At 39.5% G+C, this 72,089-nt stretch overlaps 1 protein-coding gene, 1 long non-coding RNA gene and 1 other non-coding gene across 3 annotated transcripts; all 3 read right to left on the bottom strand.

Annotated features, from left to right (window-relative positions):
- Positions 1 to 13,633: 13,633 nt before the first annotated feature.
- On the bottom strand, positions 13,634 to 43,339 carry LOC149074189 (uncharacterized). Its single transcript, XR_016194427.1, has 3 exons — positions 41,075 to 43,339; positions 40,778 to 40,974; positions 13,634 to 16,418 (listed from the first exon to the last, which is right to left on the bottom strand). It is a non-coding gene; the product is annotated as an uncharacterized LOC149074189 (long non-coding RNA).
- On the bottom strand, positions 43,063 to 43,136 carry TRNAT-GGU (transfer RNA threonine (anticodon GGU)). Its single transcript has one exon. It is a non-coding gene; the product is annotated as a tRNA-Thr (tRNA).
- Positions 43,340 to 43,341: 2 nt separating the features above from the next.
- Positions 43,342 to 54,097, bottom strand: LOC149074188 (uncharacterized). The gene has a single exon (XM_089246736.1). It carries the CDS (start codon positions 53,758 to 53,760, stop codon positions 51,292 to 51,294), a length of 2,469 nt encoding a protein of 822 aa, XP_089102862.1. The 5' UTR covers positions 53,761 to 54,097; the 3' UTR covers positions 43,342 to 51,291.
- Positions 54,098 to 72,089: the final 17,992 nt, after the last annotated feature.

The raw sequence follows: 72,089 nt of genomic DNA, 5'->3' as shown, positions 1-72,089 counted from the left end.
AAAATTTGAGAAAAATTTAGTGTTAGAGACGTAAAATTTTGCACTGGCAGATTGGCATGTACAATGAAAAATATGTGCATCAAATTTTAAATAAATCAATTGTTAAATAATATTTTTAATAAGATTTCGACTAGAACATAGTTCTTTGCCATGTTAAAAGATGGAAGAGACCCCTTTAATAAATATTCACTTGAGGTTTGTAACCTCAAGAGATGGAAATATTTGTGGCTGAAATTTAGAGACAATTTGTTCCAGCTAGTTTGAAACCATGTGATGACACAGACAATATGAATTTCAAGAAAAAGTGTTTTTTGCTCCATCCCATTGTATATACAGTGAAACTCCTGCTTGAGAGTCTAGAGAAACGTAACATTATAAAGGATTTACTATTATCGATAGAATATATTAACATGGAAAGTGCATTGATATAAGAGAATAATACAGGCAATTGCGGCAGGGCAGCAACTGTAGATACTTATTCAGCCTTGGCAAGAACGCATTTTGGCGATCCCTTTCAACCAGCTCCCAGGGCACAAGACCTGCCTGCTCCCCCCAGTTGCGGCTTTGCACAGAGGTAATTAATTTGGAAAACTTGGGATAACGTTAAATTATTGATGGAGTACGAGTATCCAAGAAGTAATTTACGGGTAACATTCACGTGAACCGTTTTTTGACACGATTGAACATTTGCTATAAAGAACACCACTCCGCGATGGGAGCCAGGTTATGTTGAAGTTCTTGATCAGATTCATGGTGAATGATATGATAAATTACACAATCAGCAAATAATCTAGTGCAGTTTAGATATTCTGGGAAGTCATTAATATAAATTAAGAACCGGGGAGAAAATCGATCCTTGAGGGGTCCTAGACTTTACGGGGGCGGATGGGGAGGTATGATCATTAAAATGGACAAACTGTTTACGATGTTTTGGGAAAGCTAACTATAAAAAAATTGTTTTTTTTCTCTTGTAGCTTCATGGTTTGAAATCGGGGGGGGGGGGGAAGAGAGAATTATATATGTGATCGTTTTATACACTTATTAAGTACCTTGAAAGAAACATATATTGTCCCTCTTCCAAAATGAAAAAAACAATTGTGCAATTTATAGATGAAATAAAAATATGAAACGTGACCTTTTTTTGCATATTTTTCAGTTTTTAGAAATAACTCAATATTCTTGAAAGAGAAAATTGTAACAACCATGACATGAATGCTAGAACTCTGCTTCTGGACTCGGCGTGGGCGGAGATACGAGGGGGGGGGGGGGAGGACATGGGAGTAATGCCCTCCAGTGCAAGGGCATAGCGAGGGGGAGGACTTGGGGGTCTGGTCAACACCCCCTAAAGAAGAAAGCCTCTATACAAAGCTTCCCATTGGAGGATGAGTCATGCTCTGGTGGCTGGGAAAAACTAGTTCCAAAGATCGCCTTCTTCTTGATGCTAAACACCACCGGCCTGCTTGAATGTTAGTCCATCTTCTTCATTAAGGATAATTCTAATTTTTGTTTAAAAAAAATAATAATCGTTATGCTTTTTCTCTGCATGTAAAAACCTAAAGTAGAACATGGTTTTTAAATGTTCAATCGTTAACTGCTGCAGGAATTACAAGGGAACGGAGAAAGTTTCAATGTTCCGCTTCCCCAAAGATGATGACATTTTAAAAAAATGGCTGGCAGTGATTCCTCAACAAAATTTGAAGATCACTAAAAATTCAAGGGTAAGTTTCAATCTATTTATTTAAATTTTTTATTTCAATTTCATGCTATTTTTCCCCATATTTTGAAACAATATTCTAAATTTTTTTCTGTGAGTGAATGTATTAGAAATATCTCTTTTTAAAATTGAGGCAGACGTATGTTGTAAAAAGTTTTTTTAAATATCATTTTTTATTTGTTTTATTCTTAAAATTGTGTGTAGTTGGTTTTTCAAAAATGGGAATAATTTTTTCAATTAGTGCAGCCTAAATAATTCCTAATTATTTTTGTCAACAATATTACATTTGATGTAATGATAAAATATACATATATATATTATAAATACATATATACATATATATATTATAAATACATATATACATATATATATTATAAATACATATATACATATTATACATACATATATACATATTATACATACATACATACATATTATACATACATATATACATATTATACATACATATATACATATATATATATAATTATGTTAATTACTAATTATACCTTAATAAATTGGAATTTAATATATAATTATGTTAATTACTAATTATACCTTAATAAATTGGAATTTAATATAATATTTTGTCAGTCACTATAATCAAATACAAATAAATTATTAATCGTAATTTATTCAATAATTGTCACATTTAATAGCCTAAAAGTATAAACTGAACGAAGTATTAAAATTGAAATTTTTGAATCCAAAAGATTTCTCCCTAACATTAAAAACTATCCAGTGATATATATATATATATATATAGGTTTGTGAAAGTTTTTTCTTAATTCTCCCCATTTTTAACAGTTCTTTCACGACTAAAATTCTTGTAGGAATAGAGATTAACTTTACATGTGTTTTTAAAAATTTGTTTTCTTAGCAGTTAATTTTGAAAAAAGAAATACCATGTTTGTCTTCTTTTTCATCTAATTTGTATTATTTTATTGATTTCTAGATATGTGAAGCACATTTCCAAGAAAGTGACATTCAGCGACGGTCTTAATTGTTTGTGGAAAAAACCGGTGAAAAATTAAGTGTTCCTCTGCCTCATCCACGTCTTTATGATTTTGCTATTCCTTCAAATTTTCCAAACTGCCCTAAATATTTTTCCAAAAAATGTTTCCGAGAAGGACCTGATGTAAAACGACTTCATTTAGAAAATGAAGCTCTCTCCAGTGCCATTCAGGACAGCATTAGATCAAAAGAACAATATGAGAATAAGTTTACGTTCAAGACTTTTCAACAACTAAAAAATTGTTTGAAGGACTTCAAAATGGACAAGTGGACTTTGATTATGGATGACAATTATGTAATGTTTATGTTGCTAAAAGTTGGACTAGCACCTCAGTTGATAGCATCTTTGGTCATTGGTAAGTGCTTACAAATCTGTAAAAATATCAAAGTTGGGAAAATTGAATTTTCCCATGACTGTTAATGACATAAATCGTATTTCTGAAATTTTACACCAACTAGAAAACTTCAATGCTTCTTGCAATCAGAAAGATGATCTTCTAAATCTATGTAAAAGCGCTGTAGGAGAATTGAAAAATAGTATGGAGGAAAAAAATATGTGTGATTTTGTTGAAGAACAACTATTATTGCTATAGATTCCCAAAAATCAGAGCAATATTCCTCAGAATTTTTAATTCTTTGTTCAATGTTATTTTCGATATCTCCCCATTGCTATAAATTTCTGCGTAAAAGTAATATTTTTATACTACCACATCTTGCCACTTTACAGCGGTTTTTTGTAAATTAAATTGCTGATCCATTAGATGAGCAAAATGATGTTAATTTCTTGTCATACATCAAGGATAAAGCATGGTTCGTACGGTCCTTGAAAACCTTGAAAAGTCCTTGAAAAAAAAAAGTTCATTTTCAAGGCCTTGAAAGTCCTTGAAAATAAATAAGAGTCCTTGAAAAATTTGTGTTTTCCGAAATAGTTTTCGCCACTTTTTTTTTTTACTTCGTAAGTGACGTCCTTAAAAAAGTGCAAAGTACAGGGAAAAAGCCTTAGTAGCCAACAACCCTGGATAATTGGATTTAAAGCACGTTTTTCCCCATTATTATAAAGCCGGGTTTTCGTAGGAGCAGGTTTTTTGTGCCGCGTGCAAAGTGAATCGCCCAGCGTGACATGCCGTCCACTCACCAATAATAAGAAAACAAGTTCGACTGTTTTCCTAGAGAGCGCAACAAGCCTCACACGGCAGTGTTTTACGTCGGGCGTGATTGCCGACTGTTTCTGGAGGAGTCAAATGCGTTGTGCACCACTCGTTTTACCGATCTTCTCTTCATTTTTGTTTTCTTTCACTTCCCTTCATCGAGCTCAATGCTTCCCTTCAAACCGGAGCATGCAGATGACAGAGTAGCTGATAGCAGGGCCGTGAGCTGATGCGCCACGGTAGGAATACACAAACGCGTAGTGTGATTATGTAAAATGCTTCTGTCGACGCGAAATGATACAGTTCGGTTCATGCGGCGCCAAAAACCTATGTTGTGCACGTGGAACCGCTCAGCCCGATGCAATATGTAAATCGCTGGCGGCATGCTCTCACCCTCACAGGAGCTCGGCTTTGTACTGTAGGCTGGTTTTTTTCCACGTCTATGTCGGGATTGTTTTTTTTTCTCCCTGAGATTGCCGGTTGTTATTTGTCGGCCGTTTTATTTATTTATTTCTTTTATGATCGTAAATGATCTTGTTTTTTTTCCTTGCAACTTTTATGGAATAAAAGCTAGTGTTCAAAATGAACTTCCGATCGTTGTTTTTTTTCTTCAGCTCAGTCGGCACGCTCTGGTCCCCAACAACCAACACCTATTTCTAGAGTAGAAGTCCTTCTGCAGTTGCCCTCCCACGTTCTAGTGCCGGCGCTGGTATGACGTCAGTGGTCTACATAATTACTTGGAAGATCACGTGACGCATTGAATGTCGGCGCATCTCCGTTATTTTCTAATAGCATCCATAGTTGTTTAAAGGAGTTTAAAACAATAAATGAAAGAAATAATTTCAGTATCGATGATATGATTCCAAAATTAATGAAAGAGATAGTTCCAGAATTAATGAAAGAAAAAATTACAGAATTAATGAAAGAATTACAGAATTAATGAAAGAATTAATGAAATATAATTCCAAAATTAATGAGAGATAATTCCAAAATTAATAAAGCAATAATTCCAGAATTAATGAAATAATTTTAGAATCAATAAAAGAATTCAGCATTAGCGAAAGAAACAAATCCAGAATTGATGAAAGCAATTATTCCAAAAGTTATGAAAAATTATTCCAGAATTGATGAAAAAATTCCAGAATTAATGAAATAAATAAATTTAATCTTTTTCTATCTTTAGAAGAGTTCTTTTTTTTTAGTCTTTAAAAGGAAATTAATTGCAATATTTAGAGACTAAACTACGTTTCAATGAGGAAATTGACAGGCACGAACTGTGTTATTCAATGTGTCATATGTTTTGTATGATATATATGTGTATGTGGCCTCCTTTATTCATTACAGATGATGTGAAATAAAGTAGGTAGAAATGTAATCTCTGAAAGTTTTAATCAAAATTAAATATGCGCCTATTCATGTTAAAAATATGCTTTTGTAAAAAAAGTCCTCGAATTTTTAAGTTTTACCTTGAAAAGTGCTTGAATAGTCCTTGAATTTTTTTTCGTTGGAAGAGTATGAACCATGTAAAGTCTCTCATCTCAATGAAAATGACAAAACAGTGTCATTGTTAATGGATGAGATTCACATTAAAGCTGCTCTTAATTACAAAGGTGGAAATCTGATTGGCCTTTCAGTCAATTCAGAAGATATTGCCACCACGTTATATATTCATGATACAAAGTGTGAAATCTATTTTCAAAGATGTAGTTCATATTTATCCAGTTAAAACTATTTCCGGTGATATTTTGCATGCATTTTTATTGAAATTAATTATTGGCTTAGAAAATCTTGGTTTTAAAGTAATTTGTGTCTGTAGCGACAATTATGCAATCAATCGAAAAGTAATGTCTCGATTCACCAATCCTCCTAAACTTCTTAGTAAGTATAGTCGTCCTGTTGATAACAACAGGCCATTGTTTTTTGTTATTGACACTGTGCATTTACTGAAAAACATACGAAATAACTGGCTTAACCAGAAAAACGCAGAAGTTGCATTTTACTATCCTCCCTTCAATAGCAATGAAATGTCTCCAGGTGATAAATTGAAAACAGCTTCATTCAAAACCCTGAGAAAGTTACACAAAATTGAATCGTTGAATGTTGTCAAATATTGCCATACCATAACTAACAAGTCACTTTGACCTAATTTAGAACGGCAAAATGTCAAGTTAGTATTGCAAGTATTTGATGCACATACTGTAGAAGGTTTGAAAATTGCAGGCCCAGTTTATGATTTGCTAAACTTTGAGGAAACTTCTTCATTCATCAAACTTATTACCACTTGGTGGGATATTGTAAATGTTAAAACTCCTTTTAAAGGCATTGCAAAAAGAAATGAATTTCAGCAATCACTCACGAACTTGCCAAGTGATACAAGATTAGAATTTTTGCAAAATTTTTCTTTGTGGTTGAATAAATGGAAAACATGCAACAGTGACACTGGAAAATTAAGTAATGAAACTCATTTAGCTCTGTCACACTCAACAGAGACTCTAATCGACATTGTCAAGTATTGCACAGAAGAATTGCAAATGTCTTACATTCTCACTGGAAAATTTCAAACTGACTCATTAGAAGAAAGATTTGGTTTATACAGACAGTTGGCAGGTGCCCAATATAATGTCTCTTTAACACAAATATTTGAAACTGAACTGAGAGTACGAAGTCTTCTTCCCTTAACTTTAAATTCACATTTACATGGGGATTTTGTAGTTGACAATTTCAGTACTGAAGAAAATATAAGTGCACCACTTATAGATGATGATGACTCCAAAAACTTCAACTTTTTGGTGAACTTGGATGATTTAGAATGTGCTGATGATTTAAATATCATCCTAACATATGTTGCTGGGTATTGTGTCAGTGTTTGTTTGAAAAAGCTCAAATGCGAAACTTGCCATGATATTCTAATTACAAATAGTTCAAATGACATAAAATACCAATTGATAGAAAATATGGATAAAGGGGGATTAAAATATCCATCTAATGAAATAATAACTGTTGTAAAATTTAATTATATGATCATCACAAAACTATTATCATCTGTATTTGAAAAGGAATTCATTAAATGCAAAAACCACCGAAATGTAGCTTGCAATGTTACGTTACAAAACCTGCATTTATCAGAGATATATTTGAATTCAGAATGTCATAAACATAATATGTATGATGTCATCAAAACTATAGTTTTTTCCTCAACAAATACTCTATTGAAAAATTATTGTAAAAAAGTCAATTAAAAAAAAAAAATGCCTGTAAGCAAAATAGGAAATTAGAAACATTAAAGAAATAATTTTGTGTGCATGTAAATATGTGTCTGATTATGTATATTGCGTGTTGCTTAATAAACGTTTTTGATTTAAAAAATTTGTGGTTTTATTTTGGAACAAAAAAATTCAAAGTGCTGCATTTTCATAGATTATCAAAGGCTGTTTTTATTTATTATTACATTTTATTAATTGAATATGGAAAAAAAATCAATTACTTTTAAATAGAAATGGGCTAATTTTTAATCCTTTTCGCGATTACAGTTGCACTTTGAAGAAAAATAAAACGCAAAAGAAGAGAAAACAGCGTATAGGGAAATGCCCCTTTACCTTTGAAGGAAGAAACCTAGGCCACCAGAGCATGACTCATTCTTTGTGTGAGAGGGCTTTCTTCTTTAGGGGGTGTTGGTCTGGTCCCCCCCCGAAATGATCAAAAAAAGATGACCAAATCTATTGTTCTATCACTGGTCCCCCCGAACGAAATTTCTGGCAAAGCCTGCTGATCTAATGTATTTGCGTATACACTATCTACCAATAAGTATTTGGGCACCTGTGATAGAAAAGAAAAACTAACTTTATTCAAAATCAATAGTTGGTAGAGCCTCCACGAGAGGCAATTACAGCGTGAACCCTCCGGGGCATACTTTCCACAAGTCCTTGTGTGACGGCTAGTGGTATTTTCTTCCACTCGGCTTGGAGAAGACATGTCAGTTCCTTCACCGATTTTGGACGGGTAGGGCACCCCTTAATTCGGCGATCCAACTCGTCCCAGAGGTTCTCGATAGGGTTCAGGTCTGGGCTCTGGGCAGGCCAGTCCATTTGATGAACCCCATTGGCACCATACCAAGCCTTGGTTAACCTCGCAGTATGACAGCTGGCATTGTCGTCCTGGAAGTAACAGGGGTCCACCCCGTAAAACTGCCACAACGTAGGAAGCACATTGCCATCCAAAATAGTGCAGTAGGCATCGGCGTTGAGCTTACCATGAATGGGGACCAAGGGTCCCAGTCCATACCAGGAGAAACACCCCCAGACCATAATTCCACCTCCGCCGAACTTGACTGTTGGCACAATGCAAAGGAGACGTTCTCCAGGCAGATACCAGACCCAGACCCTGCCATCCAAATGGTAGAGGGTGAACCTTGATTCGTCGCTCCAAAGAACCCGTTTCCATTGATCTACAGTCCAATTTTGATGTGCTTTGCACCACATTAACCTAGCAACGCGGTTGGACTTTGTGATCAAAGGCTTATGGGCAGCAGCACGACCATGAAAACCAATCGGATGTGCTTCCTTACGGATGGTATTCATTGAAACAATACTCCCAGATGCCTATTGAAACTCCTCGCTGATGAGGGCCATCGGTTGGGTGAAGTTCTTCCGAATTTCTCTGGACAGCACCCATCGGGCTCTATCTCCCAGTTTCGTTGGTCTGCCAACTCGGGGCAAATTCCGACAATCACAGCTCACCTTCCACTTCTTAATCACACAGGCCACTGTCGATTTTGGGTACTTCAGCTCGCTAGATATGTCCCTTAAGGATCGGTCATTTTTGTGATACCCGATAATTATACCTTTCTCGAAATCAGAGAGCTCCGAACTGCGCGGCATCTTGCATGCGACTAATGCCGATGTTGTTTCCTACACGATATATACCGGCGGAGGACGTGACGTATCTCAGGATCGCAGATATCGTCATTTGCATAGGTGTCCAAATACTTATTGGTAGATAGTGTATAGCCAAGGTGTCGTTACAACCGCCTTTGACTGTATTTTGAAAGCATTTATAAATGATTGTTTCAGTTTTTTCCGTAACAGTTTCTTGAACTTATTGGTAGATAGTGTACATGAATTGACATCATCATGGCCCTAAAACTTTCAAGTCTATCTCCGCCTATGGGACTCGGCCCTGTAGAGCCTAGAGCAAGCGTATATATATACAGCTGCAGAAAATTTGGCTGCCTATATTTTTAGGCAGCCAAATTTTCTTCCTGAAATCACTTCAACTGCCTTTTGAGTTATAGTTTAAAAAAATGAAAATAAATGTTAAAGTTTGAAAGATATTTCTTCTCAATGGGGGACACCGTTCTCAGCACTGCCAAGGTGGAGACCGCTGACGCCATGCTCCCTCCAGTAATATAAGCTCGATGTCTGGAACTTTACTAGCGCTAGTTCAAGTCCTTGACCATCTTTCTCCATTGACTTCAGAAGGACATTCTGAAAAGAAATGGTGAATTCGTCCATTGGATCAGCCTGGGTTTCATCGACACTAGTGTCGGGCGAGTAAGACAAGATTAAGGAGGAGGAGTCAAAGACTGCTAGTTGCTAGACAGCCTGGGTTTCGTCGACACTAGTGTCTGGGTTCATTCTTGTGGCATAATAGCTCCAAGAAAAATATTCAAGAGTGTTCTGCTATCTATCACCAATCTCTACGCATTGCTACTGGTCTTCCAATCTCAACACCGATTCCTCTGTTACTCAGCATCTGTGGAAAACCTCCATTTTCTCTGTTTTTGTTAAAAAATGCCACTAATCATAACAAGGCAAGAGCTTCCCATTACAGCTCTGTGTTCAAACATATCTGTTCTAATTTCAGTTTTGACCGCCAAGGCCTACATACTAAAATTTCGGATCCATCTCTTATTCAATTCATCCAGGACAACAATTTACTTATTCCTCTTCAACCTTTTTTTTGCGAATCCTCCTTGGTTAATCACCAATATTGATTTCACAACCAGTTCTCTTCCATTTCAAACATCAAATGATCTCACAAAGGAACTATTTTATGAACATGAACGAAAATTCTGGTCTTGTTTTACTATTATAGCTACATATGCCCCAAAAGGAGCTCATGCCTCCATTGGAATTTACTGTGCGAAAACTCGTAATTCATTTCAAGCAGCCTCCATGATTGCTCATCTGTCTTCACTGGAGAATGTGTTGCAATAATGATCGCAGCACTAAAATTCATTGTCAGTAATGAAAACTAAATAATTTTATCCGATAGCAAATCAGCTATTCAGGCAATCGCCAACATCAATCAAAAATCGCATTCCGTGGTTTTAGCCACTTTTTATGCCTTATATTTAGCATCGTTGCAGGCGACAAGAATCTCATTAGTTTGGTGTCCAGGCCACAAGGGAGTTTTCTACAATGAACTTGCAGATCTACCACAGTTGTTCTCAACCTTATTGGCTCGCTATAATTTCTGTGGAGGAGCCCCGTAGGCCTATTTTTCATTCATGCATCAAAGTTACTGATTTAATATTATTCAAAAATACTTGTAATTATTTTTTCCGAATTTACTGTTTTTTTTGTATTTTTCCCGAGCTGCCGCGGAGCACCGGTTGAGAACCGCTGATCTAACCGTTGATTCCCAAAATCCAGTTTTCCCTGCATATGCTTACTTCGAGGATGTGATAAATCTTTCACACAAAAATTGGCAATCATCAATTCATCAATATTTTTGTAATCAACCTCTTTATCCAGTTGCGGATCGTTTCTTCGATGCTGTTAAAAAATTTTCGCCCTACTTCACTAGCCGCAAGTCTGAAACACTTTTTTACCGTCTCATGACCAACAGAGCACCTACCAATGATTATCTTCACAGAATTAATCAAATAAATTCACCTAGCTGTATCTGTGGCATCAATTATGAATCTAATAATCATTTCTTATTCACGTGTCCTAAATGGTAAACTTTTAGGGAATGCTTTCTGCAGAATGTAGGCCTTGGTAATAATCAAACATCTGACTGGCACACACTCATTGAAGTGCCTCCGGGCACCTTGGTCAAAGACTTTGAAATTTTTATGAAAAAATGTAATTGTTTTTGATATTGGCTGCTTTCATTTTTTCCTCAGAGCTGAGTTTTTTTTTTTGCCGAGACTGTTTCTTTATTGTACTTTTTTTGTTCCACACAGTTATGTCCTTCCTGATCTCCTTCGCAACTGTTTTAGTACAAGATTACACTCTGAAGATATGAACTAAAGCTGTCCTAAAGCCCTAAGCAGGCATGGAGGACGTTAATCTGTATCTGTACTAGTGTCGGCCAAGTAAGACGAGATTAAGGAGGAGCAGTCAAAGACTGTTTGGCTAGTTGCTTCTTATTCAATGGGTGTCAATTTTCCCGAGGGCGGGAATGGCTCCGGAGAGAACAGGCAGTTGGGGCCTCGTCCAGGTTTTTCGTCTTCATCCCTTTCTTTCTGGAAATGTTGCAAGGGTCCTGCGGGCAAACGTTAGTGAGAACGTGCATGTTCTCCCATAAGTCTATCTTGAGCTGGTCGTATTGGGGTCCGACGGGCACCCCCACATCGATTCTTGTTCACCTTGTACGTCTCTCTGAAAAGAAAGTCATCACTGCAGGTCCTTTTCGACGTCGGTATATCTTGGATCTCTTCTTACGGCTTCAAGTTGTTGAGAAATTTCTTGATTTTCTTGACCATTCATACTTCCCTCAGGATTGCGTTCGCCTCAACGTCAGCTGTTGTACAATCCTTAAGCTTGGCTGTACAGTAAGACCAGGAAGTCTATTACACTGCAGTAGTTATACAACGAAGGCGTTAGTGATATCACGCTCTTAACGCAAATTCTCAACGACCATTATTAAAAACTTGATTTTTCTCACCGACCGTCGGCTTGTTATCAATTTTACGAAAAACTGCCTGGGCCCATGGGCGGGGTTACGGGGGGCAGGCAGACTTAACCACAGACTTCCAAGTCTATCTCTGCCTGTGTTGTAATGTAATTTCTGAGTTTGGAAGGTAATTTTAATCGTTGATATGAAGCATAAAAGTCAAGTTGACTTCGTTGAAAATACGTGAAAAACTGGGGCATTTTTGCCAAAAAGTCAAGACAGCCAAAAAAACTTTGTCTCAGCAAATACGGGGCTTATGGTAAGGATAGGAAAGAAAGCAGATAGATTTGTTTGAATTATTACACTGTCGGTTGGATGCAATATTACGTCCTCGATCGTAAAGAGGTTAAATTTTCATTTCAAGCAAAAAAGAAATTGAAAAATCTGTTTCTAAAATTTTAGAAACACCTGTCATTCAGATCCGTTCTTTGTTTTTCTGAAGAGTGGGTCTTTAATGAACGGGTTTCTTTCAACTTGTTCACGATCCGTTAATCTCGTTCTCAAAATGCCGGGATTCGAATTGTGCGGTCGCGTAACGTTGGCGCGTTTTTTTACCTGTAATTAATCTGGTATTTCAAAGAACTGTGGTCGTCGAACTTTTGTTGCTGCTCTACATTCATTTTTATTGAGACTTTCGTCGATGCAGTTTCTTCAATGATGAGTGTCTACGATTTCTCAAGAACGTGATGTTAAGCCTAACGCGGCATGTACTGAATGTGACAAGGACTTCGCCCTACTGTATAATGTGTTATAAATGTATTATGTTTTTTTTACCATAAAGAACTTGCTCTCTGCAAGCCCTTCCACATCCATCATCTGGTGTTCTTGTGTGAAGTAAATATGTCCTGTCAAGTAAAAATATATGTTTACTCGGCACAAGAAATTCCATACATGCTGCATCCAAGAATGGAAGCTGTTGGCAATAGGGAATTAATTTCCATGTTACTTTGCCAACAACTTCCATTTGATATATCCCTCGAAAGCAATGACTTTGTTCAGTGCTTTGTTTAGCTTAGCTTTTGAGGTCATCTGCTTAGAGGTAGATTTTTTGTTTTTAGTTACTTATTCTAAATGATTCCATTAGAAAGTTGGCAACAGTGCTGCGTGCTCTTAGTGATAAGTCTTTTTTTTGCTCCTGATCGTTCAGTATTTTTTCTAAGTCTGTTTATGTTGATCAATATTTTTTCTGCTTGTGATCGTTCTATATATTCAAAGTGCACTTTAATATTGTGTGTGTCAATCACAATATTTTATTTTAAAAACCGCGTTTTTTTAATTTTATTTTTTTACGATGAGTGATCAGCATTATTCAATTTGTCACCATCGCACTAATTCCAAATCTGCTACAGTCAAATGTTCTACCTGTGACAAAAACTTTCACTCAAAATGTCTTGATAATTCTGATCAGCTAACCACATCGGAGGGTGCTCGGTGGATATGTCGTGAGTGCTCTAAAAGCCACTCGGAAATGTCGTCTGTCCCTCCAGTCACTCCGATCGGTTGCCAATTTGCCTCAATCGGTTCTAATATTGAACAAGGCAATCATGAGATCTCATGCAATTTATTTTCGGAGTCTCAATCAAACGCTCCTCGCGTTCTCCCGAATTGTGCTGCAAACGTTCTGCAACAATCACATTCGGTTTCCGAGGGCGGTCTGCACGACGTAATTCATCAGATAAATAGAAAATCGGATGGTATTGTTATTTCGAAGACTGACATTGACCATCTGAAATCAGCTATTGCATCTATGGATTCAAAATATGACTTATTGATTGATAAACTCAGTTCCCTTGAATGTGAAAATGCCCAGCTGATAGAGTTTCGCAAATTGAGAATAACACAAATTGTGGCCATCATGATTTATTTATTTATTTAATACCAATTACAGCAAGGTATGATCTAAACATTGTAAATATAATAAAATCGAACAGAATAGAATGCAATACACAGATATAAAATACATAAAATAGAAACAAACACAAGTCAATACCAAATAAGTAAAATAAAGGCCTGTATAAAATCACTAGATCAATTAAAAATGAAAATAAATAAAAACACACACGAGACGATTAAAAAAAAAAAAGAAAAATGAATGAACACAAAGAAAAACGAAATATTTAACAGTCAAATACAAGAAAAATCACTATTTAAATAAAAATCGCTGATCAATCGGAGAGAAGAAGCTCTTTAAATTTACTAATAGGTGTGGCGAATATATCAAATTCATTAGGTAAACTATTATACAAAATCTGTTTATAGCACAAGACAGACCAATCAATGTCCTAAAGTGAGCTACATAAAATAATTTATTTGACCTTGTGTTGTACCGTGTGACCAAGAATCCTATTTTTGATAGCAGAAAAGAACAATTGATATTACCATTAACCAAATTCCAGAAAAATTTCAAAAGAATGAAATTTCTTCTCTTTTGGAGACGGGTAATTAAAAAAATTTGTTGAAGAAAAGTTCTTGAAATTGTAATGTCATATGCTCTAAATTTCTTAAAATACAAATATCGTATAAATGAGTATTGTATAATTTCAATATCATCAATAGCATTATTGTAATGAGGATTCCAAACAACAGATGCATATTCAAGTTTTGATCGTATTATAGAATTGAAAAGAACAATCATTGTGTCCAAATTGGTGAAATCTTTAGTTATTCTCTTAGCCATCCAAGTTTGCGATATGAATTCCTACAAATGTCGTTAATATGATCACGAAAGGTAAAATCAGAGGTGTAAATTACACCCAAGTCCGTAGCAGAATATCTTCTCTGTAAAATATCAGTTCCAATATAGTAAGAGTATGTGACAGGATTTTTCCTACGGGTGTAAGACATAACAAAGCATTTGTTAATATTCAAGTGTAGATGATTCTCGATACACCAGTGGTAAATGTGGATTAATTTATCTTGAACAAGATTCAAAATTTACAATAAAGTCAAATATTTTAAATCATCAGCAAATAATAAGCAATTATGAACAGCAGCGGCAAGGTCATTAATAAAAATGAGAAACAATAGCGGTCCAAGGACAGACCCCTGATGGACTCCAGATGTTGCACAAGATCCATCACTAAGAGACGAGCCAAAAGATACTAAAATCAATCTGTGTTTTAGATACGAAGCAAATAATTTACAAGTATCATCGCAGAAACCAATTTTTTTTTTAATTTTTACATTAAAATAGAGTGGCTGACACAATCAAATGCTTTAGCGAAATCTGTGTAAATTACATCGAGCTGGATTTTATTAGCTATGGCTTCAACAATATGGGTATTGAGGGAAAGAAGATTGGTAACCGTAGATCTATTTCTAACAAAACCATGCTGATTTGGGGAGATACAGGTCTTAATTTCAGCATAGATTTTATCATTTAAAATAGAATCAAATATTTTGGCGAAAGGTGACAGAATGGCCACACCTCTGTAATTTTCAATTTTATGTCTATCACCTTTTTTAAGAATTGCAACGATTCTTGCTTTCTTCCATTCATCCGGAAAGATCCCATTTTTAACAAACATATTGAAAATTAATAAAAGTGGATACAGCAAATGCTCAGCACACGCCTTGACAAAATATGGAGGTATACCATCAATACTTCTGGAGCTACTCCCCTTCAATCTTTTTATAATACATTTGATGTCATTTACGGAGATATAACGAATATTGACAACATCAGAAGAAACAGGAAAGTCGTTGTTTGAAGCAGAATAATGATTGTGATCATTCTCAGAAGTTGTGAAATTCAATACAAAAAACTTGGCGAAACCATCAGCAATCAAGGCGTCTGTTAATAAAACATTGTTTTCGAAATACATATACTTAGGTTTATTGTTACAGTAAGACCAAATTGTTTTGGGTTGAATCTGAGAGCTGCTTCAATATTATCAATATATTTTTTGTGAGCTTGTGTTATATAGAGTTTAACCTTAGCTCTATAACATTTGTATTGTACTAGGTCAGAGATAGTATTAGTCATGAAATACCTTTTACGAAATTTTTCCTTATATTTGATATTGTAAATAATATTCCTATCGAACCAGGGAGGATATTTTCGAGTAAAATTCTTTCTTAATGGTACACACATATCAAAAATTGTAAAAATGTAGAAGTAAAACATGAACAGCCTCATTGACATTAGTGCACAAATGTAAAAAATTCTAATCAAAGTGACATAAAAAAGTTATACAAGGATTATTATACAAATGATCTTCTCGCTATGAGAAACGAACAAGCACGTGCCATCACCGACCTGCAGCAATACAGTAGACGTAATAACGTCGAGATAGTGATGTCCCCATCACCGATAATGAAAATTGCTCCGAGATCATGGGTCGTCTCGCGCACACACAGTGTGTGTCTCTCAATATTAGTGAGAGTGATATCGAGGCTGCTCATCGCGTTCTAACATATCGTCGGGATGTTTATCCTCCCATCGTAGTCCAGTTTTTCCGGCGATCACTAAGGGACAATTTTCTTGCTCGAGTTACTTTACGGCCAACATCGGCAATGATCAGCTTCTCAGACGAACCCGTGAAGATTTTTTATCAGTGATCATCTTTGCCCTGAACGGAAGAAACTTCTCGCAGCTGCCAGAAAGTTCAAACGCGATCACTCCTGGAATTGCCTGTGGACTACAAATGGCGTAATTAAGACACGAAAAGACGATTCATCTCAAATCATAATTGTGGATGATCTCCACACGTTGAAGAACATTTAGTGTTAGTGGCATGGTGGTTCACAGAATTCTTCAGTCCATTCCAGACTGTGAGTACTATACTTTCCCAGAACTGTTTTCTTCACAGGAGTGCATTACATCTAACAATCTGTCCAGAAATACATTTTTAGCTCTCCATTTCAATATTCAATCCATTTCCAATAAGATAGATACAATTCATAATATCATTGCTGATTTTGTCACACCTCCTGATATAATTTGTTTTTCCGAGACTTGGCTTCAGCCTGGAAATACGGTTAATATTAATGATTATCATGGTTTTTATTTAAATCGTAAACATGCCAACCATGGTGGTGTTGCAATATTTGTTTCGAATTCGATTAATTCATTTGATGTAAATAATAATTTTACCCTTTCTTGCCTGACTTTTGAAATTATTGTTATAGAAAACGAACATCACATTATTGCATCTATTTATCGCCCACCTTAAACCGACATTCATCTATTTTTAGATCACATTAGCAAGATCTTCAACTATGTATTGTACTCCAATAAATCAGTATATTTTCTTGGTGATTTCAATGTTCACATTCTGGCCATGTCTAATGAAACTAAACTTCTTATTGATACTTGGGCCTGACATGGAATGTCAAATACTATCACTAAACAAACTCGTATTACACCTAGCTCCTCCACCTGTTTAGATTTATGCATCACTAACTGTAAGACTGTGAAATCGGTCATTTTGTAATATCCTCTCAGCTGCCTATTTTTGTTTTATCTGTTGTGGATCGGAAAAGTTGTTCTTCCCCACCTAATAGCATACAAATCTGTTCTTTTAAAAAATCCAACATTCAACTATTTAAACACAAACTTAGTACCCTTGATTGGTCCTATCACCATCAGGAAACAAATGTAAACACGGGCTATAGTCGATTTTTGTCCATGAACAGCGGACTATACACTAACTGCTTTTAATTAATTTCATATCGTTCTAACAGACGATGCAGAAAACCTTGGATGACTTACGATATTCAATCGAACATAAATAAGAGAAATACACTTTTCGCCAAGTTTGTTAGAACACGCTCCGTTGATGACTGGAATACTTTTAAAACATTTCGGAATACAAATACAACGCCACAACAGGCAAAATGCCCAACGAGGTGGCTGAGAAAAAGATACCCATAATACCATCTACATAGTGGTTTAATTAGACGGAAAAGAGATTATTTTTTTACAACATTTAAAAACTCTAACACTAAAGAAACCCGAAATAAAATCAACAATTTGCTCGGTAATCAGCATGACAAACCTCCAACTTTTCTGATCCACAACCATTCCCGCATCACCTCTCTCCCTCAAATTTGCAATCTTTTTAACAATCACTTCATTCAATTACCCAATATATTAACTTCTCGCATCCCTAGTACCACAGCAAATTTTCGGTACTATATAGAATTTCATTCATCAACCATGTTTTTAGAGCCTATCGAAATAGGCGAGATGGAATCTATTATTTCATCGCTTCCTTCGAAAAAAGTTTCTGGAAACGATGGTATTTGTCCTTATGTCATCAAACAAACAGCAAAGCAAATTTCTGAACCTCTCACTTTAATCTTTAACCTCGCTGTTTCTTCTGGGACTTATCCCGATCTAATGAAAATACAAATAATACAAATACAACGCCACAACAGGCAAATTGCCCAACGAGGTGGCTGACTTAAGAACATCATGGATCCCAGAGGCAATTTTTTTGGAGACCCTACCTCTTACTGCTACACCACACATGCACCCCCCCCCCCCGCGGAACCCCCAACGAATCGGTACATGCGGGAATGTGCGTGTACATGTAGTGAAACCTGACGTGAAGTTTTTTTGTTTCTCTGTAATGTTTGTTATGTGTAGTGCTGCCATCTGCCACCAGTTTCTCTAACTATGAGTGAAGTGTTATGATTAAATGATTTATCGTTGTAGAACTGTTGCTCTCTGTGGCGAGACTTTTTAACGGGGAGATCGACTCGCATTTGCGCCTTGAAGTTGGGAACCATGCATACAGGCAAAATTGCACGGATCTCCCCAATCTACAAATCTAGTATTCATTCAGACATTAATAATTATCGTCCCGTTGCAGTTTTAGCCTGCTTTAATTCTATTTTCGAAAAAATTCTTTATAAGAGACTAACTTAAATTGATTTAAATACACGAGTTAAATCTCCCACTGTCAACATGGGTTTAGAAAAAATCATTCGACGGAAACTGCCCTTCTTCAGGCCCTAAATTTCATACAGACCAGTCTTGACCGAAATAAGTTTTGTACAGGCACTTTCTTTGACTTAAGTAAAGCTTTCGATACTATCTCTCATAATATCTTAAGAACAAAACTCTATCACCTTGGAATTCGAGGACACCCACTTCAACTATTTGCTAGTTATCTTTCAGGAGGAAACAATTATGTACAAATAAATAACATTAAGTCACCCTTAGTACGATGTGATATTGGGGCCCCCTACTCTTTAACATATATGTAAATGACCTGGTGGTCTCCTTGGGTGATATTGAATTTAATCGGGGTGGCCTTGATTTGATTTTGTACGCGGATGACACAAGTCTTCTTATATCCTCCTCCACAGTTGAAGAGTTAGTTTTTGTCACTAACCAACTACGGCAACAAAATTTTCGATTGGTTTTGTTGCAATTCTTTAACAATGAACCACGTAAAAACCAAAAGTATCTTATTTCAACAAATTAACAAGCCGATTAAGGAAGAGGAGTTTTTTTCCCGTTTTGTTGGTCACATTTGTCTTCCCCCCTTTTTTTCAGGAAAACGTCACGAGGAGAGCTGTCCTTATAGAAACAGTAAACGGTATCGCGTGACCTCGCCAACCATTCTGTACTATTATTTCTTTATATTCCAATTAGTGACTGCAAACAGATGTTGTTCTGGATTTTGACCAGTTTCATCCTATTTCGATTCTCAGATAAGTTTAAAAAAATCATATTGTAATCGAATTCTTCCATTCGATTTATAGCACTGTTTCCATCGCCCAAAGACTCTCACCAAAGCCCCGACCGGTGCCAATAAAAGCATCTTTGTTTCAGAAGATTCTTTCTCATATGGCGGGCGTCGTTAAAAATCGGTAGAATGTTCTGTCTTTTTACTTTCAAAGAGAGCCGAAATTGAGCTATTGAAATGTTCATTGTGGTCAGTATGGAAGGGTGCAGCAACCTCCAGTCACGGAAAGAACCCCTTTTTTTTTCTTCCTGACCACTATACCAACACCCTCCAAAGAAGATAACCTCCCTCTTTCTAGGGGATGTTGGCTGAACTGTTGTCTTTTTTCCAACACTTTCAGTACTCTAAAATGAGTGCTGCTTTGCTTCGCTGGACGCCTACTCACCCTCCCACCTCTACTTGTGACAATAATATTTTGGAAGGCGGTGAACAACACTGTAAATAACAAAGTTAAACGATCATATATTTTTTTACTTGAACACGAGCCTGTGTGAAAAAACATACAAAAAAATGAACAATATGGTTTAATAATTATATATTATTTACGATAGAAATGACACATGACACTTCCACACGTTTACGAAACGTGAATTTAAAAAAAAATTCTCTCCCCTCTTTCTATACTATAAAATTCGCCTCCCCTCCGAATTTGCTGCCCTAGGCTATAGCCCACTTAGCCCTCCTGTAAATACACTACTGCCGAGAGATGGACCAAAAAATTACCAGCGATCATGCTCGGCATTCGAACTACACTCAAGGAAGACATAAATACTTCCCCAACTGAACTCGTATATGGTACTCATCTCCGCTTGCCCTGAGAGTTTTTTCTTTCTTTTTCAGGTCCGATATCTCAGAAGCAGACCCTACATAAGCTGAGGAAGCACTTCCAACCGATCAGACCGAAACCTGCTTCGGATCATAGCTCGAAGTCAGTCTTCATTCATGATGACTTACCTACCCAAAGCATGTCTTCGTCCGCCAGGATATGGTTCAGCGTAGTAGTGTATTTATAGGGGGGCTAAGCGGGCTATAGCCCAGTGCGGCAAATTCTTAGGGGCAGCAAATTTTAGAGTATAGAAAGAGGGGAGGGATAAAACATTTTTTTAAATTCACGTTTCGTAAACGTGTGGAAGTGCCATGTGTCAATGACATTGGGGGGGGGGGGGGGGACAAATGTGGAGCTTGGCAGATCCCACATTTTTATGAATTGTATACAGTATTGCATAACTACATTCAGTTATAAACGCAGGATTACCAGCAAAACTGAGAAAAGCTCCTCTTCATTTTACACTTTCCTGACGAAAACAAAGTAAACAAATATCAAATGTAGCTATTCATTTCTGATAAGTTCATACATATTTTGTGAGGGTTTTCTTTAATCATAGTTTATGAACAATCACCACAATTCAATCTTAAGTAATTTGGAATCCTCTGTAATACTTGTATTGAATAAGGCGTAAGAGGCATATTTTTTTATACGATGCATCGATAAATCGAAAAAGTTTGAGCCAGTGCTCATTTAAAATTAAGCAAATTAAAGCAAAAAAAAATATTTATTGTATTTTAGTTTCATTTTGGGTGCAAAACCACATGAAGTTTACTCACATCCTGGGCTTAATACAGGGACAACAATTAAATCGTGTTTTCTCCGCAATCTTTATATTGTCCTGTCTTACTTGCTGTTCAGATGAGTAACAAACACGACAGGTGAACAGTTTAAACTATTTCTGTATATCACGTATACACTATAGCATGCTGATCTTGCAACGCACGACCCCCTGCAGCGGTTCTAATCCGTGCGTGGGTACACTCCCTTTGCGTTCCTTTCTTTCCTTTATGTTTGTTGAAAAAACCGATTCCAGGTGGGTCTAGTGAAAACAGCTCAAGAATCGTTCACAACACTATACAAATTACTGAACAACCAATTGCGAATGTCTTCATTGCATGATCCATAAGCTAATTTATACGCGCCTTACATTTGCAGTTTGAACTATTTCTGTATATTGGAGATAATTGGCTCTCAATTAACCGAGTAGCATTTTAAAATTAGCAAGCATTTGATAAGCATTACTGAGCATTTAGGAAGCATTTCCGAAATTCAAAATAAGTATTAAATCAATTTTATATCAGACACATGCGGTGGATGCGGGCCTTATGTCAAGTTCATAAATAAAATTTCATATATTGATGGTTCTTTTTCCCGATACAGTGACGTATACGTTCATGTGATTATTCCAAGAAATACGGTACTGTATTAAACTACATGTACCGCAATAAAAAATATACGCAGTGAAATATAGAAACAAAAGACCACAATAAAATATATATTAGTTATTGCTCATTTGGTTTTTAATTCTAATAAAAAAACTGATTATATATATAATCACTCAGTAAATCCCATATTAATTCATATTTAGAATCAATTTAATGTAATAAATATGATTATTCAGACCTGTAGAATTGAAATTATGGAAAATTGTCTGGAAAGTGATGAACATGCCAAGTTTTGGAAACCATGAAGTATTTTTGGTCACTGATTTTAAACGTAGCTCATTTTTGAATATCATGTAAAATATTTTGACAAAAATTGATTTCGGTATAACAGAAGAAACCTATAAAATATGTATTATTCTAACCTTTTAAATACTAAATTAACTTTTCAAAGAATTTTTTACATAATGCTTGTACATTTATATTTTTTTATTATGTAGCTTTCAATATAAAAGTAGCATAGGGAGAAGAACAAAAATGGAAAAAAACAAAAGCAGTTTAATAAGAGTTTTCATGTTTCTAAGTATTCACTGTGTGAGATATTGAATTCGAAAATCGGTGGGGGGGGGGGGGGGGGAAGAGTTGGGAAAAAAGCGAGAAAAAAAAACAACTAACGGACAATGCTTCTTTCCCAGATTTTTGAATTCAGATACCTCTGCTAATATTGCACTTAGAAACGTGGAAATTTCTTTGTTGGCATTAAAAGAGGCAGGGCAACAACTTTTTAATTAGGTTTTTGGGCACAGGGTGTCCGTATAAAAAGTTTGTGTAGTTATTAAAATTTAAAAAAAAAAATCATAGGCGTAAAGTTATTGAAAAGCAAAAAGTCCTGATCCAAGCAAAAAGTCAATAAAGCATTGAGCTCAGCTGTTTTGAAATCAAACTAAGAATCAGTTTTTTCAGAAAGGAACAAAATTAAATGGTTTAATGTAGTTAAATGGTTTTTCCACTTTTAACGCTGTTCTTTCCAAAGTTTCTTCCGTTTTTCGAATATTGCACTTCGAAAACATTGAATTTTTGTTCGCACCAGGAGAGATAGGGCAACAACTTTCTAATTGGAAGTTAGAGGACAGGGGGATAGTATAAAAATTTTAGATTTTATATTTCGTGATACACTGTATTTTAAACAGCGAACAACAGCAAGATGTGTTTCGGAACTGTATGAAATTCCTTCTTCGGTAGCAAAGAAAAATTAAAAGTTAATTGCTCCTTATAGCGGGAGTTACTCGCTGTTCAAGACAGTCGAAATTATGTTTATCCTAAATATTTATCTTTTAATTTTTCTTTGCTACTGAAAGAAGACACTTTATACAGTTCCGAAACGCGTCTATCTGTTGGTCGCTTCTCATTTTGGGTATAGTTACCTTGTTTCCCTAGTACAGTGGTTCTCAACCACTGTTCCGTGTGCACTTCCCAGGGGCTCAGCGGCCACTCGAGAAGAATAAAATAAATCAATAAATTTAATGAACAAACAAAAAAAAAAAGAGGCCCCCATATACTAAAAAGGGCTCCTCGAGTTAAACAGGGCACCGCCATAGAAATTATACACTGAAAAGGGCTACGCGAGTCAGAAAAGGTTGAGAACTGCTGCCCTAGTATATTACTACAATAAAATAAAATTTCAACGATTATTTACAATGATATTTAATTTCAGGGACGCCGCAAGTCAAAAATGATTGGTGTTGCTCAAAGTATGTGTCATTTTTCTGTACAGGCCATAATATTTGCATATATTTTCCTCTGACCATGCATACTTTTTTGAAGAAGAGTGTCACGTTTTTTTTTTTTGCTTCGAATCTATTTGATTTTAGTGATGACCCGTTCTTCAACCTACTTTTGCAGTAGTGGTAAGATTTTTACCACAGTAAAATGTAACACACTGATGCAGGAGAGGGGTATAGGGGTCCCGTGTCTGCTTAAGACAGGTGCCATCTTAACGCATGGGCCCACCCGGGCACCTCACAAAAATGAGAATCAGTTAAAATTTTCGAGAATTTGCCAGGTGTGATGTCAGAAAAATCACTTGGCCCGGGGGCTCATGATGCTGTAAAGACGGCCCTGCCCAAGACAATCAAAAATTAGAATTACTTTTTCGAATAAATTGAAATATTGAAAATACCTCTATGTGCTATATTTTTCAATTTCTGTTAATTTAAAATGTTTTTTGAAGGTAATGAATTCAAAATGTCTCTGGGACAGATGCCCAGAGCCGTTTTAAGAGCATCCTGCGCCCCGTGCCAAGTGATTTTTCTGAGGCCCTACCAGACAAATTTTTGAAAATTTCAACCATATCTCATTTTTGTGGGCTTCTTTTCTTCCGAGGCCCCCAGGCCACTCCCGGTTGGGCCCATGCCTGAAGACGGCACTGCCTGTGCCCCACCACATAATATCCACATAAAACTTTGAAATTCTATTATAAACCGATAAAGTGTTGGAAAATTGGTTTAATCAATCAATGATGGTCTTTGATCATCAAGTCTTGATGGTCTTTAAAACCATGCTAATGCGTATTCTGGAATCAAATAATTCTATCATATGTATTTTACAGTTTTGTAATCAATGATTGGATTGGATTGGATTGTTGGTGATTTAGTTGGATTCGTGTTTCAAGTTCTCCGATAATTTAAATTGACATCACCACCACATAGTCAAGTTGCGGGACATTTGAGTATAGTGTTTCAGGAATATTGGGGAAGCTTACATTGAAAACAGAGTGTCATACAAATACATAATGCAGGGGTTCTCGAACTGTGTGCAGTGGCTCCCTGCAAAGGTTTTATGAAGAGACTCTTTGTTAAACTGCTCTGGGGAGCCGCGGATGAGCGTTGATTAGGGAAAGAGGTGAAGAGGGTGGAAAAAGTTTGAGAACCTCTGACATCATATATAAGTTTATAAGAGGTCCCACACATCCTCTAACGCTGCCTGAGCTAGGATCTTTGACGGGCCCCCAGGCCAAGTATATTGAGAAGAAATATATTGTGCAGGAGGCTTAAATGACCTCCACCTCTAGGTTCTGGCACCTACTCTTCATAGAGTGTAATTTTTTTTATTTCGGTTTCAATATCTCATTGCTTTCCAATTCCCCCTCCTCCCATTATGCATCTTTGGGCTTCTTTTCATGTCGGTGCCATGCACACCCCCCCCCCCTTTCCGGTCGCAGTGAGCAAAAGAAGAGACTCTTTCTTGTTTGCCTGGCAAAAACTAAGACCCCTCCCCACTGAAAGAAACTTTGTCAGTTGTGCCTTCTGGCAATTGACACGGAGGGAAGGTGCAATTAGGGATTGAACGGCAGGGAAGAAATGAGATAAACGTATATTGTCATGGAACAAGAAAGGCAAAGACCATCCAGAGTTTTTAAAGGAAAAGAAAATTTGAGAAAAAAAAAAGAAAAAAATTTTTAAGCAGATTGTTTCCGTTAACTAATTCATAATTAGGACAACTTTTGGTTAAAATTGTTTTTTCATCATTGCAAAATGAGGAAACCATATTCATACAAATTCTTGGGGAGGGGGGGGGGGGGCTGAGCTGGGTCTTCAAAAATGTTGGGGGGGGGGCCTCGGGGCCGGACACAAGTTTACGCCTATGGGTGTTGAATATGTGAAATTGTCCGGCTGGCAGGGCCGTCTTAAGAGTATCATGGGCCTCTGGGCCAATTGATTTTTCTGAGGCCCTACCAAACAAATTATAGAAATTTTCAATCAGATCTCATTTTTGTGAGGCCTCTCTTCGCTTGAGTGCCCGAGTGGGCCCATGCCTTAAGACGGTATTGCTGAAATGGCAAAAGGAGAGCGCCCTGGATAATCCATGTTTACTTTTCAGATTGAAAGTTCCTTGCAAGTACTGATTTTCATCTACTTGATGTGTTATCAAAACATTTTTTTCTCTGCTGCTACTTTGTTGTTATTGCCTTTTTACACCCTGCCACCATGTTGTATTATCACTTTATTCAAACCAAGAAAAAACATCACACACAGAGCATATGCATTGTTTGTCAGTTCCCCCCTGCCATCCAGACGGCTTTGACTGGCCCATTCTTTGGCTGGTGATGATTATTAAACAGAGATAGGGGCATGGGGGGCATTGCTTCCCCCCCCCCTCCAGCATCAAAGGTGAAGTCGACTGATCTAATGCATATATGTATAGAGGAATTGCTTTCATCATCATCGTGCCCCCCCCCGCAATAATGAGCGTGCCCCCCAGACTTCCAAGTCTATCTCTGCCTATGATTCCAATAGAGAAAATTTTAACTATTTATGTCAGATAGTAGTAATCACAATCTTACACGAACGGCAAGGAATGGTATGATTCTCTACATGTAGCTGGTCATCCGACAGACATTGAGCTGAAAAAAAAAATTACACACCATAGGAAGTCCAGCATAGGAATCCGTATTGCTGTTGAGCAGAAAAGATTTTTTTCCCTTCATATGGTAGGTATAATGCATTTATCTATTCAAGAAAACAGCCAGGGAATTTTTGTCGCACACTAATTGTATGCTATCAGCTGCTCTCTTTTCGCTGAGAAAAAAAAGACAGACAGCTTCAATATTGTTCACTGAACGCATGTGTTGAATGCGTCTGCAAAACGATTTTTTCCTCTCCTTATAGAGATATTTGGTATACAGAAAAAAAAAAAAACGAATATCCGTTTGCAATTCTCATTTCCCTGTGGTGCCAGCGGGCATTGGTGCCGGCCTTGATTTCTAAAAACACAACGCAAATCACACGGGTAGGTGGATTAATACAAGAAACGGTGGGAAGAAAATGACAACAACATTTAGTTAATGGTGTCATTTTTTAAGCAAAATTCTGTTTTGTCAACCGTAGGGGATAATGAGCAAGCACCAGACGTTTTGAGAAAAGGTGCGAACTTCTCAAACATGAATTCATTGGCGATTTATGGCCTGAAATAGGGCCAGGCATCACCTTAAAATTCTGATTCTATGAATTCATAGGCTCTCTGTGGGTGAGGGAGGGTGGCTTTTACCATTGGCGGTGCGGAAAAGTAATGAAAAAAAAACACGCAAATTAAAATAAATATAGTGATTTAAAATACTTTTTTTTAATTACTTAAAAAAAATTTCCTTCACTTTTCCATTGTACAACATGATGTATAATTTGTGTATGTCCAGAAACGAGACATTTTTGTCTTAATTTTCATAGTGCATGCAATCAGTGTTTTATTTCATACACAAGAATCATTGTTGAGATTTGTCTTCTGTAAATATAGAATGCTGAAATAAATTATTCACATGCGTTCTGGAAGTAGTAGCGAAGAGGTTTCCTGGTGTTTTCGACGATAACTTCCTGATGATAATTAGAACGTTGTGTATCTTTTCTTTTTATTTGAAGTCATTTATGTATTTTTTTCTTCACAAATTCTCCCTCACACTGACAGAAGTCGTGAAAAATGAAAAAACAAATGTCGAACCATTTCTCCTTCCTCTTTAAATCTCAATATACAGCATCTCATTTTACTAGGATGTTTTTTAATACGTTTCTGTGTCTGTATTTGTTTATTTATACTTATGTTGAGCTTTGAATTTTAATTTTGGTAATAGAGCTGGAATAAACGATTCTGTAGTATATTTTTTTTTTATTTTATTTTTTTTTTGCGGTATAAACTTCAGATAACAAAGCTATGCCATTATTGCATTTATTATTTTCTCAGCGACTTTTTTTGTACTTTTTAACTACATCGATGAGACTATTGATTGATGTTTTTAACCCTTTACACGCATGGAGGAAAGAATACAAGGAGGTGTCATCAGGCACGAAAATTGAAGCCGCTGTGGCAACCCTATGGGCTGATAAGTAAGCCCAAACAAACCGCTATTTTCCCTATACTTAACATGTGTTTTGCCGGATTGAATACACTTTTAAAATATAAATAACTAAATAAATTTAAGCACCATGACTGTTTAATGCGTCTTAAGATAATCTACATGATCTAATAAAGGGGAAAGATAAAACTTTGTATATAAGGGGTTTTTATATTTTTAATTTATTTTTAAAAGGGGAAGATCATTTTTCACTCTCAACTCATCATAAGTTTTTAGTTCAGTGCCATCGATTTATTTTAAAATTTGATGTATCAAATTAATGTCTATGGGAATATGATTAAAATAATATGAAGCTCCAATAAAATGCAATTTTCATAATTTTTTCTTTCAACTGTTTATTTTGCCTTTTTTTTCGTTCATCATTATGATAGATCCGGGACATTTCAAAAGTGTTTGAGGCCAGTGAGCGCTCGTCTTAAACTTTACATGAGGAATTTTGATTTCTGAATCAATTCTGAGGTGCTCAAGCACCTTCTGACAGGGCCGTAGGGTAAACATGCCACCCAGGGCAAATAGCATTTTGCCGTCCCCGTGCCTTAAAGTACTGGAAGTGCTCGAGCGTCCTCCGGCACTGTATTTATGATTTTTCTGCCTGTAGGCTGTACAAATTTCGCCACCCTTCTTCCGTTCCACTCTCATATTCTTGGATTGGATTGGATTTTAAATTTGTTGGAGCAAGGACCAATTCGGTCAAACTGCGCCAAAACAAATAATATAAAAATTGTTCTTTGGTCATGTCAAAAAAAATAAAACTGTCCATGATAAAAAGTGACGTGAAATGTAAAACAATGACATGAAATGTTAAAAACTATAATTTGTCATATAAACCAATGGCCTTGATGAATTTAAAAATGCGAGATGCATCGCAATGGTCAGATAAAATGTCATGAAGTGGGAGATGATTCTGACCAAAAGCAGTCGTAAAATGATGACGATGACGCGAACAAGTAAAAGCATGAGCAATGGTCAATGGACTTTGACAATGTGGGCACTGCGGTTGACTCTCTCGTAGTAAAAGATATGATTGTGTGATGCGACTGTGTCCTATACGCAACCGGGCAAGCAGAACTTCCTCCTTTCGGTTAGTCCTGCAGCTCAAACGCCAATGGCCAAGTGTGGGCTTGATGGCATGAAGTTTATTATTTATCTGATGGTTCCAATGATCCTGCCAGCGGTGATCCATCACTTCCCGGAGGATTAAGAAGTGGTCACTGGCAGGTATCAAAAGGCTATTATCAATGTTAGTTGTTGTTCGAGCTGCGGTGTCTGCTTTTTCGTTGCCCGGTATTCCAAGATGACCTGGTACCCAGTAGAATTTTACAGTGGTACCATGATGGATCAGGTATTGATGTCTCAATACCTGAGCAAGCAAAGACGATAGCGAGAAGAACCAGGCGCCAGGCTCAACCTGGCGAGAGTCCTGGCACAAGTTTACCACGGGAATCCATTCATCTACTTCATCTAAAGTCATTTGGGACCGGATCCGAAAAATCAATGGTCATTATCAGTCTCATCCGATTACTATTTTAAACACCAATGGCACTATCATCAGCGATGTGAGGGATATTGCGGATACCATCGCCGCCCATTTCGCCACTGTCTCCAGTGATGCGAATTATCCCCCATCGTTTCATCCCATTAAATCATCGGCCAAACGTATATCGTACACCTTCCGGCCTTTTACACCGGAAGGATACAATTCATTGTTCACCCTTCATGAACTGACGACGACCTTGCAGCGAAGTCCTGACTCAGCTGTAGGTCCCGATGCTATTCATTATTCCATGATTCGGCATCTATCACCAGAATCACTGTCGCATTTACTCATATTATTCAATTGGATCTGGGTCAGTCATTCATTTCCTGACACCTGGCGAGCAGCCATTGTTCTTGCATTCCCGAAGCCTGGCAAAAATCCTCAGCAACCTAACAGTTACCGACCTATTGCTTTGACCAGTTGTTTATGTAAGCTCATGGAACGCATGGTCAACTATCGCCTTATGCACTACCTTGAGGTTAACAATATTTTATCGAAACATCAAAGCGGCTTTAGACGGTTCAGGTCCACAACATGCAATTTGTTACACCTTGAGACATCAATACCGGAAACCGGTAAGGGCCAGAATGTTCGCTTAGTTCGGCAGTCGACGGGTGGGGTCTTTCGGCTGTCGAACGAGAACGGGCCAGAGGTCGGGCTACTGATGTCCCACATAAATTAATTTCCCTCATGACGGCGATGTCGCTATTTTCGTGGAGGGGTTTGATCCAGAATATGTATAGTTGGGCGAGGCTTAAGGGTTTGCCCGATTAATTAATTTTATTTTCATTGAAGAACCTCCCGAGGGAGTTGTTACAAGTCTCGTTGTACGGAAAATATAGTGTTGTACTCACTTATTTTCGGCGGGGGGCTGCAGACCTCCGTCGGAACAATTCATTTCTTATTGTCTTGTTGGTAATGTTTACATAATCGGGAGAGTCTGATCAGCTCTCCGGATTGTGTCATGTTGCCAGATTCCAATGTAATAATTAAATTGTAATGTTTATAATATAGTGACGCATGAATATGTAAATCCGATATTTTTGTTGAGGCGAAAAGGCCTTGCGAGGACATGTGGTCCCAAACTTCTTGTGAAATGGGAGTATAAATTCCTCCCTCTTTGTCTCTCACATTGCGTTCATCTAATCTTGTTCTATTCAACTGAAGCCCTCTAGTAGGACGGTTCACCGTCTTGCTACCGTATCCATTGGCCTTAAGCTGATTTGTTAAAATGCAATAATTTACATTGTTTGAATTCGTTTTCCGGCAGGTCCGGAATCAAAAATATTAAATAATCTTCACAGTCAAAGTTCTTCATTGCTGATCGAGGTGGTCCGGCCCTCAACCGAGAGGCCCCCCCCCCGGAGCTGATCAAGGTGGTTCGGCCCTCAACCGAGAGGCCCCCTGAAGCTGATCAAGGTGGTCCGGCCCTCAACCGAGAGGCCCCCTGGAACTGATCAAGGTGTTCCGGCTCTCAACCGAGAAAACTTCTTTGATACTGACGGGGAAAGGCTAACAACATCGGATGTCCGATCAATATACAAGTTGACTGTTGATGATCATCAATTGGTGAGCCAGTATCTTTACTGTTAACGTCAAATAGAGGGCTCCACGTTATACTAATCTATTGTTAAAATTGACTAACCCTATAATTAATTTGAATAAATAATATTTCATGCGAAAGTTTATTTGCAATCATTTTCCACTTGTCGTTTGCCACTTTATTACTGGATAATTCGAACCGGGCAAGCAACTCCCATAAGGGACGTTACAATGAGATGTTATCTTCGAAGACCAGAAGATCCAGAAGACCTTGATCTTCTGTATCTCTTTTTCTTCATTCCATTTCGGACATTTCCTGTCAAATGTGGGGTGGTCGCCACCGCAATTGACGCACTTGAATGGTGAATTAGTGCAGCTGTCTGAAATGTGGTCCCTCTCGCTGCACTTTGCGCAGGTGGGTTGACTACGGCACGCCATTCGTGAGTGACCGAATTTTTGGCAGTTCAAACATCTTACAGGGTTAGGTATGTATGGCCGGATATGGAGGTTATAGTAACCGATTTTGACATCTTTCGGCAATGTTGGGGATGAAATGTCAGGATTATATTACGTGATGGAGCTAGATTGCCATCTTTGCGGCTCATGATATGTTTGGCAGATGTTACGCCTTGAGACACTAGCTCCTGGGTTAGTTCATCTTCAGCCATGTTAATTAAGTTAGGGTCTGAGATGACGCCACATGAATAATTCAGCATGGGGTGGATTTTGACTGTTATGGGAATGTCCCCGAGAGATGTGAGCTTTTGAATGAGTTCGGCTTGTTTGGGTGTGTTAGTTTCGACGAGATGGTCTCCTGAACGGAGAGCCTTCACTGATTTCAGATTTCCAACTGCGCCATAGAGAGCTTTATCAATCAAGAATGGTGATACTTTTGACAGCTGTTTATTGGTATCAGAGCTATGCAAGAAGAAGAGTGAGACAGATGACAGATTTGAAGAAGCGGTTTCTGTGACAATTGTTTCACTTAGAGTAGTTCTTTGACGTTTTGGTGCATTTTTTGTTTTTCTCATATTTAAATGGGTATTGTTCCACTCTCACCCACCATGCCCACCATGGAGCCCTACAAGGGGACGCGCACACGTAACCAATGAAGGTTAGTAGCAACGCCAGTTTAGGTGAGAGCTATACACCACCGAAACAGGCGAGCAGACACGTTCCAGATACAAGATCGTCGTGAAGCAGCACCAACAAACCTCAACGACGTCCGGCAGGCCCGGTCCCTCTACCTGCCCAGTAGTGAAACCCCTTCAGCCACCGAGGTGACCACAGCGGATTGACCTGGACGGGGCTAATCCAAGCCTCCTGCTTCGGCTGAATCCGAGGCCAAAAGCTAGTGCATCAGGCTAACCAGGATCCCCATCTCCAGCCTTACGGGTCTCCACGCATTTCAAACACACGGGAAGACAGCATCCCAGATAGGGCATATACAAGAAGCAATGTCCCGTCTGGGAGGACCCTTTCCCGCCTGAGCGGGGCCCACAATGAGGGGTTGGACACAAAAGACAAACATGCACAGGACAAAACGAGATGCAAGACATGTACTGCAAGATGTGTAGAAATGAGACGCGAGCTCTTCTGTTAGTAGTTCTTCATCCATGTTAATCAAGTTAGTATCTGAAATGACACCACATGAATAATTTAACGTGGGATGAATTTTTACTGTTATGGGAATCTTCCCACGAGATGCAAGCTTTTGAATAAGTTCAGATTGTTTTGGTGTGTTAGTTTCAATTAGAAGGTCTCCTGAACGAAGAGCCTTCACTGATTTTAATGTGCCTATTGTGCCATAGAGAGCTTTGGATTGGATTGGATTGGATTTTGAATTTATTGGCGCAAGGACCAAGTTGGTCAAACTGCGCCAAAACAAATATAAAAATAAGAAAAATGTCCTTTTGTCATGTCAAAAACTAAAACGGTGCGTGATAAAAAAGCAACATGAAACAATGACATAAATTGTAAAAACTATAATTTGTCGTATAAACCAATGGCTTTGATAAATTTAAAAATGTGAGATGCATCGCTATTGTCAGATAAAATGTCCTGAAGTGAAAGATGACTCTGACCAAAAGCGGTCGTAAAATGATGACGATGATGTGAACAAGTAAAAGCATGAACAATGGTCAATGGACTTTGACAATGAGGGCACTCTGGTTGACTTTCTCGCAATAACAAATATGATTGTGTGAGGCGACTGAGTCCTATGCGCAACCGGGCAAGCAGAACTTCCTCCTTTCGGTTAGTCCTGCAGCTCGAACGCCAATGGCCAAGTGTGGGCTTGATGGCATGAAGTTTATTATTAATTTGATTGTTCCATTGATCCTGGCAGTGGCGATGCATCACTTCCCGGAGGATTGAGAAGTGGTCACTGGCAGGAACCAAAAGGCTATTGTCAATGTTAGTTGTTGTTCGAGCTGCGTTGTCTGCTTTTTCGTTGCCCGGTATTCCTACATGACTTGGTACCCAGTAAAATTTTACTGTGGTACCATGATGAATGAGATGATGCAGTTCATGAAAAATGGCATGAATAAATGGATGAATGTGAAAAATAAAAGAACGCAATGCTTGCAATGAGCTAAGAGAGTCGCTATAAATGATGCATCGTCGGTGGCGTTTGCGTCGTATATGACGTAGAGCCTGAAGGATTGCGTACAGCTATGCCGAGTAAATAGAAAATATGTCGGGAAGTTTGAAAGATATCTCCTCACAGCAGATGTAGGCACAACCGACATGCCCAGGGCTCTTAGAGCCGTCGGTATATATGGGAAAGTACCTGTTGTACCTACCCCTGTGCCTAAAGAATATCTGTCGATATATGACATCTGCTGTGGTGGCTCTAGAGTATGATGATAATGAAAGAGAGACATCTGGCAGAGACTGGGGCCACACGACTGATGTCTAATTCTAGTTCTTCCACAAGTGCCCTCATACGAAGACCGTAAGATGGAACACATGAAGGGCGAGCAGCAAATAGTCTATGAAATGAGGGATTAAAAATGACACGATGAAACGGATGATCTGGTAAAGACTTCATTTTGAAATAATATTTCAAGGAAAGTTGCTGGCGTCTTGATGTCAGTGATGGCTCGTTGCATTCGACATAGAGGCTTTCCATGGGAGAAGTTCGGAAAGCTCCAGAGCAAATGCGGAGAGCGAGATGATGAATTGGGTCGAGCACACTCAGATAACTCCGAGGTGCTGACCCGTATACAATGGAACCGTAGTCAAGCTTTGATCTTATTAGAGCTTTATACAAGTGAATGAGTGACTTACGGTCTGCTCCCCATGATGTAGACGAGATGACCTTCAAGAGGTTCATCGTCTTCATGCAACGAGCTCTCAATTGTGCAATATGAGGTTTGAAAGTAAGTTTTTTATCGAATGTGATGCCGAGGACTTTTGTATTTTCTACTATTGGTATTAGACTATTGTTTAGAAACAATTGTGGGTCATCATGTAGGTCCCGACGCCGACAAAAGTGCATAGTGACAGTTTTGTCAGCGGAGAAAGAGAAACCGTTATCATGAGCCCACTTGCTGATCTTGTTGAGTGCGGTTTGTAATTGTCTCTCGGCTGACCTCATATTCACTGATTGATATGATATCAACAGATCATCCACGTAAAGTGCGCCAGTGACAGACAACGGGAGTTGGTTCAACACCCCGTTGAGTCTTAAAATAAAAAGTGTAACACTTAAAATGCTACCTTGAGGTACACCTTGTTCTTGAATTTGGGGAGCTGATAATGTGCTTCCGATCCGTACCTGGAGATGCGGCGAGCGAGAAAGTTCTTAATGAAAATGGGCAAGTTGCCCCGCAAGTCGCAATTATAGAGGTCGGAGAGAATTCCATGCCTCCAAGTACGATCGTAGGCCTTTTCTATATCGAAAAATATGGCTAGCATATGCTCCCTCTTCACAAATGCTTGTCTTATTGATGTCTCAAGGCGTAACATATTGCATGTTGTGGACCTGAATCGTCTAAAGCCGCTTTGATGTTTAGATAAAATATTGTTAACCTCAAGGTAGTGCATAAGGCGATAGTTGACCATACGTTCCATGAGCTTACATAGACAACTGGTCAAAGCAATAGGTCGGTAACTGTTAGGTTGCTGAGGATTTTTGCCAGACTTCGGGAATGCAAGAACAATGGCTGCTCGCCAGGTGTCAGGAAATGAGTGACTGACCCAGATCCGATTAAATAATATGAGTAAATGTGAAAGTGACTCGGGTGAGAGATGCCGAATCATGGAATAATGAATGGCATCGGGCCCTACAGCTGAGTCAGGACTTCGCTGCAAGGCCGTCGTCAGTTCATGAAGGGTGAACAATGAATTGTACCCTTCCGGTGTAAAAGGCCGGAAGGTGTACGATGTACGTTCGGCTGATGATTTAATGGGATGAAACGATGGGGGATAATTCGCATCACTGGAAACAGCGGCGAAATGTGCGGCGATGGTATCCGCAATGTCCCTCACATCGCTGATGTTAGTGCCATTGGTGTTTAAAATGGTGAGTGGATGATAATGACCATTGATTTTTCGGATCCGGTCCCAAATAACTTTGGATGAAGTTGATGAATTGATTCCCGTGGTAAACCTTTGCCAGGACTCACGTTGAGCCTGGCGTCTGGTTCTTCTCGCTATCGCCTTTGCTTTTAAAAACGCCAATTTGTTTTCATGGGTAGGGTACCGCCGGAACCTACTCCATGCTTTCTTTTGTGCTTTAATCGTGAGGCTACATTCGTGGTTCCACCAAGGTTTAGGAAATTTAGGAAGTTTTGAGGATACTTTGGGTATTGTTTCATTGGCTGCTGAGATCATACAACTGGTCACAAGGTCGACGTTGGGTTGCGAAACCATATCCTCCGTGATTTCTGCCTTGATCGTGAAGTCAGCCCATCGGGCGGCCAAAAGCTTCCACCGAGGAGGGCCCTCGGGTATGCTATGGCTTCGATCAAGGCACTTAACCACTAGAGGAAAATTATCGCTCCCGTGGAGGTCCGGATCAACCGACCAGGACCAGTTGGGTAAGAGTGAAGGTGAACATAAAGATAGATCTATTGCAGAGAAACTATTGTTTGGGGCATGGAAATGAGTGAAACTGCCATCATTCATGATGGCGATGTCCATGTCGTTTAACAGCCGTTCAACCATTTCCCCACGAGGGGTGTTGCTGTTAGAACCCCATATCATGTTATGAGCATTGAAGTCTCCAAGAAGAAAAAATGGTGGAGGTAATTGATCAATCAGATCTTCTAGATCTCTCAGTAAGATGGTGTCATTTGGTGGTAAATAAATGGAACAGATGGTAATCCTTAGGCCTGTAGAAATTTCCACCGCGATGGCTTGCAGGTTCGTGCGCAGCGTTAAAACGCGCGACGACACATGATGTGGAACCAGCAGAGCGACACCGCGGCAGGCTCTACTCCCGTCATCGTAATCAATACGGAACAGGGAATGTCGCCTGATGTTCCATGTCTCCGAGGGCTTCGTAAAAGTTTCCTGGAGTGCCACGCAAATAGGATGATAATGATTGATCAAATCCTTGAGATCTTCATAATTGGATCTAAGACCACGGATGTTCCATTGAATTATGTTGGCCATAAATTTCAATTTCAAATAGAAGTAGACGGTTCAAGGTCCTTGAATTTATTCCGGTCAATCTTGCGGCGAGTAGTACCGGATTCTGTAGGCTTGTCGAGGTCCATGTCACCAATCGATGTGTCATCGATTAGTGATATATTTTCAACGGTGGGATGTTTTAGAGCTCTCTGTATGGCTTTTTTGGAATACCCCGTCTTAAATGGTTTCCTTTTTGATTTATTTCCAGAACTAATTTTGGGTTTTGTACCAGTAGATATTTTAAATGTGTTCGCTGTTGCTTTTCCCGCTTCTTCTTCGGAGGTAGTGGACTCCCTCCGGAATCCAGCGGAGCAACAGCAGCCACAACTATTACATGGTTGATTGGATGAAGTTTGAGTAGATGTGTTAGCTATTGGTTCGGTTTGAGTTGTAATAGAAACTTTGGTGATATTGTTAGTAGTCGGTGATGGTGTAGTTATATTGGCGTATGATTTACCAACTATTGGGGCTTGGTTAGATGTTATGCGACGACGTGCTTCGATATACGAGATGTTATTAAGGACCTTGATCTTCTGGATCTCTTTTTCTTCATTCTATTTCGGACATTTCCTGTCAAATGCGGGGTGATTGCCACCGCAATTGACGCACTTGAATGATGTTGAAGTGCAGTCGTCCGAAATGTGGTCCTTCTCACCGCATTTTGCGCAGGTGGGTTGACTTCGGCACGCCGTTCGTGAATGACCGAATTTCTGACAATTGAAGCATCTTACAGGGTTAGGTATATATGGCCGGATTTTGAGGCTGTAATAGCCTATCTTAATATCTTTCGGTAATGTTGGCGATGAGAATGTAAGGATTATGTTGCGTGATGGAGCTGGGTTGCCATCTTTGCGGCTCATGATATGCTTGGCGGATGTTACGCCTTGAGACGCCAGCTCCTCTGTTAGTAGTTCTTCATCCATGTTAATTAAGTTAGTGTCTGAAATGACACCACGTGAATAATTCAACGTGGGATGTATTTTGACTGTTATGGGAATGTTTGCAAGAGACGTGAGCTTTTGAATGAGTTCGGATTGTTTGGTTGTGTTAGTTTCAATTAGAAGGTCTCCTGAACGAAGAGCCTTCACTGATTTTAATATGCCTATTGCGCCATAGAGAGCTTTATCTATTAAGAATGGTGATACTTTGGCCAGCGGTTTATCAGTGTCAGTACAATGCAGGAAGAAAAATGAAACAGTAGGAGCAGGATCAGTGACAATAGTTTCACTGATAGCAATTCTTTGACGTTTTGGTGCATTTTGATTTTTCCCCATTTTGGAGATAATGTGTTCGGCCCCTACCGACCATGCCCACCATGGAGCCCTACAAGGGGACGCGCACAAGCAACCGATGAAGGTTAGTAGCAACGCCAGGTTAGGTAGGAGCTATACACCACCGAAGCAGGCGAGCAGACGCGTTCAAGATCCAAGATCGCCGTGAAGCAGCACCAACAAACCTCAACGACGTCCGGCAGGCCCGGTCCCTCTACCTGCCCAGTAGTGTAACCCCTTCAGCCGATTGACCCAGACGGGGCTAATCCAGGCCTCCCGTTTCGGCTGAATCCGAGGCCAAAGCTAGCGCATCAGGCTAACCAGGATCCCCATGCACGGCAAACACGCAGGTAGACAGCGTCGCGGATGGGGCATACGCTAGAAGCAATGCCCCATCCGGGAGGACCCCTCCCTGCCTGAGCGGGGCCCATAATGAGGGGTTGGACACAAAAGACAAGGACATGTACAAGACAGACAGACGCAAGACAAGTATTGTGAGGTGCATGGAAATTAACATGTAATTTGGGCTATTGAAATGTGAATGATATGAGCACAAATATGCGAAGACAATGGCGTGTGATAGATTTGGCGTTACCCAGAGTGCACCACGAGGAGGCCTATCACATTACACCCCTCTCATATTCTTGAAATATATGCCACCCATCCGAACCTTCCCGCTATGTAAATGTAGTATTGAGAAAAAAAAATATTAAAACTAAAAAAACTTTTTTTACGAGCCGCGATAAGTCATCTCTACGGCCTATAGTATTTAGGAAAGCCGCTTTGGTGGTCGAGTGGTCATAGTGACAGACTCGCATGGCAGCGATCCGGGTTTGAACCCCACCGTCACCACAGTGGTGGTCGGCTGAAGTTGGTTTTCTGTGGTTCCCAACTTCAAGGCGCGAATGCGAGCCGATCTCCCTGTTAAAAAGTCTCGCCACAGAGAGTGCAAGCCTACAAGCAGTGCAAATATTCAGTCACTACACTTCACTTTACACAACTCAAATCATACACAACACTAGATACGCACTCAGACTTAGGTACACACACACTTCTGGCACAACTCTCTAGGTAGTAAATTGCCCATGGCGATAGACCTGAGTTGTGCTCGGTAAGAAGAAGTATTTAGGAAATCTTGGGCTGCTTTTTTCCCCCTCTTCATTTTGTACCTATTACTTTGCTTTTAAAGTGGTATGTGTACGAAAATTTGACAAAAAACACAGTTTCGAATTGAATTTGAAATCCAAAATTGTCTATGTTCGAGTTTTTGTTCTACCTGGACTGGAAATATTTCTACAATATTTTAATATAAACAGCTGAAAGGCATTATATATATGCTAATGTTTTGCATATATAATGTTTTTCGCAAAAAAAAGTCAGATTTTTTTCAAACACCGCTTGTTCAAGTGTCTTTAAACATTGTGTCTCTCTCAGCACTGAGATGTTACATGCTTTGGCATAATTTTTTTAAAAATTAAAATGCCGAGAAGAAATTTTGTGGCACAAAATATGGGCAAATTTTGGTTATTTTTGCAAAAGGTTCCATGTCGAAGTTAATATTCGAAAACAAATAACAACTAAAATTGTAAAAGCTCTCATTCAATTGTAATGTATAAATATATCCACAGAATTTGAGGGGAAAAAAATCGAGTTCCTAAAGTGAATAGTAAATTTTTAAATGATTTTTAAAAACAGGGATGTGTTTCTCATAGGAAAGCATGGGCAGCCACGGTTTGTTTGGGCTTACTTGGTCCCTTTACTAGAGCAATCACTGGCTTCATCTGGCAACACTGATTCCCCATGCTTTCTCAACGGACACGCTGGTCACGTCACCTCCTGTTATTCTTTCCTCCATGCTTTACACGACATAATAGCAATAAGCTTCCTTCTGATATTCAGCAGTAAATGAGTATAAAGTAATGGGTACAGAGCAGCTTTTTCAAAGTGTGTGTCACTGTTTCTAGGGGCATCGCCAACCTTTGTGTACGGTATTGCGGCAAGCTTGAGATTTTGATTTGTGCACCTATTTATGCTTTTAAGTTCTTTTATACGGAAAAATATCTATTAATCTATCCTGAAGAGCCGCTGACAAATCATGAATTAGGCAAGGGAGCCGTGGTTGACGAAAGTTTGTGAACCATTGGTATAGGGAAAAGTGTTCCGCTGAGAGAGGGGTTAACTTTACAAAATATTTGGGCTTGCCAATGCTAAAATAAGAAGGCGAGATATCTTTTCAGTGCCACTCAAAGGGTTGAGATCCGTCTAAAATCAGCGATGAAACGTACTGTCTCAAGTCTATGGTTTTGCTGAGCAATACCATTCAAATGATTGGTATTGCTTTAGCAACATGAGCAGATATGTTCCGGCGTCCCTGACTACGACACAAAGTCGACTCTATTTGAACGGGCGTCGTATATTAGTCTCTGCTGGTTCGATCACTCCAAAGACATCCATCGGAAAATTGGATATTGAAAATTGTTTTGGACAGTGGAACTCTTCTAGCCATATGCCAAATTTCCGGACCCACTATCAGATAAGGGCAATAGTAATATTCAAATTTGTTTTCTGTGTGATATATTTTTTTAATGTTATACTATAACTTTTGATGACGTTTTAACAAGGTGTTTTTACTAATATTTTGTAATTGCGTTTTTGAGAACTTGAATAAATGTCTTAGTCTGAATTTTGAGTACGAGTCAGTTCCTTTGCTGTCAAATGACTTTAAAGATAAAAGTGGGATGTAATGACAAGTTACATTACATGCTTACATCAGATATGGTGAGCAAATCCATGAACGCATTCAGCGATCAACTGACATCCACCTTTCGTCTCCTCTGGACTCAGAGCCTGCATGCGCTTTTCACCCTATCAACGTGGTTTGTGACACCATGTTCCATTGCAATTTTTGTTCCTCTTGATGCTTACTAACAACCCAAGTTAGTTGGTCCATTAACAGAGCACCCGCACATTGTTTATAGTTTTTGTAATTGAATTTTTAGTTGCGGGTTGCTGCATTTTAGAAATATATGACATCCATATTTGCAATAGGCATCTTTTTCTCAGCCATCTCGTTGGTCATTTTGCCTGTTGTGGCCCTGTATTTCAAATATATCACAGAATTCTATACCAGCCCATTAAAAACATGTATAATAATATAATTGATTATAGGAATGCAATGAAATTTATTTGAACTTACTCAAAAATTTTTTGTGACTGAAATCTCTGGGTATCGCTGAAATCCACTTTTTACGAAGTTCTTCGTTTCTTGGGAAGTCAAAAGTTGAGGGCTGTCTGGATAATTTCCTCTGCATTCTTGTATCATGCATGTATACACCACAGTTGATTTCTTTATGTGAACTCATTTGATAACGCAACTGTGAAATATGCTCACACCTAAAATCACATAAAACACAATGTGAATATAAAATATTTCCAACTTATGCAATTGAAAACAGAAAATTATATTTAACCAATAAATGACTATAATACTTACGTTAATTTGTTTTTTCTACAGTGAATTCCAGTAACACTTGCCAATATTCATCTTTTTACATGAGAAACTAATGCCACAAATTCTACTGAGGATTGTTTACTTAATGGTTATTTGTCGGTACTCAATAAAATAAACCTTTTGTTGCATTAAAAATTTAAAAAAATGGATGAATTACTACTAATTTTATTAAAAGCACATGAACAAGCAACACATGTGCATCATTCTTTCCTCGGCAACCACGAGGAAAGAAATTATACAGCCACTTAAAATAATATTGCCAAGTCAATACGGTCTCTATTGCAACGTCCCTTATGGGAGTTGCTTGCCCGGCTCGAAATATCCAGTAACTGGGGGCCTCTTGGTTGAGGGCCAGACCAGCTCCAGGGGGCCTCTCAGTTGAGGGCTGGATCAGCTTGATGTTACGTTACTGCATGTACCTTTAGACGAGGCCAGCTGCTATGTTATTTTCCGTCCAACTCCAGCAATGAAGTTTTTTTTCAATTATGAAGATAAAATAATCTTTCGGTTCCGGACCTGCCGAAAAACAAATTCAGACACTTTAAACTATTTCATTTTGAATAACTATTGGATCATTTTCCCAGCCTAAGGCCAAACGATGTGGGAGCAAGACGGAGAACCGTCCAACTAGAGGGTTTTAGTTTGAATGAACAAAACAAAGGTAGAGAAGAGTTAGCAATAGAGGGAGGAATTTATACACCCATTTTATAAAATTTTAGGACCACACGCCCTAGCAAGGCCTTTTTGCCTCAACAAAAATATCTCATTTGTATACTCATGCGTTAATAAATAATAAACATCACATCAGAAATCTGGCAACATGACACAATCCGAAGAGCTGATCAGACTCTCCCGACTATGTAAACATTAACCAAATAACACAAAGAAATGAAATGTTCCGACGGAGGTCTGCAGCCCCCCGCCGAAAAAAAGTGAGTACAACTCTATGTTTTCCACATAACGAGACTTGCAATAACTCCCAGAGAGGTCCTTTAATGGAAATAAAAATATTTTTCAGGATAAACCCTTAAGCCTCGCCCAACCTATACAGAATTTGAACCAGATCCCTCCACGAAAATAGCGACATCGTCGTCATGAGGGAAATTAATTTATATGGGACATCAGTAGCCCGACCTCTGGCCCGTTCTCGTTCGACAGCCGAAAGACCCCACCCACTGACTAAGCGAACATTCTGGCCCTTACCGGTTTGTCAGCGGGTCCTCGGGTGGTTTCCGGTAACTGAGAGGTCCCTGGGGTCTAAAATAAGAAGGAATTTCCCACATAACGACAAGATCACCATTAACGTAGAGGGATCGGATCCCAATATGTTACACTATGGCAAGAAGCATATTTCATTAATTGTGCCAAGACTGCACCAAACATTGCTATAGGTCTTTTTCACCTATTCATAGAAACCCTGAACAGCGATCGTTTCCACCTGATTTACCTAAGTCACAACTGTGCATGGCAGCCCGTTGACTGGCCTTGCATCTCTAGGAGGTAATGCCTGAGTTTATTATCTTTGGAGACCAGATGACTTTTTTTTCCGAGATCATCTTGGCATAATATACAAAAAATGTCTATTTCCTTGATATATTGGACTGAGAAAAAGTCACCTCTCTCTCTACTGTCCGATCTGGATAACATAATACTCCATTTTCCCTACAGATAAGTAGGGAAATAGTTTAGAGAGATATAGATGGCTTCTTTCTCAGCCAGAGATATCAAGGAAACAGTTATTTTCCGGATATTATGCTGAGGTGAGCTCGGAAAGAAAAGTCATCATGTCTCCGCCAGGACTCAAACCCAGGCCCTCTTGCATACCGGGCAAGCATGCTACCATCTAGAAATGGCCCCCGGGTGGGACGGTTTAGAGAGATATAGATGGCTTCTTTCTCAGCCAGTGATATCAAGGAAACAGTTATTTTCCGGATATTATGCTGAGGTGAGCTCGGAAAGAAAAGTCATCACGTCTCAGCCGGGACTCGAACCCAGGCCCTCTTGCATACCGGGCAAGCATGCTACCATCTACACCACTGGAGACTTTCCTGAAGTTAAGAGAGGCTACTAATGCCTCTACTTCAGCGCCTCACAATACAGTACGTGAAATTAGGAAGGCGGATTCATGTGTCTCCAGTGGTGTAGATGGTAGCATGCTTGCCCGGTATGCAAGAGGGCCTGGGTTCGAGTCCCGGCGGAGACGTGATGACTTTTCTTTCCGAGCTCACCTCAGCATAATATCTGGAAAATAACTGTTTCCAGGGAAATAGTTTTGCATGAGGATGGTAAAACATTATATAAATGTAACATACTACATACATAACATACTGTAGCGCTAAAAGCACAGCAGGTTGAAAATGCAGAATAGTTTTATAACAGTTTTAATTGAAAACATCAATATCTCAGTTTTATTTCTCACACACAAGGCGATAACAACTTCACTATAGGCTTATAATTATAATAGTTTAAAATATTGGTAAAAATAAACAAATTTAAAAATTTTATAAAGCATGTTATACATTCAACATAACAGAGAAGGAAAGTAAATATTCCCAAAACTCATACAAAAATCAGAATTTTACAAGAAAGTTGTAGCAAATTTAATCGCCATAAAAATATAAATCAAAGTAGCAGTTTAAGTACACCAATACAACAGTAGCTAAAAAATTTCAAACCGGTTTTTCCTCCCATGTCACTCATCGAAAATTTAATGTTCTTATGCAGAAACTTTGAGTAGGTATAGGGATTGTGACGATTACAAATATATACACGCGATTTAAATTTTTTGTCAGCGCTCAACTGTATTGAGGACATCCAAGAACTCTCCCGCCAAAATGAGAGGAGTGATAGTAGATGTCAAGAACAATTTTTCCAATGGAGAACAGAATCACAATCTACTTATTAGGGAAATATATGCATGACCCTATTTCAGAAGTTGCCAAAACATGGCAAACCTTGCTCATGTTACGAGGAGCAACAGGGAAATTTCTTCCTGTCAGGCATTTACAGTGATACCTTGGCTAGCAAATTTTTCAGCTAAAAGACTTTATTATTTTTCTGCCTCAGCTAACAAACACTAGCAAAAACATTTTTGTTGATATGGATGACAACCTAACATAAAACAGCAGTCATGAGCAGAATTTTAACATCAATCATCAGGATTAATGTCACTCGAACCAGATTAATTCATGCCCACCTTTGAATCTTCTCTTTCTGGAAGTTTTTAAACCATTTCATGTGAAATGAAAGATTCGGCTAATATAACCCATGTTTTTAGAGCACATTTTCATTTAAATGCAAGACTCTCTTAACATGAAATTAAACAGTCTAAGAGATTATCTTTTCCATCTGCAATGTATCAAACACAGAAATGAGCTGATAAAATCAAGGATGAGGACACCTATGAACTCGACTGGGTCATTTCAACACCAGCTTTAGTATGCTCAAGACTTGGTTGTGCACTTTAGTGTAAAATAAAGATATAAAAAGATCTTCCTGTAAATTCTCATTTATAGAATTTTGAAGCCGTTAGCCTTCGGTCAGTTTTGGTGCCTAAAATTTTCTTTGTGTAGTTTTAGTTTACTAAATTTTATGCTGAGAGCAGCACAAAATGTTTGGAATTTATAGCAGCATATCTGCCAACATTCAAAAAAGGGCCATTATGTGAACTGGAAAAAAAAACCCCACATTTTTTATCCTTTTCTTCAGGCAAAAATTTTTTTAGTGCTTAGAAAATTGTTCTGGCACCTAGATTTTTTTTGTGATTTGTCTAGTTGATATAAAGTATGTGTGTGTGTGTGTGGGGGGAGAAATGGTTTTTTTTTCATTCCCAGGGTTACTTTGGGAATTTGTTTTTGGTGTCAGTAGCTTATATTCTATGTTAATATACAGTTATGCACTGAAAATAGTCATTTGTGACACTAGGTTCCACTGCAAAAATTTTTTTTATTGATGTGTGTACCAGCACCCCCTTTTCATTTTGGCTGTAGAGTTTTTTGGATACCCCCTACATTTTTTATGGCTACAGTCCACAAACACATATATAAACTTTATTGTAGGGATCAAATGAACATTCAATATTCAACCCTTTTTTCAAATATTCAGTTCAGCCAAATGTTTGGTAGGTATTCTGCAGAATATCAGTTCAAAAAATCCCAGGTGCCAGGTTTTCATAGAGACCATAAAATTGCTATTGGCAATACGTTGTCAGATTTCTAAATTGGTGCCTGAGGGTAAGGCTGGCATTACACTATAAAAGTTTGATAAAAGTCCTATTATAAAAGTTGAAAAATACAGCCAATCAGGTCAACGGTTGCATTTTCTAGAATGTAACCAATAACCTTATTTGACATGAAGTTTTTTCCTTCCTTAAAAAATTAACATCTCAAACAATAAATATCTTCACAACATCCAGTCTTCTGTACATCTTGTAATAACCTTACTGGTTAGATTTTTCAAGTTTTATAATAGGACTTTTATCAAACTTTTATAGTGTAATACCGGTCTAACTTAAAATTTTTGGAATTGTTCAGTGTCAGTTGGATTTCGTAAGCAAGTTTACAAATAATGTGTAAATGTCAACATATAGGGGTCCTGGAAAAAAAAAATTTTTTTTTTCCTTCCCGGGAATGAAGAAAGTTTTGGTCCTCTCAGAAATTTGGCTGCCACTTAATATTTTTTTGAAATTTGACAAGCCCCAGTATAAAAGTTAAATTGCTTCTTCGTGGAACAAATGTTATGAAAAACACTAAAAATTTTAGTTTGAACATATCTAATAGGTGCCAAGGTACAGGGCCATCTTAAGAACATCATGGGTCCCCGGGCCAACTGATTTTTTTGAGGCTCCACTTAGAAATTTTCAATGTTATCTTTTATATGTTTATCAAAAAAAAAAAAATGTTAGAATAAATATATGGTTAATAATAGCTCAAAATAGTGCTCTTAATTTCTTCTAAAAATGTATAGAAATTTGTTTTAAAATTTTTCTTTAAACACAGGAAGTGTTTAAAGAAAAATTAATGCTTTTAGTAACATCAAAGTGACATATATTCTACCATTTATTAAATTTAAATATTGACATCAAAGCATTAAAAATTTAGTTTTTTAATGATATTTTTTTGAAAACTAAATTGTTTAACCCTTTACCGATTCTTGAAGGATACTGGGAGGTTCGTGAAAATAACCTATTTTTGCTTTCTGAAATGGACTCGTCCAAACTTTTACCTCTCACCTAATCCCCCATCCTTCCTTCCATTCAGTTCCTATTCATGCCGGCCACAGCGTTGCTGTTCATTTTTTCGTTTCAAGATACCCTGTGGAGACAAATTGTAAACTGAAATCACCCTTCTTTATATAGCATTTTTCTTTTATGTAAAAAGGAGTAGGCACCCAACTCTTTTTTTCTTCATGAAAGACATGTATATATGCATACGAGTTAATTTTATCCCTGTACACGTATACGGGTCCAGCAAAGGTCCGGTTAGTTATTTATTCGTGAGCAGCGGTATATTGCCCTTTCTCTTCAAGATATTCTCGCCAAATCTGCCAATTTTTTTTTCTTTTCTCGATTTTTTTATTTTGTAGAAGTGATTTATTAATATGAATTTTTAATTCAAAAGACAAGTGCTCCCAGATATAAACTTTCGTGTATCTCGATATGAGAACAAATAAGCTTTACCAAAAAAATTTCGGGCCCCATTCCAATTTTACGTTAGCATCAGGAGCGGGAGGGGGTGTATTCGTTGATTTTTAAATTACGAGAAGGGCGACAGTACGAAGCTTGTAAAAACATGAAATTAGGTCCAGCCTGGTGTAATTTTTTTGAGTGGAGTGTCTGTGCTATGCTGACTTTTGACAAAGACAGAGGAGTAAAAATATTGGCAAAATTCTGCCGACAAAAGAGGAATCTAATTTATTTTTGGTTCTGTCCGAGAAATTACGAATAACTGACCTTCTCCCCAGGGCCGCAACTAGATGCTTGGTCACCAGGGCAAGTGAGCGTTTTGGCACCCCTTTGTAATGTTGAAGGTAAGGTTTGAGAATGAAATTTGCTCCCCCTCTGGTCCAGCGCCTGGGACACGAGACCCGCTTGCTCCCCCCAAGTTGCGGCTCTGGTTCTCCCTCTCCATTAAAAAACAAAAAGTGAAGATGTAATGTAATATTTTCGCACACTTGTTGCTGATGATACGTTGAAACTTACAGGCGTACAACTAGGAACATGATCGGAGGCGAGGGGATAAACTTAATTTTTCTGCTTGCAAAGTTGCAAAAAGTGCGTATGCGCAGTATATCTCCTTGAAAAATTTCACCCTGCTACTGTGCCTCTAGTTCCAACTATATTGAACTTCCTCCCTCCAACTCTCCTTATGATTGGGGGGGGGGGGGTGATACGGAAGGACATTATGTTTACCCATGCATACAAAAGCGACATGAGATATTCACAAATATACGGATAATCATTCAATCGTAATTCAACCTCCCTCCTCCCAACTGTGGCTGTCTTGCATTTTCAGTGTATCTGCAGAATTTTCTTGAGGGGGTAGGGGTTCAAAATTTTTTCCTTCTGGGGGGGGGGGTGGTTTAACGTTTTTTCCTGCAAAATAACACTATAATCTTGTAATCTTGGTTTGAAAGGAGAAATTAGAACCTCAATATCCCCCCCCCGAGTACGTCAATGATCTATGCTTATGCTTGTGATAAAAAGTAATCAGAAAGGGAATCCCTTTCTTATTGGTTAAAATAGCATATAAAAAGGTATTTAGTTTCGATATAGCATTTTTTTTACCGAAATAATTTTTTTCTAATTTTTGGTTGACTTGGAGGAGGGAATACGAACCCTCTGTGCACGCCTCTGCTTTATGACCATATATTATCCACTATCCTATCTCCTTATAGCTATGATATACGTGTACTTCGTAACTATATACTTGCTGTCGGAACTTTCAATTGGAGAATCGGATTCACCTGAATCCTCATCAAACAAAATACAACGAATTTCTTCATACACAAGACTTTCTTTAGTTATTTTCCAAATCGAAAGTGATGCTTGAAATCGATAATTGCACAAGAGAAAAAGAGGTAAAATCATTCTGTGGAAGTAATCCCCTGAACAAATTACAGCCGTGCCTTTTTTGCTCACGTTGACTGTCTTCTTATCAATAATTCTAACCCCAGTTGGTAGTAAACGCAGATGTTTATCAAAACGCTAGATCCGTAGAAAATGAGGAAGTCTCATGCTCAGATACTACTACAATCAGGCAACAATCAGAGGCGTATTTACTGGTTTGCCTCCCTTCTCCCATTCTATTCTAATATTCTTGACCACTTATATTCCTAGAATTCACCACCCTGGGAAATATCCATCTTGGACTCCCGCTCCTGTGAAAACGCTTGTGTCTGTAAATCAGTAAATCACACTTTGGGCCACTCGCCATGCTGGCATACTGTTTTGGTCATTCACGTGCTCACACAATCTCTACGTTCCCCCTTTTTGTTCACTCACATGATAGCATACGCTCTATGTCACGATTTTGATCACTCACTGACCTGGTTAGTCGCTCTTTAGGTTACTTTATGGTCATCCACATGCTTGCACCCGATCAAGGTCACGATTTTGATCGCTCATTGACCAGGTCCCTCGCTATGTAGTTCTTTGCTTGGTCATTAACATGCTTGCACCAGTTCTAGGTCAGGCTTTTGATCGCTCACCGACCTGGGGTCACTTGCTCTCTTTTGGTCATCCACGTACTTGCACACGCTCTAAGTCAGAGTTTCACAATTCCCAGGCACCAGGTCACTATGACAAATATAGAAATTTGGCATTGGTGCCTAAAATGTTATATGTTTGATTGCTAAATTGAAGTGTCAGGATAACAAAGTTTTTGGTAATTATGTCAGTGTGTCTACCAACATGGACAAGGGTTGCTGAGTCCTAGATAAACTGAAAAAAGGCATTATTTTCAAAATAAAGCCATCATTTAAAAAAAAAAAAAATGCTTGGATCCTATGAAATTTGGTTGGCATTTAAATTATTTTTTGATTTTTCAAGCCCTGACTAGGTCACTCAATCTCTAGGCAGAAACTGATTTATGATTTTGCCACTCTTCTCACATTCTACTAATTTTCGCGGCCACTCATTCCTCAAACTTGTCGCCCTTTGCTATAGCTCGCTAGGCCCCCCTGTAACAATGTGTTTTTCCCCACACATTCTTTATTTCGGTGTTTTTTTATCATTGCACGGCCATTTTATGCACAAAAATGGGCATAATTGAGCCTGTGCAGTCTGGTGACAAATCCTGAAGGCAGCCATGTCCCACTAGGAAATCAAATCGTATTGCTAGAGGTTTGTGTACTAACCTCTCAACTAACAATCAAAAACCTTAGTAATACGCTAAAGAAATAAAACAACATTTGCAAAATTGTGCACAAAATGAAATATAATACTATCACGGGCTCAGTTCATGTGCATGTTAATGTCCCTTTGCAACATGCCCTTATGTTTTTATACACAAAAAAACATGCCGTAATTTTTTTGCTTTTTACAAATTTTTCTTTATTGCTTTTACAGTCCTAGTAAATAATATCGGTTGGCGATTAGTCATGTTTATCCAAACATAGGTTTTCTTTGTGTGAACTGAAAATATGCGTATTGATGACCGGGGCCGCAACTGGGGGGGGGGGGGGAGCAGGCGGAACTGGTGCCCCGGACAGGAGTGGGCGCTAATTTTTGCGGCTTGATTTTCCAACCCCCAGAATCACAACAAAGTGCTTTTATACATTTTTGTTACTAAAATTGCCACCCCCCCCTCAAATTTTCCGTATGGGGCAGCTGCCTCTCCCTAACGCATGATCCAAATATATGACCATTAGAAAAAGTAACAGAACTTGCGAAGCATATGGCCGTTAGGAAAAGAGTCTCAAGATTGCGAACGTTTTCAAACAGGACCGTTCCCAGTTTCCTAGTAAAAATTCATTTCAGCTTGTGTAGAGAATCTTTTCATGTTTTTCATTCGATACGAGGGACATCATCCCCATAACAATAATTGTTACAAAAGTACATTAAAATTCATTTTCACTTCTAAAAATCTTATTGGGGAGTAAAAAAATAATTCTCCGAATTTTGGGGAAAGGAAAGTTCTTTTCATGAGAGTATCGACATAATTGTAATAAAAAAGAATAAAAAATTTTCTGAAAATTTCAGAAGATGGAGGCTTTCAGAAGTTCAGTACGGATAACATTACACAAATGACACCGAACTTTCAGAAATCTAACAATGTTCCAATAAATAAATTGCCAGGATTTTGTTCAGATAGAGCACCTGTTATGACATTCTCAATAAATTGTGTTGGTATGAAACTAATAAAACAAAATTATTTGATGCTGCGTGTCCTTTTTTTTGCACACAAGCTGGCTCTAATTGTAAGTCAAGTTCCAGGAAAACGTAACAATCGCAAAAGTACAAGGTACCATAAATTCTAAATATCTAAACAATAAAATTTAACACATCTTGATAATTTTAAAATTCTGTTCCCAAAATTATTTCACCAACGTCTTGGGTAAAAACATGATAGTGTAACCTCTCATTTTGTTGTATTGTTGCAAACAACAGTCAGCTTTATCGAAGTGGAGCTTCCGAAATCCAACTGATGGGGCGTATATGCTTGTCTTTCTCGTTCCCGCCTCTGACAACAGCTGTCAATCAACCCTCCCTGCCCTTTCACAAAAATGTCTTATATACCCATACCCCCCATCTCGGCCGGCTACAGGCGGTTTGCACGTAGAGCCGTCTACGGCCGGATTGGTTTTTATAGAGTTAAAAAAAGGAATTTCAATGGTCTAAAATGTTATTCAAAACTTTGAATCAAAAAAGTACCAATTACATTTATAATCATAATGAATTTTAGGGAAACTAATATTCAGCCACCAAATATTTGGCCAAGTTACTATATATTAGTTGCACATCTCTACTTCATTCTTTATCAATATCTATATGGTGCAAGGGTCAGTCCAGAGTTCTTTTGAAGAGTCCCATTTTTGTGAATATTTTCCATATTTTCGCAAAAGGAACATTAAGTTTTTGGGAAGCCAAATAGTTTAGTTTATCTTTATCGCAAAAGAAATGCAGAAAATCTATAGTATCATTAATTTGAATTATGAGAAGGGTCTGCTTTTTAGATCCAGAATTTTAATGAACCCAAATTTTAACTGGACTGATCCATGCGATTCGCTGGAGCTGCACGTACCAAGCACTCTAAATCAAAATTGCTTAAAAGTTGGGATATTTTCACCCTAATCAATGATGGTAGCTCAGCCAACGCTGAATGTTGCATAATTAAGTCACTTTTACGCAGCAAAAGTTCTCTGGTCTTCGCAATTCTAAACTGAGTCCTTAACCAAGTAGAATATTCAACATATGGTTTGATATAAATAGTTTTGATACTAGAAACTGGTTTATTACTAACATTTGTAAGAATATTGGCTAATTTATTTTCATCATCCTCTTGCAAAAAATTACTCAAAGAAATACGACTTTCTCCCAAATAATGATGTTGCATTTTGAATACTTCCCTCTGGTATCTACGCAAATCATTGTTACAGTAAATGCTAGGTATATCTGATGTACGATTAAATATTACAGCACATTTGATCATACTTTTACGAAAACTCTCCTCAGAGCAGCAGAAAACAGTTTGCTTATTGATATTTTCTACCTTAAAATCAGCATTCTTTTTCATTAAAAAGATCATACCCTTGAACCAACTACTCCTAGCTGCAATATGCAAAACTGTCTCGCCACAGTTATTACAAACATTTACCTTAGCACCATACTTTATAAGCAACTTAGCCATTCTTAAATTACGGGATTCAACAGCTTTGTGAAGAGGAGATGTCTGATTATCATCCAATGCATTTACATCACAACCTACTTGCAATAAAAATTCTATTATTTTGACTCCCATGAAACGGGATATGTGGACAAGTGCTACATGTAAACACGTAGCTCCATTTCTATCCTTGAAACTGATATTAGCTCCTGATTCAATAAGATATTTAGTTACATCAAAACTGCTGTTTTCTATTGCTAATATTAAAGGAAAATTGTCAGAGCGATCTTTAGAATTTACATCAGCACCTGCAGCAACAAGCCGTGCAATCATTTCCAAATTATCATTCTCCACTGCCAAATGCAATGCCGTTTCACCACCTGATCTATTAGGAGTATTTGGGTCCGCTCCTGAATTTAAGAGAGCATCAACTTTATGTATGTCATTTTGATGGGCAGCTACATGAAGAGGTGTATTTCCATGATGATCCAAAACATGCAAATTACACCCAGTTTTTAATAGTAATGTCAATATATCTATGCTAATTGTTTTGACAGCAGCTCGATGCAGAGAAGTGACTCCTTCAATATTTGAAGTGTTGATATTGGCATGCGATTCCAGAAGACATTGCAATAAACCAATATGATTTTTTTCCACTGCCATAAGCAAAGGGAAATTACCTAAATTATCTATTGCATCAACATTAGCTCCTGATGCAATGAGACTTGCAATCATGTCAAGATTGCAATTTTCCACGGCTAAATGCAAAGCGGTTCTTTTTAACCAACTAACTGCATTTGGATCAATTCCAGACTTCAACAATGCTTTGACTCTATACAAATTGTTCTGTCGAGCAGCTATAAGTAGAGGATTTTCACCAGGATCTGATAAGCAAACATCACAACCAGCATTCAACAGGCATTTCACAACTTCGGTCTTGGGTAAACACAGTCTATAGTAAAGCTGATGATTCCCTCGTAAAGAAGCAATATCATATCTATTTGGTATATGTCTTGCATCAGTTAAGTATGAATTCTTTCTAACAAGATCTTGTAACGTACCAAAACTGTTATCACCGACTGTTTTAAGCGAAGAAAATATAGCTGTATCCACTGAATTCATAGAAGCATTTGCAGCAACAAGACGTGCTACAATATCGAGACTACATTCCTTAATTGCCATATCTAGAGGCTTCGTCTCATTTAACGAACTCGTGGCATTTGGATCTGCTTCAGCTTCCAAGAGAAGATCTACCATAGGCAAGTTATTATTAGAAATTGCATAATGTATAGGATGCATTCCTAATGTATTTACACAATCAACTTGAGCTCCTGCAGTTACCAAAGCTTTAGCTATGTCTACATTGTTATTTTTAACTGCAGTGTGTAATGGACTAGGCTTCCCAAAGAAGTCATCTTGATAACGATCAACAGCATCATGTTCAATTAATAATTGGACTAAATCAAGTCTATTTTTTTCCACAGCACAATATAAAGGAGTACTTCCAGTTCCATCAACGGAATGAATCCTTGCACCATATTTAATCAATGTTTCCGCTATATCTACATTTTCTACCAAGTGCAAAGGAGTTGAATCACACCAAGTAACATTGACATTTGCTCCCGATTTTATTAACAGTTTCACAATGTCCAAGCGTTGTTTTAGTACAGCTGCAAAGATGGGGTAAATGCCATTTCTATCGGGCACATTAGCTCTATAAAACCCTTCTTTTAAAGATGCTTCCAAAATGTCCATGTCATAATTTTCTATCAACGAAGTCGTCGGGGGACCACGACCAAATATTGATTCCGCAAGTTTTCTAATCTTAGCCCGAGAATGAGCCATGACAAATAGAGAATAGAACAGTAATATATAAGAAAGTTAGTATTCGTTGATTTTCTCACTCATCTGTAACTGTTTCCATTCATTACTTTTACACAGATCCAGTTACAACAGACGCAACCTGTTTGTTTTATTCACCTAAGCAATGCAACTGGACACCGACGCATCAGTTTTTGAGTTTCCTGTTCCCACTGGTCTCCAATGTTAGATGATATGATAGTTATGCTTTAACGGCCACATCTGGTATAAATCACAAAGAGAGGATAAAATCATAATTATACGCATAGGAAAGTGATCTCATAGGAAAAGTGAATCTCAGATATGCACGAAGATGGGCACGCCGGACACGATGCTACGAATTTGAGTTATACACAGGATAAGGATGCCTTTGTAACGGCCAGCACCTCAACACCGATGCCTCTTCTTATCGTAGGTAACTTCTTTTGCTATGCCACTGCATTAGCAGGGCTTTCCTGTCATTCACGATTTTTTCCTTGTCAGATGGTCTTATGTTTAGACCGAGTCTAAAAGCAACACGTTCGTCTACATCTGCAGGCTCGTGTAGGCACATTTGGCAGCGTGACAATTCTGGATAGTGTAATAGTATGTGTTCTATGGTTTCCTCGTTCATCCTGCAGAGAGGGTATGTAGCGTCCATGTTCACGGTGAACTTAGCAAGACGGTGGTTTGTCTCCAGTGAGCGAGTGCGAGCTTTGAAGAAAAGTGTTGATGAAAGAGATCCATCATACGCGCTCTCCCAGGAATAGGCTAACTTCCTGCAATAGTAGTTCAATGATGATTTCTTTAGTACTTCCTGCCTCCACAATTCGTGGGCCTTCTTGCGAATCGATGTTTTAATTGCTCGACCTGGTCGCTGGATGCTTTGCAGCACTGGCGTGTTAAGATACTTTTTACCAAGGAAGTTGGTCCTACGCCACCAGGATGTACTTTGGAGGCAATAGAAAGAGTAGATGAAAAGTTTTTTCACCACTACGATCGTCCAGTGACCATGGCCCCCACAACCTGAAGCAGGGCCCCCTTTATGATGAATTTATAGCGTGAAAAAACAAAAAAATGATTAAAATTCTCCCGAGCCCTGTCAGCCCACCCCTTGTGGGGGCCATGCCAGTGACCAAAGTCGGGAGACGTATGATAGTTTTGATCTTGCTTCCCTTGCTTCAAAGGTGGAAATACCAATTTCACCCTGAATTGCGCACGTTGCTGCGAGTGAGGTCTGAGCAGCTTCCAGAGCCGTTCTGGTTGTTTGGTCCAGGACCAGAACTGCATCTGCACAAGAAAGAGATGGTACCGCCACGGCCTTCCATAAAAGTCTGGCAACCTCATATGTGTTATAGGAGTAGAGTGCTCTACTTTTGATGAGCCCCTGGAATTTTAAGGCTTTTGTGGTTAGATCCCGGTTGTGGGTCTTCCATATTCCCGGGCCAGCACTGATCCAGCACTAACTCCAAGATATTTGTATTCATTGCAATTAATTGAAAATTAATTCTTTTTGCTGACTCCTTCTTCTGAACTAATTATACAAACAATTATGAACTTTTCACAGAAACTCAGATAAACTCCTTTGTTGGTGAAAGCAACTTTCCATCTTTTTCATTAACTGTGGTTAGCAAAGTAATGCAGTAGCAATGTCACATTATTGAATGGGAAGACAATAAATGAAATTTAAACAAATATTACGCAATGAAAAATTAATTTATCCTGATTTCAAATTTTCTATATCAAATAATAAATAATTTCGACATAATTTGAAACAATAATTCGATTTGGTTATATGGATCGTTAACATCAAGTGTAGATGCTATTTTAATTGTTATTTTTGTCTAGCTTTTTCTCTGTATTATTAAAAATTTGCCATTGAATTAAAGTGAAAAAAACCGCGTAGAATGAAATTCTCTTATATCAGCTTTGGGTTGCCATAATTAATTTTTTAATTTAATAAATAAATATATTTGCACCTATTTGGCCGATATACTTCGTTCTTTTTATCTTTCTTTCAGGTCAAAAGAAATAAGAAGATTTACGTGTATCGCAAGAGCAAAGATGTCATAGGGTCGAGAGCATTTTACTAGCTTTTAGCTATTGCTCTCTTCCCTGTCCCAGCTTTCTTCACCATATTATGAATTAACTATTTTCTACCGTGTCTATTCAAACATTTTTTTTTCTCTTTGCATTTTCTGTCAAATATTGTAAAATATGTAATTTGATTGTAAACTCTAATTTGTATAGTATTATTGAAATTGACTGGGGACAAATAAATTATGTTATGTTGCAGGGATCTACAGTGATGTGTCCAAGGTGGAAGGTTGTTTCATTGGATCTGGGAGCGAGATCTTCAGTACTGACCAGAAGCATAATTTTACATTTGCCTGCGGAAAACTGCAACCCCTGTAGCCCCCATTACCGAAAGTTGTATTCTTCTTCTTCAATTATACAGGGCTTTATGCCTTCGAGCCATCCCCTGTTTGAGAAAAATATTCCAAAAGCATAGGGAATGTCTAAGGTGACCATATTTCCTCGAGATAAATACGGGACATCGCCAATTATAAACAAAAATGACGCCAAATCCGAACAAAGTTGCCAAATATTGGCGAAATTACGGAAAAATCACAATGGCGGGAAATGAAGCATTACTACAAATTGCAGAGGTTTAAAATGAATTCCACGAGAAACAAACCGTTCTCCAAGACAAATGTGGGAGATTAATATTCTCATTTATAGTTGTAATTATCACAATTTTATTTTTTGAGTTGAAAAATAATTTCAATCTTTGACTTCAATAAGGAATAAAAATTCAAATAGACTTCGTGTAAAATACGGGAAAAACCGGAACACTTTTGCCAAAAAGTCGGGACGGCCAAAAATACAGAAAATACCAGGGCTGTCCCAGGAAATACGGGCCGTATGGTCACCCTAGGCATGTCAAAAAATATACTAGCAGAAAGCAACCGTCAACACAGAAAAAGTAGTAATTAAAACATTTTTTTATCTTCTCTCTTCTTGAGAAAGATAGAGGGAAAAAAAACACGACAAAAGAGCCAGACAAACGCAGATGTTATATGAGATGAAGAAGTCTTCAGGTTTAGGGGACGATGCTAAGCCTCTTATAAATGATATAATGACATGGAGTCCGTGTGTGTAAACAAAACTGAACCAAACAACACACACACCACTGAAAGGGAGAAAAAAAAACAAAAGGCACAAACGAGAGAGAGAGAAAAAAACTCACGAGAAACATTGACTATGGGTGACAAAATTCTCAAAGCAACTTATAATAATCTCAGGCTTGCCTGAACAGAATTCAGACAAACAACTAAGTGGTGGGGAAAGAGAACTAAAGGTCGAGAAACGTACACGAGAATCTGATACAAGAAAACAAAAAGTGAGAGGATGTTTCAGGTACATTACACTGTAGACATAGAGGGTTAGCCACTTTCCTAATATGATGGAGGTAATCGTATATATTATTACAAAAGGTATCGGCTATTACAAATGAGTTTGTAAAACACACATTCCAACCTTCTACTCGAAAAGAGAAGTTCTGGCAGCAGTTATAGAAAGAGTTAAACTCAGGAATACAGTCGACCCCCCCCCCCATATTCGCGGTTTTTTTTTTTTTTCGTCAACACTAGCAATCGTCATTCATGTGTCTTGTTTACAAAATTTCAGTTGTAAATGTTTAGGATGGCTCATTTTTCTAATACTACTGATAACGTTTCAAAAAGACAAAAAAATTGAAAACTTTACAAAAAAAAAATTGATATATTGCTTATGTATGCTTGTGGAGAAAGTAAATCAATTGCTGTTTTTGCCCGCCATTATGCAATCAACGAATCTACGGTGAGATATCAAGAAAAAGGAATCTGAAATTCAATCAGCCGAGGCTGTAGCTGCACCTATGGCAGCGAAAACTTTGCATTGCCTACGGGACCCATGTGTTTCTCATAGAGAAAATTCTGTTTTTGTGGGTCAAGACTGCCACAGAAAAGGTATTCCAATTGATCGTAATATTATAAATTAAAAGGAGAAAAAATTTTACTCTTCTGTAAAGGAAAGAGCTGGTGAAACGTCTATTTCATCAGAACTTTATGCAAGTAAAGGTTGATTTCATAGGTTTAAGAAACGATGTGGATTACGCAATGTAAAAAATCACTTACGATCAAGCCTCTGCCGACCAGGTGGCAGCTAGAAAATTTCCAAGGAAATTATAAAAGACATTGTCACGTTAGCGAAACAGGTGAGGGAAGAAGGGTTCAATGATATGGATATAGAAGAAAATGAACAACCAAAAATTAATAGCAATTCAGAGACATTAACCGAAGAGGAATTAATGGAGCTGAGTGACTGCTCCTGAAACTGTACCAGATGAAGAAGATCAAGATAAAGAAGTAAAGACCAGTTCAACATATGTAACATAGTGGAAGGTCTGCGCAAATTTAAATCAGCAATAGATTATTTTCATGACATAGATCCTTCTATGGTATGTGCTTCACATGTAGAAAAATTAGTAGAGTAAGTCTTATATCAAAACATACTTCATGATATGAAGAAGAAACGGGAAACAGAAATGACAATGTTCTTTCAAGGAAACATCTCCACCCTCTTTTACATATCCTTTCTACCCCCTGCGTCACACTGCTCTTTTCCTAATGTTCAATAAAAGAGATATACAAAAAAAAACCTATGGTTTCGGTTATTCGCGGATTTCCGTATTCGCGGTCACCCCATGAACGTAACCCCCGCGAATACGGGGGGGGGGGGCGACTGTAGATAAGAAAAGAGCATTACGGTTATTTTCCCGAATGTCTTCCACATAAAGGCTAGAGGGGAGTAGATCAACAGTGGAAGAAGCTATAGTTCGATACATGATTGGCAATACCCGAATGGCCTGGAACCCAAATTAATGATATGCTATTTACCGATGAACTAGTATGAACAAGTTGAGCATACAAGAGATGAATCACCATAGACCATAGTTTCCCAACCTTTTTTGTCCCATCGCCCCCTTCAGAAATTTTTTTCCCTCGCAATCATAATAAGAACCCTATGTTATACCCGTAGCTTCTACCGCCACCCCAGAACATTCCATGGCTCCCAGGGGACGTTAACGGGTTGACAACGGGGTAAATATGAAAGGTGTCCATTCTGGTGTGCAAAAACGTATTTTAGTGCCTTGTTCATGCCATTCACTAAATTTAGTTGTGAACGATGCCGCAAAACAATCAGAAGAATTATGTAATATTTTTTCAAATTATCTGGGAACTCTTCATTTTCTTCCCAACTTCTACTTCTAGATGGGCAATATTAAACAAGCATGCAACATCTAACTCTAAAAAGTGTAAGCGCGACTCGTTGGGAAAGTCGCGTGGAAGCAGTGAAGCCTTTGAGGTTTTACTTACCTTACATATACGACGCCCTAATAGAAATATCTTTGTTTCCTTATCTCTTGCTTTTTTCAAAGAATAAAAATAAAGCTTTAGTGCATAAAACATCGACTTTTAAATTTATTTGTAGTGTAGTACTCTGGTATGAAATATTAATGAAAACAAACATAGCGTCCAAACTGTTACAAAGCCACAATATCGTTATACCAGAATGCATTAAGATTTTAGAATCTATAAATCTTTTTCTAAACGAGTCGTACTGACGGTTTCAGCAAAATATTAAATTCATACAAAGAAATTGCAGGAGACATGCGAATTTGAATCGATAAGAATTCGACGTAAAAGTAAATTTTTCACATACGAAGGAACTCACACTCCTATCGGTATTCCATCAGAAAAAGGAATGACATCACTTGACGTTTTAAATCACATTTACCAAAGTAGATTAATTGAAGTATTTCCAAACATTTTTATTTGTTTCAGAATATTTCTGATTTTGCCAATAACTGTAGCAAGTGGCGAACGAACTTTCTCGAAATTATTACAATTTTTTTTATATCTACAATGGCTCAGGAATGATTGTCAGACTTGGCTATATTATCTATAGAAAATTCAATTGCTTTTAATATTGATTACGACGGTATAATAGATGATTTCTCTAAAGAAAAAGCGAGACGAGTTGAATTTTGAAAATTCATTTTTATTTTTTTGTTAGTTGAGTTTCATTGTTGCTATTTGTATTTATCTTTTATTGAGATTAACTGCATATATTAATCTATTTTTTTATTTACTTCACATGAGAACTTTATGTCACTTGTATCTATTGATTTCTTTCTGTGTTCTCAAACGAATACATTATATATACCGTACAGGGCCGCAACTAGGGGGGAGCAGGCGGGTCTCTTGCCCCGGGCGCTGGACCAGAGGGGGCGCAAATTTCATTCTGAAACCTCGCCTTCAACATTACAAGGCGGCGTCAAAATGTGCACTTGCCCCGTGTGACCAAGCATCTAGTTGTGGCCCTGAGGCCAGCATAGGAATCCGTATTGCTGTACAGCAGAAACGATTTTTTCCCCTCATGTGTGTGTGGTATCGGTATACTGTATATCTATTCAAGAAAAAAGCCGGGGAATTTTAGCCTCACACTAATTGCATGCTATCAGCGGCTCTCTTTTCGCTGAGTAAAAAAAGACCGACAGCTTCAATATTGTTAATTGAAAGCATGTGTTCAATGGGTCTTGCAAAACGATTTTTTCCTCTCCCTATAGAAATATTTGGTTCCGAGGAAAAAAAGAAGCCCCTTTGAAGTTATGCAGCTTGGTCACTGTAGCACAGATGTTTTTTCAGTCTCCAAGGAAGGTGGGATACCGAGTTTTCTCATGGCATTATTGTCATCTACATAGTTGTCAACAGAGCCCTGAAGCAGTAGGATATTTTCGGGGAAAAGGAACGGAGAGTATATGGAAACACATTTCCCCCACCGCTGCTGTGTTGTTTGAGTCTCATGAAGACGGATGGAAAAAAATACAATTAAAAATACTAGTTTCGAGGTGGGAGGGGAGGACCAGAGACATGTTTCCCTTCCTTTGGGCCTTGCAACAAAACGAAGGATTTTCAGTGCGATAAGGGGAAGAGGGATCCTCCAAATTCTTATAATTTACAAATCAGGTTTTTTTTTTAAAGCCGAGCACAACTCAGGTCTATCGCCATGGGCAATTTACTACCTAGTGACTTGTGCCGGAAGTGTAAGTATGTGTACCTAGTGTTGTGTATGATTTTTTTAGTGCTGCCATCTATATCTCAGAAGTGAAGTGAGTGAAGTGTAATGACTAAATATCTGTACGGTTTGTAGGACTGTTACTCTCTGTGGCGAGACTTTTTAACGGGGAGATCGACTCGCATTTGCGCCTAGAATTTGGGAACCTCAGAAAACCAACTTCAGTCGACCACCACCGTGGTAACGGTGGGGCTCGAACCCGGGTCCCCGCGATGCGAGTCCGTCATTATAACCACTCGACCACCACAGCGGCTTACAAATGAGGTTGCAAGCCTTTGTTCTGGAATGGGGTTTTCATCTTTCCCCTTGTAAATGATTTTTAGACTGGATTGGATTGGATTTTAAATTTATTGGCGCAAGGACCAATTTGGTCAAACTGCGCCAAAACAAATATAAAAATAAGAAAAATGTCCTTTTGTCATGTCAAAAACTAAAACTGTGTATGGTAAAAAAGCAACATGAAACAATGACAAATTTTAAAAACTATAATTTGTCGTATAAACCAATGGCTTTGATGAATTTAAAAATGCGAGATGCATCGTAATGGTCAGATAAAAAGTCACGAAGTGAAAAATGATTCTGCCCAAAAGCGGTCGTAAAATGATGACGATTGTACGAACAAGTAAAAGCATGGGCAATGGTCAATGGACTTTGACAATGAGGGCACTCTGGTTGACTCTCTCGTAATAACAAATATGATTGTGTTAGGCGACTGTGTCCTATGCGTAACCGGGCAAGCAGAACTTCCTCCTTTCGGTTAGTTCTGCAGCTCGAACGCCAGTGGCCAAGTGTGGGCTTGATGGCATGAAGTTTATTATTTATCTGATTGTTCCAATGATCCTGCCAGTGGTGATGCATCACTTCCCGGAGGATTGAGAAGAGGTCACTGGCAGGAACCAAAAGGTATTGTCAATGTGAGTTGTTGTTCGAGCTGCGTTGTCTGCGTTTTCATTGCCCGGTATTCCTACATGACTTGGTACCCAGTAAAATTTTACTGTGGTACCGTGATGAATGAGGTGATGCAGTTCATGAAAATGGCATGAATAAATGGATGAATGTGAAAAGTAAAAGAACACAGTGCTTGCAATGAGCTGAGAGAGTCGCTATAAATGATGCATCGTCGGTGGCGTTTGCGTCGTATATGACAGAGCCTGAAGGACTGCGTACAGCTCTGCCGAATAAATAGAAAATATGTCGGGAAGTTTGAAAGATGTCCCCTCGCAGCAGATGTAGGCACAACCGACATGCCCAGGGCTCTTAGAGCCGTCGGTATATATGGGGAAGTACCTGTTGTACCTACCCCTGTGCCTAAAGAATATCTGTCGATATATGACATCTGCTGTGGTGGCTCTAGAGTACGATGATAATGAAAGAGAGACATCTGGCAGAGACTGCTCCCATGGTGCCAGTTGCCAAGCAACTGGGGCCACACGACTGATGTCTAATTGTAGTTCTTCCACAAGTGCCCTCATACGAAGACCGTAAGATGGAACACATGAAGGGCGAGCAGCAAAAAGTCTCTGAAATGAGGGATTAAAAATGACATTATGAAGTGGATGACCTGGTACAGACTCATTTTGAAATAATATTTCAAGGAAAGTTGTTGGCGTCTTGATGTCAGTGATGGCTCGTTGCATTCGACATACAGGCTCTCCATTGGAGACGTCCGGAATGCTCCAGAACAAATCCGCAGGGCGAGATGGTGGACTGGGTCGAGCACACTCAGATAGCTCCGAGGTGCCGACCCGTATACAATGGAGCCGTAGTCGAGCTTCGATCTTATTAAAGCTTTATATAAGTGAAGGAGCGACTTACGGTCAGCTCCCCACGATGTAGAAGAGATGACCTTCAAGAGGTTCATCGTCTTCATGCAACGAGCTCTCAACTGTGCAATATGAGGTTTAAAAGTGAGTTTCTTGTCGAATATGATGCCGAGGAATTTAGTGTTTTCAATAGTATTGGAATTCAATAGTAGGAACTCAGTGTGTACAATAGGTATTAGATTGTTATTGAGAAACAACTGTGGGTCATCGTGTAGGTCTCGACGCCGGCAAAAATGCACAGCGACGGTTTTGTCGGCGGAGAAAGAGAAACCGTTATCATGAGCCCACTTGCTGATCTTGTTGAGTGCGGTTTGTAATTGTCTCTCGGCTGGCCTCATATTCACTGATTGATACGATATCAACAGATCATCCACGTAGAGTGCGCCAGTGACTGACAACGGGAGTTGGTTCAACACCCCGTTGAGTCTTAAAATAAAAAGTGTAACACTTAAAATGCTACCTTGAGGTATACCTTGTTCTTCAATTTGGGGAGCTGTTAATGTGCTTCCGATCCGTACCTGGAAGATGCGGCGAGCAAGAAAGTTCTTAATGAAGATGGGTAAGTTGCCCCGCAAGCCGCAATTATAGAGGTCGGAAAGAATTCCTTGCCTCCAAGTACGATCGTAGGCCTTTTCTATGTCGAAAAATATGGCTAGCATATGCTCCCTCTTATTGATATCTCAAGGCGTAATGGATTTCATGTTGTGGACCTGAACCGTCTAAAGCCGCTTTGATGTTTCGATAAAATATTGTTAACCTCAAGGTAGTGGATAAGGCGATAGTTGACCATGCGTTCCATGAGCTTACATAGACAACTGGTCAAAGCAATAGGTCTGTAACTATTAGGTTGCTGAGGATTTTTGCCAGGCTTCGTGAATGCAAGAACAATGGCTGCTCGCCAGGTGTCAGGAAATGAGTGACTGACCCAGATCCGATTAAATAATATGAGTAAATGTGAGAGTGATTCAGATGAGAGATGCCGAATGGCATCGGGCCCTACAGCTGAGTCAGGACTTCGCTGCAAGGCCGTCGTCAGTTCATGAAGGGTGAACAATGAGTTGTACCCCTCCGGTGTAAAAGGCCGGAAGGTGTACGATGTACGTTCGGCCGATGATTTAATGGGATGAAACGATGGGGGATAATTCGCATCACTGGAGACAGCGGCGAAATGGGCGGCGATGGTATCCGCAATATCCCTCACATTGCTGATGATAGTGCCATTGGTGTTTAAAATAGTGATCGGATGAGACTGATAATGATCCGGTCCCAAATGACTTTAGATGAAGTAGATGAATTGATTCTGTAGGATTGTCAAGATCGGTGTCATCGATAAGTGACACATTTTTAACGGTGGGATGTGTCAAAGCTCTCTGTATCGCTTTTTTGGAATACCCCGTCTTGAAAGGTTTCTTTTTTGTTTTATTTCCAGAACTAATTTTCGGTTTGGTACCAGTAGATATTTTGAATGTGTTCGCTGTTGCTTTTCCCGCTTCTTCTTCGGAGGTAGTGCACTCCCTCCGGAATCCAGCGGAGCAACAGCAGCCACAACTATTACATGGTTGATTGGATGAAGTTTGAGTAGATGTGTTAGCTATTGGTTCGGTTTGAGTTGTAATAGAAACTTTGGTGATATTGTTAGTAGTCGGTGATGGTGTAGTCATATTGGCGTATGATTTACCAACTATTGGAGCTTGGTTAGATGTTATGCGACGACGTGCTTCGATATACGAGGTGTTATTAAGGACCTTGATCTTCTGGATCTCTTTTTCTTCATTCCATTTCGGACACTTCCTGTCAAATGCGGGGTGAATGCCACCGCAATTGACGCACTTGAATGATGTTGAAGTGCAGTTGTCCGAAATGTGGTCCTTCTCACCGCATTTTACGCAGGTGGGTTGACTACGGCACGCCGTTCGTGAGTGACCGAATTTCTGGCAGTTGAAACATCTTACGGGGTTAGGTATGTATGGGCGGATTTTGAGGCTATAATAGCCTATCTTAATATCTTTCGGCAATGTCGGTGATGAGAATGTCAGGATTATGTTACGTGATGGAGCTGGATTGCCATCTTTGCGGCTCATAATATGTTTGGCAGATGTTACGCCTTGAGACGCCAGCTCCTCTGTTAGTAGTTCTTCATCCATATTAATCAAGTTAGTATCTGAAATCACACCACGTGAATAATTCAACGTGGGATGGATTTTGACTATTATTGGAATGTCTCCGAGAGATGTGAGCTTTTGAACGAGTTCGGATTGTTTAGGTGTGTTAGTTTCAATGAGAAGTTCTCCTGAACGAAGAGCCTTCACTGATTTTAATGTGCCTATTGCGCCATAGAGAGCTTTGTCTATTATAAATGGTGACACTTTGGCCAGCGGTTTATCAGTGTCAGTACAATGCAGGAAGAAAAATGAAACAGTAGGAGCAGGATCAGTGACAATAGTTTCGCTCATAGCAGTTCTTTGACGTTTTGGTGCATTTTGATTTTTCCCCATTTTGGAGATAATGTGTTCGGCCCCTACCGACCATGCCCACCATGGAGCCCTACAAGGGGACGCGCACACGCAACCGATGAAGGTTAGTAGCAACGTCAGGTTAGGTAGGAGCTATACACCACCGAAGCAGGCGAGCAGACGCGTTCAAGATCCAAGATCGCCGTGAAGCAGCACCAACAAACCTCAACGACGTCCGGCAGGTCCGGCCCCTCTACCTGCCCAGTAGTGTAACCCCTTCAGCCACCGAGGCGACCAGCCGATTGACCCAGACGGGGCTAATCCAGGGCCAAAGCTAGCGCATCAGGCTAACCAGGATCCCCATCTTCAGCCTTACGGGTCTCCACGCACGGCAAACACGCAGGTAGACAGCGTCCCAGATAGGGCATACGCTAGAAGCAATGCCCCGTCTGGGACAACCCCTCCCCGCCTAAGCGGGGCTGGACACAAAAGACAAGGACATGTTTAGGACAGAGAGATAGATGCAAGACAAGTATTGTAAAGTGTATGGAAATTCACATGTAATCTTGGCTATTGAAATGTGAATGATATGAGCACAAATATGCGAAGACATTGACGTGTGATAGATTTAGCGTGACCCAGGGTGCACCACGAGGAGGCCTATCACATTACACCCCCGTTTTCGATGTAAATAGCCAACCAGTGCTTTCCGGGTTCGTTCTTTCTGTCCGTGTTCACAACCAGTGCAGCGTGATACGCGATCACATTTTCGGGTAAATTATCTCTCGCAAAAACACCTATGAAAGCCTTTCGAGTGGGGGGGGGGGGTGTGTCGAGAGGGCGCGCTCTATCTGTTTAGTGTTCATCCCGCAAAGTCACACAAGACGCTTCTGGACTTTGTTATTTCCACCAGCGATTCGAATTCGGCAAATATTATAACCGACACCGTCTTGGTCAAGGCTGAGGAGAACTTTAGTTCCACTAGCAGATTACCCTGCTTTTGTAGGTGCACGTGTCCGCAGTCGCTCATGTCGGGTATCAGGTTGAAAGCGAAGAGGCTGTAACCGCCGGCTTCGTATTCTTCTCTGCTCACGTCACATCCTTTATCTTCTCCGGGCCTTCCGGTGCCCACGAAGTGGGTGTTGTATGCTCTGATGACGTGTCTGTTCCTAAAGTCTGGTTGTAGCGACGTGTGGGGGACGGGTCTTCCATCGATAGAAACAAAGTTGACGTTGTTGTGCTTGAAGTCGAAGGGGTTCAAATTGAACGTTCCGTTGAATGCTCATAACCAATCGCTTAGGCATGACACCCAGAAATACGTTATCTTGCACGAAACTCATGCTTCCCATGGATATCGAATAGACCTTGCATATCACGAGGTTAATGCAATATTTAGCTGTTGTTTTCTCGAGCGCCATAGCATGCACTACAGCCACAGCAGGATTCATTCTTACTTTGCGCACAAAAATACTCGCTTGCTCGATAACCACGTCGCAACCCTGATCAGAAAGAACTCGGGTTTCGATCGAACCAGTCTCATCTTCAAGTCCACGAGAGAGAGCATCAGCTTCGGTTGACAGAATATGTCGACGTGAAGCACGCCCATCATTTCAAAAGAATTTTCCGCGAGTTTTGCTCTCTTCTTGGCCCCTTTGTTCTTGGTGAGGTCAGACATGTGACCTGCAGTGTCCTTGTAGTACCCCTCGGCTGTCAAGGGTCCTCTCTTTGCATCCGATCCGTAGTTAAGCAGTGTTTCCAGGTAAGCTCGATACGGATAAGTGTGTGATGAGTTCGTGAGAGTACTCCCGTTCAGCGAGACGTTAGTCTGGGAGAAGAGGGAGTGTAGGAAATTATTCGCCGTCGATATGACTTCGTCGGATTCTGGTTTTGTCACCTTTACTCTGACATACAGCTGAGTGGCAGAAAGGTCTATGTATTCTTCGGCACTACCGGCCACGTGAAATTCGAGGGGGGCTCCCGAATCACGCACTTGAGATATGGGATAGTACTGGACCCACTCGGCTGATTCTATAGAGGTTTCCGGCGGTGGCACCGTGAACAGATCGGCTTCGCTTTTCAAACATTCATGAGAATTTTCGTGGATTAAAGCCATCGCTGAATATATTGGATGTCGACAGCTTTCTAGCTCTCTTCTTACTGACAGTTTTCTTGACGAGTCTCTTCCTTTTATTCTTTCCTCCGAGCATGGATTTGACTTTACTGGCCACCCTATCCCTGAGAGACCTTCCCGGCTTCCTTGGCACGGTCGCGAGCAGCTATCTTTGCGTCTTTTCCTTGAACGATGTCGTTGGCGAAATCTACGCCGGAGCGTAACAGTTGAGATCCCACGGCCTTGGCACCTCGCTTCAACAGGGGTACGGCCGATCTGAACAGAGAGCTGAATATGGATCCGAGCCCATAACCCCTTTGCAGAGCGCTACCCTGATAATATCCGAGTCCGTTTCCAGCCTGTGTCAGATAGTAATCGTTGATGCTGTGTGCACAGCTCCGATACGGCTTATAATGCATGTCGCAGTCTAAAGTGTAGTTTCACTATCACCTTTCCACGTTGAAATGTGAAAAACTTGCCCATGTGCGTCCTTAAATACATGTGAGCGATGTCGAAACTCTTTCTGGCTAGCGGCATGTAATGGGCGCGTTAGAAAGACACGCTATCCCATCTTGGCCGCTAGTTTTCACGATTCTCAGTAGCGGGGCGTAGGTGTTACCCACAACCTGAGGTTCAACCAGGTTGCAGTACACATACAAGAGAGGAGTCCAATTTAGGATCCGCCGTGAAAGGGCCGTCGACGATGGCCGGGCTCGAAACCCAAGTTTTCAGCTATTGCGTGTCTGAGCTTGGCGTCTTTCTTGAGGTTCACCTTCATTTTTTTCGTGACTTTATTGTACGTCTCACCGATCTTGTCTTGAAAATTTTGAGTGGATATGGCTTTGATCAGTTCAGGGGTCGTCTCGTAGAAACCCGGGGTTATGCGACCGGTCTTCATTATCTTGTTTCCGACATCGAATTCGAAAGTGTTTGTCTCTTTAGTGATGTTGTGGAACGAATGGGGATAAATTATCTGACAGTGCGACTTCGAACTCCAGGGTATTTGGGAGTTTAACCACGAAATTCGAGAGCGTGTTGTCTGGAAAAAAGTCCATGGAGGCATCGCTGGGTAAAGTGAGATAGAAAGAAGCCATCTCGAAAATGACAGATGCGTGCGCTGTTTCCGGGTTTTTATAGCAGTACCCACGAGTTGAATTTTTCGGATACCCGCGAAATTTCACGAGGTATTGGACTATTCCCTTTCTTCTCCAAAACTTTTTCTATCGGGAATTTCTCTCCCATCTTAACACCGACCATCTCTTCGGAGTAGAAGGTGCCCTTGATTTCTTCCCCCATCAGATCCTTGAGTCTGTAAACGGGAATTTCCCTTCTAACGCACTCGCTCACCACGAATATCTCTTCGGTGAAATTGGATTCGTAGCCCCTCTCGAACGCGTGTTTTGATCTTGTGATGCGCACGTAATCGCCCACTCTAAACTTACATTCTTGTTTCTTGGGTGTATTCCCGTAGAGATTGTTCCACACCTCAGACTCGTTTCCGGGGTTCAACGTCAACGGGTCTCATTTTTATAGATCTGTGATACCTGTGATTGTAGCTCCACACGAGATCTTCGATCATGTCGATGTATCGATACGTGTTCTTGGCAGTGAAGTACTTGTACATAGAGTTTCTGAGCGATCTGTTCCACCTCTCCACCACGCTGGCTTTGATCTGTTCGTTTTCCGTTGTAAAAAACTTGACGCATTGGCGCGGCTATAAACTCTCGACCCTTGTCACTCTGTGGCTGACGCTGTTTAAAGATGCTTTCTAAAGCTCTGACTACGCTATCGCCGGTTTTTCTTTTGAGGGGTACTGCAAAACCGTATTTTGAAAAGATGTCGATACTCGTGAGAAGATAGTTGTAACCGTCGTTATGAGATGACAGATTACGCATGTCCACCAAGTCGATTTGAAATTGACTGTTCAGACCGGCCACTATTGTTTTGTTGCGGGGGAAAACTTTTTTAATGGACCTGTGTAACGTGTACGCTCTCTCGCCAGCCAACCAATCTCTGATTTCTTTTTCCTTTGATGACTTGAGCACGCGTTTGAGGGCGGATATGCCACCGAAACTAGCGGGAAGACGTGGGTTTCTGCATCTCTCCTCCATTGCTTGTGTTAGACTTACGTGTCCTACATTCCCTTTTTATTTGTTTTTCAGGAGCGACACCTATGCGAGACTTGCGGCAAGGAGTTTTCCCTGCGTCAGAATCTCAACCAACATAGGTTGACGCATGGCGAGCGCCAGCACAAGTGCTCCGATTGCGGGGCCGCTTTTCACCGCAATAGCCACCTCATGCGCCACCAACGCAACATGGGCCACGCCCCCCAAAGAGCACCCCATCTTGGAGCAGCACCGCAGCAGGGAGAATCCCAGCAACGCGGGGAAGCGCCCCAGCCTGGGGCATCGAACCATCACAGAGTACCACCACAGCTAGGAGAAGGAGGGCAAGTCAGACGCGCTTTAGATATGTTGTCGACGCACGAATTGACCCCCGAGCCCGGCACCGAAATGGACATGACGACCTTCCTTGACAGCGTGAGAGAGGAGTTGACGCGACTGTTGAGGGAGGACATGACCACCCACAGGTCCCTTAAATGGAACATCGTCGCGACTGCTGTTTTTTCCAGGAAAGGAAGTGACGGGTATCTTCGAAGTAAAATGCTCACCACTTTAACCGCCGACCAGATAGAAGAGCACCTACAAATAGCCTTCGAAAAGGTAAAACAGGCGGAAATGGTTGGGTACTCGAGCTAAACACGGCGCGGTACCAACCACTAGCGGCCGCCGCCTACATTCCGCTGCCGAAGGGGGTAGCCACCAGGAAAGCCGTGATAAATATAAAAAACGATGACGAGAAATGCTTTCTCTGGTGTGTGTTGGCCGCCCTACACCCGGTGAAACAAAACCCCGAAAGGGTGTTCAACTATATCCAGTATGAGAGCGAGCTCGATACCAGTGGACTTTCATACCCGGTGACTTTAAAACAAATCCCGCGTTTTGAAAAAGCGAATGCATTACGAATCAACGTCTTTAGGTTGGACGTCTTTCAAGGAGGGAGAAGTCTTTCCTCTCAGGATTAGTGAGGTAACATCACAATCCGTGATAAATCTCCTATTAATCAGCAACGAGACAACGCCACACTACTGTCTCATCAACAACATGTCTCGTTTGCTCTACTACACCACCAAGCATAAAGGAGCGTCACATTTTTGTGAATATTGCTTGCAACGCTTCTCCTCCTCCGAGCTTCTCAATGCGCATGAATCGCTGTGTCAGACGCACGGACCTCAGCGCGTGACGTATCCCAATGAAGGCGAGAACGTGATGCAATTCAAGAACCACCATTACCAGCTTCGTGTCCCGTACGTCATTTACGCGGATTTCGAGGCGATCTTGGAGAAGGTGGAGGGATGCGCTCGTGATCCATCGATCTCCAGCACCACCCAGAAGAGTCGTGTGTATGTGAAGGAGTCCACAGTATACAGGGGTGAAGATTGCGTGGATGTCTTTTTCCAGTGTCTGGTGGAAGAAGAGCGAGTCATCATGGGCAAGCTCGACAACCCGGTGCCTTTACAGATGACACAAGATTATGATTGTATGGTGTGTGAGCAACCTCTCGGCGACGACAGGGTCCGTGACCATTGCCACATCACCGGTGTTTTTAGAGCTGCACTTCATCAGAAGTGCAACCTCCAGCTCAAGTTGAGACGCCACAACCTTCAGAATTACGACGCGCATTTCCTGATGCAAGGACTTAGCCTCTACTCGGATAGCAGGATCCAGGTGATCGGGAGGAATATGGAAAAATTCATTTCCTTTTCTCTCGGTCGCCTGCGATTCCTCGATTCCAACCAGTTCTTGGCGGCGTCGTTGGAATGTCTTGTGCAAGCGATGAACCCCGGTGACTTCATAAACATGCGGAAATGCTTCGGTGACAAGAGTCATCTTCTTTTGCGCAAGGGATGCTATCCGTACGAGTACATGGACTCGTTTCAGAAGTTCGAAGATCCGGTGCTACCACCAAGAGAGGCCTTTTACACCTCTGGGGGAAATCAGCATATTTCCAGTGAGGAGTGCGCATACCGTTTGGAGAGAATACTGACGTGCTGCTTCTCGGGGATGTGTTCGAGAGCTTTCGAAAACTCTGTGAATAAAATTACAAGATCGACCCGGTGCATACGTTCACATCCCCGGGGTTGGCCTGGAATGGCTGCTTGAGAATGACCGGTGTGCAGTTGGAATTGATCAGCGATCCCGATATGCATCTCTTCTTGGAGAAAGGCATCAGGGGCGGCGTCTCTGTCATCTCCAAGCGGTATGCGCGAGCGAATAACCCTTTAGTTCCCGGTTACAATCCCAATGATCCTACATCATATATTATGTATTTTGACGTGAACAATTTATATGGAAAGTGTATGATGGAGCTGGTTGTCCCCCAGTGAACTTGAGAGCATCGACTTTTTGAGTGTGGATGACAACGGCGCCAAGGGGTACATATTGGAAGTGGACTTGGAATACCCGGTGGAACTGCACGACGAGCATAACTGCTTCTCCTTGGCGGCTGAAAATATAGAAATTAACATTGATATGCTGTCTCCATACATCAAAAAACCCGGTGATAAACCATCTAAAAAGCTCTCACCGAATCTGATGAACAAAACTTCCTATGTGATCCATTACCGGTGCCTGAAGTTATATACGTCGCTGGGGATGAAGCTGACGGGTGTTCGGCGTGCAATCGAGTTCACACAGGAGCCCTGGA

This window comes from Pholcus phalangioides, unplaced genomic scaffold, assembly GCF_987345545.1.
Source record: "Pholcus phalangioides strain wild (caught in Gottingen) unplaced genomic scaffold, Ppha-v1.0 ptg000017l_1, whole genome shotgun sequence".
NCBI lineage: Eukaryota > Metazoa > Arthropoda > Arachnida > Araneae > Pholcidae > Pholcus > Pholcus phalangioides.
Note: the sequence above shows the minus strand (reverse complement) of the source record. Positions and strands in the feature narration are given on the sequence as shown.

What these genes read in the sequence shown, in the direction of transcription:
- LOC149074188 (XM_089246736.1), bottom strand. Translation starts at nt 53,760, where the DNA reads ATGGCTCATTCTCGGGCTAAGATTAGAAAACTTGCGGAATCAATATTT.